The 72,089-nt window shown below is 37.4% G+C and overlaps 1 protein-coding gene across 1 annotated transcript; it reads left to right on the forward strand.

The window, feature by feature from the left end:
* The first annotated feature begins 9,917 nt into the window (after window positions 1–9,917).
* On the forward strand, window positions 9,918–15,679 carry PCDH20 (protocadherin 20). The gene is made up of 2 exons (XM_069068616.1): window positions 9,918–10,481; window positions 11,514–15,679. Exons 1-2 carry the CDS (start codon window positions 10,329–10,331, stop codon window positions 14,277–14,279), a joined length of 2,919 nt encoding a protein of 972 aa, XP_068924717.1. The 5' UTR covers window positions 9,918–10,328; the 3' UTR covers window positions 14,280–15,679.
* The last annotated feature ends 56,410 nt before the right edge of the window (window positions 15,680–72,089 follow it).

Raw genomic sequence — 72,089 nt, forward strand, 5'->3', positions numbered from 1 at the left:
CCAAAACAAAGCTACACATCAGGGCTTATATAGCCTTCTCCTGGCTTAGAGAATGTAACAACCTTATTGACCCACTGCCCAATCAAAAAGTATCTCCTGAAAAACAAGTCTCCCACCCCAGGCTCCAGGTGCACTTTAGCCTAGGGACAGGGAAAATCTTTAAAATTTACATTCCCATTACAGTTACTCTTTCCTAAAACAATCACTTTCATTTTGCATATATTATACATACAATTTTTTGTACATACATCTTCTCCATTTGAACTTCAGTTCTTTGAGAGTAAAGGACTGTCAAGCTTTTGTCCTGGTATCCCCAGGGATTAGTACCATACAGGTACTTAAGAAATAGTTGTCAAGTGAGAGATTGAAAAAGTGAGCAATTTCATTCAAGTGGTGAAGGAAGCAAAATTCCAAGGGCTTGAGGTGAATGGGAGTGAGGAAATGGAGGTAATTCATGTAGTTTGTCTTTTTTTTTAATTTTGGCTGAAAGTAGGTTAAGAGTGTGAAAGTGCCAAGGGCTTGGGTTTTTCTTTTTTTATTTGCTTTGTTTAAGTTTGTGCTTTGTTTGCTTATTGTTTTTGTTTGTTTGTATTGATAAGTCAAAATGCGAGCCTGCTTGTAGACTATAAGATGTGAGAAAGAGATTTTTCACATGAGAGAAAGAAAATTATCAATGATGCAGCTTTCCAGAGGAAACAGTTGGTAATGAGTTTACAAGCACAAGAAAAAAGGTTGAACTTAGAAAGGAACTTCCTGCTGACTACTTTGGTGATGAGGGAAATGGGAACAAAGAAAGGGGTTTTGAGTTAGGAAGAAGGAAATAAGATTGAATTCTTGTTGAGAAAGGTCTTGAGGCTAGGAAAGACTGCTTGAAATAGTTACTTTCAGATTAGGGAGTGTGAAGGAAGGGATTATCAATATTGTCATTTGCTGTAGGAGAGTAAAGGAGCATGAACACATAGAAAGGAGTGTTTGATTGGGAACAAAGATCTTCAATGACACTTTCAAATGGAGTAGTTTGAATGGAAAGGAGACAGAAAGGGGTTTGAAGTGTAAATGGGTGGGTAGTGAGTAAGTGGAGGCAGAAAATGGAAATTATACTTTGTAGAAGCAGAACAGTGAATGATAGGACATGGAGAGCTAGAATGATGGATGGAGTGTGGATTCATCCATTGATATATATAGCAAACTTGATGAAAAATGTATTTGCTTTTTTTTTATCTTTAAGGATGGCAGGGGGTAGGGCGGGGGTGAAGGTTTTGGGGACAGACCCAAGATGGTGGTGTAGAAGCAGGAAAACTCATGAGCTCCCTCCATAACCACCTCAAATACCTATAAAATATGACTCTAAACAAATTTTAGAGATGCAGAACACAAAAAGTGACAGAGAGAAATAAATTTCCCACTTAAGGCAGCCTGGCAGGAAGACAGGAAAGGTCTATTGAAGCACTCTGCAAGGCAAGCCCAGCCCTACAAGAGCTCCCAGTATAAGCCCCAGGGCAGCCCCTGCAAGGGGCTGCAGAGGACTGAGGGAGAGTGGATCAGCAGCAGCAGTGGGAGTTTCCAGAAATATCAACCCATAAATGGCAAAAACAAAGTAAAAGGTCAGTATAGAACTCTGTTGGAACTGGGGGGGACTAGGAGTACAGTAGTATGGCCCCTTTCCCCCACAGTGAGAAGTGGCAGAGGTGCTGCAGCCATGCAGTCCTCTCCATGTGGCTGCTTCAGAGCTGCTGGCCTGCAGATCATAGAGAGGTCAAGCAACTATTCAGAGAGTAAGCGCTCTTGCTTTAACCTGCCTGAATCTGGATCAAGGTCTTGGGTACTGGTCCTGAGGAGTGTGATCAGTAAGCCAGAGTGTGTGGAGGCTGTAAAGACAGCACCCTCCTAATAGCTCTGGCAGCTGTGAAAACCCCGGTGATTTGGGACCAAGCTCTCCACTCTGGAAACAGAGTTCAACCTTGGCAAAGAGCTCAAAAGTCAAGTAATTGGCTGCCAATATGAGCAAGCAATGAGCACAAACAGACAATAGAATACTTTTTTAGGGACAAAAAGGATCAAGGAGCGTAGCTGGAGGAAGACACGGAAGTCAGAACTTCTGTACCAAAAGTTTCCAAGAAAAATGTGAACTGCTTACAGGCCATAGGGGAGCTCAAGAAGGATTTTGAAAATCAAGTAAGAGAAGTGGAGGAAAAATTGGGAAGAGAAATGAGAATGATGCAATAAAATCATGAAAAGAGAGTCAACAACCTGATTGAAGAAAATAACACTTAAAAAAATAGATTAACTCAAATGGCAAAAGAGGCCCAAAAAGTCAATGAGGAAAAGAATGCCTTAAAAACTGAATTCGCCAGATGGAAAAAGAATTTCAAAAGCTCACTGACGAGAATAATTCCTTCAGAATTAGACTGGAAAAAATGGAAGCTAATGACTTTATGATAAATTAAGATATTATTAAACAGATAAAAAAATGAAAAAAAAAAGAAGGAAATGTGAAATATCTCATTGAGAAAACCACTGACCTGGAAAACAGATCCAGGAGAGATAATTTAAAAATTATTGGATTACTTCAAATCCATGATCAAAAAAGAACCTAGAAATCATCCTTTAAGAAATTCTCAAGGAAAATTGCCCTGATATTTCAGAACCAGAGGGCAAAATAGAAATTGAAAGAATTCACCGATCACCTCTTGAAAAAGATCCCCAAAAGAAAACTCATAGCAATATTACAGCCAGATTCCAGAGTTCTCAGATCAAGGAGAAAATATTACAAGCAGCCAAGAAGAAACTACTTAAATATTGTGGAAACACAAACAGGATAACACAGGATCTAGCAGCTTCTACATTAAGGGATTAAAGGGCTTGGAATATGATATTCTGGAGATGAAAGGTTCTAGGATTAAAACCAAGAATCACCTACCCAGCAAAACTGAATATAATGTTTCAGGGGAAAATATGGTCATTCAATGAAGTGGAGGACTTTCAAGCATTCTTGATTAAAAAACCAGAGTTGAATAGAAAATTTGACATTCAGATACAACAAGCAAGAGAAGCATGAGAAGATAAACAGGGGGAAAAAATCATAAGGAACTTATCAAAGTTGAACTATTTACATTCCTACATGGAAAAACTATCATTGTAACTTATGAAACTTTTCTCAGTATGAGGATAGTTGAAAGAAATATAAATGTATATATATATATATATATATATATGTATACTTACATATATATGTCTATATAGGAGGGTATACGTGTGTATGAATATATATGTGAGTGTATATATGTGTACAGGTATACATAGACAGAGGGCACAGGATCAATTGAATAGGAAGGAATGATATTTAAAAGGTGAAATTGAGAGGTGAGAGAAGAATATATTGAGAAGAGATGGGGAGAGACAGAATGGGGTAAATTATCTCATATAGAAGAGGAAAGGGATAACTGTCACAATGCAGGGGAAGAACAGGAAGGCAAAAGGGTATGGGCCAACCTTACGCTTATTGAATTTGGCTTAGGGAGGGAATGACATATACACTAAATTGGGCGTCTTGTCCTACAGGAGAGTAGGGGAGAAGGGGATGAGAGGGGGGATGATGGAGGGGAGGGAAGTTTGGGGGGGAGGGTAATTAGAAGGACACACTTTTATAAAGGGACAGGGTCAAAGTAGAGAATAGAACAAGTGGGGGGCATAGGGTGAAGGGAACTTTATTCAGTCTTTCACAATATATCCACTATGGAAATGTTGTGCATAACTACATATGCACAATCTATATTGAATTGCTTATCTTCCCAGTAAGGGTAGGTGAGGAGGGAAAAAGGAAAGAATCTGGAATTCAAAGTTTTAAAATCAAATATTCAAAAAATTATAATTATCATTATTATTATTATTTTATTTTTACATGCAACTGGGAAATAAGATATACAGGCACTGGGGTATGCAGATCTTTCCTGTTCTACCTAAAAGTTAGAGGGGAGATGAGGGAGGATATAGGAGAGAGCAGATTAGGGGAGAGGGTATACAGTGGGATTGATGTTTTGGGGTGGTGGGTGGGGGAAAGATGGGGAGAAAATGTATAACTCAAAATCATGTGGAAATTAACAATGTAAACTAAAAATAAACATAAAATGTAATTTAAAAAAGGATAGGGGATACCTAAGGCTATTTGAAAGCAGAGAAAATCTAATCAATAAAAAAGGATATATTAAAAATGAGAGAGAGAAAGGAAATGGCCAAAGGAAAAAGCATTTATAATATGCTTACTATATACAAAACCTTATGCAAAGCACTAAAAGTAGCAATGAAAAGTCAGGACAATCTGGCCATCAAGAAATTTACATTAGAATGGAAGAGGCAACATAGAGGCATTTTGAGCAGAAGGAAGGTAAGAAGGCCCAGGGATCCTGGTCACACTCTAAGTCTCTAGGGGCATTTTATTGTCTTAGATTAGAGGGCAGACTATAAAGACAGGTGAAAACTGATTTTGAGGCACAAAGAAAAGTTTAGAAAACTCACAAAGTATGGCCTCGAACTTCTCATTAGGTGAGAGAGAGGAACTAAGAGTAGAATGAGCAATTTGAGAAGAGGGGAGGAAGTTTGGAACAGCTCTGGTTGGGAATAAGACAGGGAGAAAATTCAAGGTTTAAAAGGATTGCCAAACCAAAATGATAATGATGGCTTCCTCCAGAAATGACCTGCAATTCAGGATTAGAAGTGGAGAAAGAAAATGGTAGTGGTGAGCTTGGGTTGGGGAAAGTAAAAATTTCAGGGAACAAATGATTAAAGAGTAGAGGAAAGCATATTTTTAAAATGACTGACAATGGTTAGGACTGTGAAAGGAGGCAAGTGAAGCCAAAAGAAAAGGTGCTCAAAAAAGGGATGGTATTAAGCAACCAGAGGACAAAATTTCTGGAAAGTAGTAAGAATTAAGTTAGCACAAACTAATTCAAATTTGGAAAGCATAGGTGGTTTGAAAAAAAGCAATGCTACACATATAGAAAAGTGAAGTAGACTGGTGAAAGAAGAGAAAACTGTGATGGCAGATTGAGGGACATCAAAATCAATGGTCAATTGATTTGTTAAGATTATGTTAAACTAAAAATATCTTTGAAATAAATAAAATAAGTATTTCAAACTGAAACTATGTATTCAGTAACAAATCACACATATAAATACATAGAGGTAATTTAATAGACATTAATATATTAATAGATGAAAATTTTAAGTGGTGTTGATTTTGAGATTACTCATAATTTACAGGAAATCATTACAAAAAATTGGTGAATCTTAACCTAGAATTTTAGAAATCTAATAAGGATATAAAGATTGGACTACCTTAATGAAAATCATGATCACTTTCATAAACTCATAAATGCCAATACCAATATGAAATACCTTGAATAATTTTTAAAAATATATGTGTATATGAATGTATACTAGAGGAAAGAAGGAAGAAAGCATGTATTAAGTGTTTATTCTGTTCCAGGCATTGTGCTAACAGGGATCATGATATAATAGAAAGTTCACTGGATTTGGAGTCAGAAGGCCTGAGACCCAGACATGTTACTTCCTAGCTTTATTCCTTTAGACAAGCATCTAGGGGTGGCTAGGTGGCACAGTGAATAGAGCACTGACTGCTGGAGTCAGGGGGACCTGAGTTCAAATCCGGCCTCAGACACTTGACATACTTGCTAGCCTTGTGACCTTGGGCAAGTCACTTAACCCCAAATGCCCTCCAAAAATAAAAAGGGTAAAAAAAAACCAACAACAAACAAATAGACAAGCATCTGATTTCTCACATGTAAAATCTGGATCATGATACTTTTACTACCTGACTCAAAGAGTCATCATAAAGTAATATGTACATAAAAAGCTAGGCAATTGAAATACACTTTGGAAACCTAAGGTATTACCTTTGTTCCAGTTAAGGAAACATGTAAGATTAATAAAATTACTGATGTTTGTGAGGTTTCTATAAAATATTATGTAAATGATGGTTGTTATGGCAAATAGAAGGTTGCCTTAGAGTTGGAAAGGTCTGAATTCAGTTCATACTTCTGATACCTAGCTGTGTAACCATAATCACCTAATCTCTTAGTGGTCTTGGCAACACAAGTTATGAATTACAGAAAATCTACTGATCTATATGAGTCAAAAATGTTCCTCATACTATGTGAAAGCATAGGTGTAGACAGGGGTGAGGAACCTGAAGCCTTGAGGCCACAGGTGGCCCTCTAGATCTTCAAGTGCAGCACTCTGACTGAATACAAACTTCACAGAACAAATCCCCTTAATAAAAGGATTAGTTCTGTAAAACTTGGACTCAGTCAGAAGGCTGCACCCATTCAATACTACTGAATAAATAAATAAATGAAAAGTAAATAAGTAGATGAATAAAAAATGAATAGTTGAAAATGAATAAATGGACATCGAGTTCCTATATGTAATTATGTATGCCAATTTTTTCTTTTTTATTTATGGGAAAACTGAAGTATAGACTATAGTAACATGTGCCTAAAGGCACATAACAATTCCCAGAGCACTGGGAATATGAGCCAGGTCCGGTAAGCCCAGATCAGGGCTCTATTTAATAGATCATGCTGCTGTCCACATCTGAAGAAAACCAAGCTTGGGAAGCATAAAAAGCTAATTATTCTTCTAGATCAATTTTTACAAAACACCTGGGAAGCAGGCCCAGAGCAATTGAGACATCTGAGAAGTTCACAAGTATTATTTTCAAGGGACTAATAGCATACAAGCTCTCCAAACTGTCTTTAGAAAGTAATATGTGACACCAGATGGGAGGTCACAGGGCTTGAGTCAGGAGGTGAAACAATGCTGGAACATTTTCACAATGCCCAGCAATAAGGCACATGAGAAGAAAGAGGGGCTATTTTGGTCCCTTTTCAGCTCAATTAGTGTTTAAAACCTATATGAAACCCTGCTTGGTTTGTCAAAGGATGAAGGAAAAATAACAAGAACCTCAATTAACAGTTTGGAATTTGACACATAAGGTGCTGCCCAAAACTCTGCCAAGGTCTACTGGGCACAGATGATGAATTTCTATACAGAGTCCTAGGAGTCACCATGGAGACTTAAAACAGAGCAGATTTCTTGCATTTCTGAACATTGTTTATGCGTGTTTAATTCTCATGCTTTGATGGACAGGGAATGCCTTTTCTGCACTTCAGGATGCCTTGTAGAAAGACTTCAGCCAAAACAGTGGCTGAACCTGCACGTGTAATCGCTTGCCAACTTAACTCTCTAAGTGAAGCAGGAACATTAGCCCCCTTCTCTGGAGGGAGCAGCTGGGAGAATGGTGGCCAGAGGAGCAATAGATCGTCTTTGAAAAAAGCAGCTATAAAAATGTACATCTGTGCCAGAAGCATCCACCACAAAATAGAAAAAGGGAAAGCTGGATTAGCCAGAGGAACAGGAAAAATCAAACTCCGTTCTGAGAATAATCACAGTGACGTCACAGCAAATAGATTTTGTCTTCATTAAATGCAGCTCCTCTCTATTACCCCCATAAACAAAGGCAAATCAAAGAAAGAGACCACTATCTTCTCACCCAAAGGAAAAAAAATGAATGATCTTAAGCCATTGGACAGGGTAAAGAGCTTGATGTGAAAATACAGCCTGCTGCTGCTGCATCCGGATGGGTTTGGAATAAATTGAGATTCCCAGTCTAGTCTGCACATACTCACACCACTAACTGATTGTCTAATTCTGGCCAAGTGCCCGAGGCTTCTATAAGCTAAGGGTGTTGCCTGAAAATATATATTATACCTACTTCAGGAAAAAAAAAAGTATGGTACTGATTTTAGGAGTAAGATATATTTCAGCTCAAAACCCCAAAGTAAATATTTACCAATTATGGTAAAAGTTCTTCAATAAGGCAGGAACTAGCAGCTGAGCAAGCAAGGATGGGAAGCCAGTTTTTTGCCTGCATTCTATCTTCAGAGCTGCTCTATCATTTCTTTGCTTAGACTCAGAAGTTATTTTTTTAGGTAGATGTGGATTTGTGATCTAAACCTTCCCCCTCTTCTTTCTCCCTGTAATAGCTTACAAAGATGGGGATTGAATGCAGAATAATATATGCTTTGCAGTCTAGCCATACTTCTCAAATTTCTACTTAAGGAATTATTTCAGAGTATATGAGATGGCCCATACTATACCCAACCTAATGAAATGATGAACTCATAGAATCATTGATCTAGAGTAGAAAAGCATATGGTCTAACTCCTAGATTTTACAGTAGAGAAAACTTGGAGTCCAAGGAAATTAAATGATTTGGTCACAGTCACACAAAGTAGTAAGCATCAGGGGCAAGATTTGAACCCGTGTCTTTTGATTTTGGTCTTTTTACACATTACTTTCCTCCTCACAAACCAGGACCTACTCTACTTCACATAAGATACTCTATCTTCCATCTCATTGACTTTTCATGGATTTTCCCCATGCCTGGATATCATCACCTCTTAGAAGGTTTCTTTCAAGACAGCTCAAGTATGACCTTGAGTCTGAAACATCTGATTTCCTCAGTATCTAGTGCACTCCCTTGCAAAATGACCTTGTATTAATTTTGCATATATTGTATATATCTAAGTATATTGTGTATTCGGTTGTCTCTCCCACTAGAAATCAAGTAGTCCCTGAGGGAAGGGACCATTTCACTTCTGGCTTTGTAACCCTAAAGCCTTAGAGGTGTCTAGCATTCTGTAAGTATTAAATGTTTGTTGACTGATTAATTGATTCCATAGGGATGGCTCTGTCCAGAGTAGCACATAATTTTTTTAATGTATTGCCAATATTTGGAATTTAATTTTTTAGCTATTAGGAATACTAAAATGAAAAAGAAGGATCAGGAAGATGGAAAACAATTAAATAATCACTTGAGTGAATATGTAAAAGGACAAAAGAAGAAAACAGAAAAGTATCCATAGGAAATATTACTGATATAAATTCTCTCTACCTGTGATCACTAAGTAATATATTTCTGTCCTTGTGGGGTAATCTAACTACCTGGTAACTCAATCCAGATGGTTTATTTTCAGTGCAATTGGCTGATAATCTAGAGGTCCAATGATAAAGGGAAATATTTATGATGGGAAACTATCTTGGGAAGACAGTTTCCTCCATGATGGTCCACCCTCCTTTCCAACACACACACACACACTCACCATCCCAACTACCACACACAGTGACTGTTCTTTTGTACTTGTAGTTCACAGGAATGGAAGAGGAAAACACATCTAATCGTTTTTAAAAAGAAAAATATTAAAGGCCATTAGCTGACACCCTTTGTCCCAAGGTTGCTTTCTACTTCATTCCTTACTCTATCCTTCTCATTACTGCACAACTCTCTGTGAATTCACGTTTTATCTAAAACGATATAGGATAGCAAGATCATCACATGGGGGGGAGGGGGAAGGGGAGGCATTTAGGACAAAAGGAATAGAATTGGTGGAAGAATCCTAAAATGGTACAGTGTGAAGAAGGCGCTGGAGTTTGAAGATGTGAGTTAGAATTCTAGTGCTGGCTTTTACTATGCCACAAAAAGGAGGGTCAATCTATAGCAGATACAAAGCACTTGGCAAACCTTATAGTACTACATAAACATGAATTATTAGAAATATCTAGGCGACAGTGGGGAAATCACTTGACCCCTTTTGCCCTCAAAACGAGGGGGTTAGTCTAATAGCCTCTGACACCTTTTTCCACCCTGAATCCAAAGAACTCTCACCACTGAGCAGAAACGCACCTAAACCTTTAGAAACTGTCCATTTTGCTTTGCTCCCATAGTATCAACAACAAGCAACAAGTAGCCCCCCCTCCCTCCTTCATGAGACATAAGTGAAAACTGCTCTCTCTCTCTCTCTCTCTCTCTCTCTCTCTCTCTCTCTCAGAGAAGAAAGGAAAGTTGCTGCGAAGGAGCCTTTGGGTCTGTGGCTGTGAAGCTGTTGCCGTGCGTCACCTCTCCGCGATTCTCCCCCCTCCCTGCACACTGTGGGAAGTGTTCCCTAACTGGTGCTGGGAACGAGGTAGGAGAAGGAGTGTGCTCCGTGTGATTGCCCAGTGAGCTGAGCTGCAGTCTCTGCTGCAAGTTGAGCTCTTCAGGCTCCTGCGGGAAAAGGATCACTAGGTACCTGGGTCAGGGGGCAGAGAGTGGAACAATGCCAACGTCCTCCCTATGCCCTGGCCTTTCATCTCTCCCCCATTTGAGCCCTTTGTTAATTGATGTGCCTGTGACTATTGGCTGAAGTTCTCCCGGTGATTTGCATGAACGAAGAGGGAGTGTCTTCTGCTGCTTTCACATCAGTAGCTAAATGACTGCAGTTTCACTGGGAATGAACTGCCCAGGGAATGAGAGGCGCTCACGAACCCTAGGAGTCAGCTGGCTGCCGGAGAACAGGCAGCAGCCTCTGGATATGGGGCATCTCTACGGTCCCAGGAGCAGCACCAGTCGGAGGAACCTGCCGGTAAGTGAGAGGGCTCTGAAGCCCGGGACCTCTAGACAGACAGTAGCGGGCCCCGAGGCTTTGCTTTTTCTGAGCCTTCCAGCTTGACCCAAACTTCATGCGAGCGATTGGGAAGAGGAGGGAGGGTAAAAGAGTTTGGGACAATGTCTTTATCACAAAACGAAAGCCATGGACTGGGATTGAGGGGAGGAAAGGGGGGGGGGGGTTGGGTATGGAGAATAATTTTGGAATCAAAAATATTGCACGATTGAGTCATAAAAAGGAATGGGTGCCATCCTTAAAAGCCTTTTTTAGATATACCACATTCCACAGTGGGAATGGTTTCTAGTCAATTGCAAGTGACAAATTATTTTGCATAATCATTTTTCTGTGTTTAGTTTCAGTTCCCTGGGGGAGAAGGATTAGTGAGGGTTTGTGAGAGGGTGGGGAGAGCTATCCTCCTTTTTTCAACTAGATTTGAGTTGCGTGTTGGCAATGAGAATCTCTCATCCTTCCTGCTTTAAGGGATTTATATGCTTCATGGCACGGCATGTTATTGGGAGCACCGGAGGCATGGGGATTTAAATGGGGGGGGGGGGGGGGGAGGGGGGGACACCCAGATCCACCTCTCAAGCCTTCCTTTCCCCTTCTCAGCTCCTATCCTTCCCTTCCTTTTGGTGATGCCTTGTTGCACGTGAATGAGATCTTCAGTCCTGTGCGTGTTGCAATGGACACCTGACAGCACTAGCTGCTTGTTGGATTATTTAGAGAATAAAGGGTTGGGGTCAGAAAGTAGGCGACCAGGGAAGTGGAGCTGTAAAGCCAAACTCTGTCTCTGACTGTGTCCTATAAAGCAAGCACCCTCTTCGCCAGATTGAGCATGATGCTCTGCGTGCCCAAAGCATCCCTGGCTGAGTTATTTGGGGAGGAAGGTGGTCAGGTGAGAGTAATGAGCTGCATCCCTGCTGAGTTCTATAACCCCTTGTCTCTAACTCCAATATGCTTCTCTCTGTCTGCCTGTGTGTCGTCTTCGCTATTCCTCTTCGCCTCCAGCATCTGCTACTGTTTTTCCTCTTCGTGGGACCTTTCAACTGCTTCGCAAGTTACAGTCGAGCCACAGAGCTCTTCTACAGCCTGAACGAGGGGCTACCGGCAGGAGTGCTCATCGGAAGCCTTGCTGAGGACCTGCAGCTGGTCCCCCAGGCAGCATCTGCAGAAGCAGCAGTGGCAGCAGGGAGTGAGGAAGACCAGCAATTGCACCAGCACCACCAACACGGAGAGGAACGGGATCCCCCTCTTTCCTTCAGTTTGGCGTCCCAGGGGCTGGGTGATCAGTATGTGACCCTAGACAACCGTTCAGGGGAGCTGCACACTTCTCAGCAGGAGATCGACCGGGAGGCACTGTGTCTTGAAGGAGGTGGGGGAGGGGGAGGGGGAGGAGGAGGGAGGAATGGCATCTCTGTCTCCTCCTCACCTTCCTCAGAATCTTGTGTCTTGCTCCTGGACGTACTGGTCCTGCCTCAGGAGTACTTTAGATTTGTGAAAGTGAAAATTGCCATCCGGGACATCAATGACAATGCTCCTCAGTTCCCGGTTTCCCAGATCGCTGTATCAGTTCCTGAAAATGCACCTGTCAACACCAGATTGGCCATTGAACATCCAGCCCTGGACCCAGATGTGGGCACTAATGGTGTTCAGACCTATCGCCTCTTGGATTATCATGGTGTCTTTACTTTGGATGTTGAGGAGAATGAGAATGGAGAGCGCACCCCATACCTAATTGTCATGGGGGCATTAGACAGGGAGACTCAAGATCAGTATGTAACCATTATCATAGCAGAAGATGGTGGCTCTCCACCTCTCATGGGCAGTGCCACTCTCACAATTGGCATCAGTGATATTAATGATAACTGTCCCCTTTTCACAGATTCACAGATCAATGTGACTGTGTATGGAAATGCTACAGTGGGCACTCCTGTGGCAGGTGTCCAGGCTGTGGATAGAGACTTAGGTGCAAATGCTCAGATCACCTACTCCTACAGCCAGAAGGTTCCACAGGTATCAAAAGACTTATTCCACTTGGATGAAATCACTGGAGTCATTAAACTCTTCAGAAAGATTGGGGGTAATGTCCTTCGACTACATAAGCTCACTATACTTGCCAATGGACCAGGCTGCATTCCAGCTGTAATCACTGTCCTGGTGACCATCATCAAAGTAGTTTTTCGTCCACCTGAGATAGTCCCTCGTTACATTGCTAATGAAGTCGAAGGAGTTGTTTACTTAAAGGAGCTGGAACCCATCAACACCCCAGTTGCATTTTTTACTATCAGGGACCCAGAAGATAAATATAAGGTGAACTGCTACCTGGATGGAGATGGACCATTCAGATTATCTCCCTATCAACCATACAATAATGAATACTTGTTAGAAACTGCAAAGTCTTTGGATTATGAGACACAACAGCTCTATGAGATAACTGTGGTGGCCTGGAACTCTGAGGGATTTCATGTTAAAAAAGTGATTAAAATACAGATTCTAGATGACAATGACAATGCACCTGTTTTCACTCAACCACTGATAGAACTATCTATTGAAGAAAATAATGCACCAAATGCGTTTCTGACAAAACTGCATGCCATAGATGCTGACAGTGGAGAAAGAGGTCAAGTTTCTTATTTCCTTGGACCTGATGCACCCTCATATTTTTTGTTAGACAAGGTTACAGGGATTCTGACTGTGTCTACTCAGTTGGACAGAGAAGAAAAAGAGAAGTACAGGTACACAGTAAAAGCAGTTGACTCTGGGATACCACCTCAAGAGTCGATAGCTACAGTTGCCATCACTGTGCTGGATAAAAATGACAATAGTCCTAGGTTTATCAACAAGGATTTCAGCTTTTTTGTGCCAGAAAATTTCCCAGGGCTTGGTGAAATTGGAGTAATCAGTGTCACAGATGCAGACGCAGGACGAAATGGATGGGTTGCCCTTTCAGTGATGAACCAGAGTGATATTTTTGTCATAGACACTGGAAAAGGCATGTTGAGAGCAAAAGTTTCTCTGGATAGGGAGCAACAGAGTTCTTATATTTTATGGGTTGAAGCTGTTGATGGGGGTGAACCTGCCCTCTCCTCTACTGCAAAGATAACCATTCTTCTTCTTGACATCAATGACAACCCTCCTCTTGTCTTGTTTCCTCAATCCAATATGTCTTATCTCTTGGTCCTACCTTCTACTCTACCTGGCTCACCAGTCACAGAAGTCTATGCTGTTGACAAAGATACTGGTATGAATGCTGTGATAGCTTATAGCATTATAGGAAGAAGAGGTCCTCGGCCTGAATCCTTTAGGATAGACCCTAAAACTGGTAACATCACTTTGGAAGAGACACTGATGCAGAATGATTATGGGCTATACCGCTTGCTGGTTAAAGTGAGTGACCATGGTTATCCTGAGCCCCTCCACTCTACTGTCATGGTAAATCTATTTGTCAATGACACTGTTAGCAATGAGAGCTACATTGAGAGTCTATTGAGAAAAGAACCTGAGATCAGCATTGAGGAGAAAGAACCACAAATTTCAATTGAGCCTACTCACCGAAAAGTGGAATCAGCCTCTTGTGTGCCCACTTTAGTTGCCCTGTCTGTGATAAGTTTGGGGTCCATCACATTAGTCACTGGGATGGGAATATATATATGTCTAAGGAAGGGGAAAAAGCATCACCGGGAAAATGACAATTTGGAAGTACAAATTCCACTGAAAGGAAAGCTTGACTTACATATGATAGAGAGGAAACCAATGGAGATTTCTAATATTTGATGTTTCCAAGGGAAAATCTCAGACAGATGCTTGGCCTTGGATAGGCCACAAACATAATCACAGATGTGCTGATTGGCAGTTCCAATGAAGGACAAATAATTTATAAATTATATTATATTGTAAATAACTGTTTACAAGTTTTATAAAACTCAAATTCAGGTCTTATAAAATGTGTACAGCATTTTGTAAAATGAAAAGTTAGTATTAACAGTTAGTGTACTGCTGATAAACGGCTTTCCATCATTTGCAGCTTTCATACATCAGCCAGGTCATTGAACAGAGTAAGGTAAGATATTGAAGTTTAAGTCTAAGAAGTTATTTTAACCACCAGAGGGCATCAGTTGCTCCTATGTAGGAAGGTGAGATCTTATACATGACAGGTATTGTATATGAAAATAATGACAAAGTATATTTTAAATACAGTGTTTTGAACATAAAATATACATAAATCTAAAATAAATGAAGATTTTGTTCTACTTATATGTATGATAATGAAAGGAGAAGAAATGCACTGGTAAAATAGAATGTTTATTACCTCACAAAAATAACATGTACAGTATGATTAGAAAAAAACATTAACAAGAAGTGCAATTTCTTTTCAGCAAGGATAGAGAACATTGCCATGTAATGAAAATTTGAACTGCTGAATAATGTTCTTTTCACTTCCTCTAAACTCCAATCGCTTTCTATTTGTTCTACCATTTTGCTTGGCATTTTGGGGGTGGGGGACGTGTTTACCCTTTCTTGCAGAAGATGTAAATGAAACAATTGTGCCCATGTCCAAATAGCCAGATGCAAAGGGATGGTTTGACCCTTAGTTGTCTCATAGCTGTTGAAAAAATATTTCTGTGCTTCCTCAACTTGTCTGCTGTGCTTCTCATTTGAGTTACAAATAAGATTTTACATGCTTTTTCCATTTCAGCTGTTATAGGAAAAATAGAAATCACTTTAAAATATTAGTAGTCTTAGAAGCTAATTCACATGGAATTCTAGCAATTCAGGGTTGATATTTCAAATGGGAGACTTATTATTATCATTATTGTTATTGTTGTTGTTGTTGTTTAGTTTAACTGGCTACTATTTCTGGCTTTTATTCTTTGGCTTTGGATTAGGGCCAAGAGCTGCCTATTGAGCCTGGTGGCAGATTTCTGGGATAATTTATTCTTTACTACATCCTTTGCAATGCAAGCAGCAGGTTCATCATTGATGAATCTGTTTCACCTCATTGCGCAAGCTGAGGAAAAAAAAATTCTTTCATATGAGGGTTATGGCAAATATATCTGTGTAAACAAGGAAAATGTGTCAGCTTAAAAATGGATCATTTTACTTTCCAGCATCTTATGTCTGATTGTACCAAAAGTGTTTATATGTCTGCAAATTAAAGCTATATATTTTCATAACTTCTTTCTCTTGGCTACTCTTCTGACTATAAAATTCACTGAATAGCTTTCTGAAGGTACTTGTTAACTCTGTCTTATTTAAACCTTAAGAAAGTGGTATCCTAAAAGTAAACATATTGAAAAATAGAGTTCACTTTAAAATCCTCCATCCTTACATGTGTGAGGATGTGTGCATATGTATGAAAGACTTATTTATACAAAGGAATCTATTCTGGATAACACATGCATTTAAAGAGATACCACACTTGCAATAAGGAGCATTCTTTTTGCTGTTCCCTTATTTACTATATGTTAAATTACACATACATTACTGAAATGCAATGGATTCCAGTCACTTTCATAGGGGAAAAAAGTTCTATACAAAATAAAATGAAGCAAAGCAGCCCTGTAATGTCCTCCAGTGGCTTGCATCTTTGTTCAATTCACTGCCACATTGTCCCAAAGTGAAACAGTAAATATATTAACATTCTTATGCAAAGTCTGTTGGAGATTATATATATAATATATGTGTGTGTGTATATATACACACACTGTATGTGTGTGTGTGTGTGTGTATATATACACACAGTGAAGTAAAAGTTATTTGTGAATGTGGGGTAGACAAAGCGGCTTACTGAGAAAGTTTCACTACCAATCCTGCTCATTCAGCAGAAGTACCAGCCAAGGAGGAAATAGCACAGTGCCTTGCAGAGAATAGGCACTTAAAATTTATCAGACAGATTTTTTTTTTTACTGTTTCCTTATCTCTTTTACTCAAATATATAAATGGTCCAGCTAAAACAAACTACATTGCATTGACTACCTCACATTTCCCTTACTAAAAAAAAAAAGTAGCTTCATATGGAAATAGCAGCACTTCAAATACTGAAGCTCCCAAATATGCAACAATTTAGCCTTTAATATAAAAAAATAAAATATTTAACTTATCTAATATGAAGAGCACTGGAACATTGTTTTTATTATTTTTTTAACAAAAATGAAATTTTCATAGACTCTATAAAATATTTAAAACAGTAATAAGAAGTCATATTTTTGAATTCTTTCTTTTGCCAGAATGGTCCATATTAAAAAAAAAATCTCTTTCACATAAAAAACCAAAAACATGAATAACAAAAGATGCTAAAAGCAAATTAAGCTTACACATAAAAGACCCATTTTACTAACACCTTGTGCTAGAACAGTTGCCAAAATGTATGCAAATCATGTCAATGTTGGTAGTTGAGCTGGCACAAAAATAAATGTTCCATTCATTAAAAATCCCAATATCCATTTAACAGTTTGAGAACGAGTGAGTACTCTTTGCCCAGTTTAATGAAGAAGAGATTGCTGTGATATTTGGACTGCACAGAAAAAGATGCCCTTAACAGTGCAGAGAAATTCTCACCTTAATATGAACTGGGAAATTAAAAGCTATGATAGTAGCTTTTAGTTCCCTTCAAGTAGGCACATGAAAACAGTTTAGGTTATTTGATTCATTCAAATAGATATCCTCCAAAGAATTTCCCAGATCACAGAGAAAATGTTTTTCTTATATGTTTCTGGCATTTTGGCTTGTTAACAATTTTATAGGATCCCTGCATTTGAGGATGTGGGAAACTCTGGCAACCTGGATGCTCCTCGTATGTCTTATAAATGAAGAGGTTTAATTTTGATAAGAAATGAAGCTCTATTATTACAATGCTGTTAGGGATGGAGGGGGAGGTGACCTGATTAAAGGAAGCTCTGTCATCAGGCTGCTCATTTGTACACAAGAAAAACGTTTCAATTGACAACTGTAAGAAGGACAATTACATAGGCTTCTCGCCTCTGGAGATCAGGGTTCAAATCTGTCACTGGTGAAATGAGCTGTGTAATAGTCCTGTGCCCTCTGGCAGACAGCAGTGTAAATGATGGAGACACAGAACCCCTCAACCATATTTACCTTCACTGGCAACCTAAGCCAACAGAATCCCCAGAGTGCAGTGCTGTTTCCTCCCAGAACAAAGGTATGGCAGCAGGCTCTAGGGGGTGCAGATAGTGACAGCTGCTGCTATTGCATGTTGGATGCCTTGCACCCCACATGCCCTATCTATAACAACCATGAAAGTGTAATAAACACTGACCAAACTTGCATTTAACCTAACTGGGGACTCTGAACCAAAAAAGGGAACAACACAAATTAAACATTGCTTTTAGGTCACCCATTTGTGACAGGACTAAAATGTGACATGCAACCATGACCAGGGCATCCCGAAAGTATTTGCTGAACTGTCCTTCAATATTGCTAAATTTTCAATACTTCAATTGCCAGATATTCCTACAAAACTGCAGTCTCCTTTGTGAAATTTCCCAGGTGGAAAATATCTTCCTTGGGTGAGTAGTGCTAGACGATTGTCTTCTAACCTCCTAGAAGTGAGTGTAAGATGCAGATGAAAGACTCAAAGCAAATAATATAGAGACAATCATCTAAAACAAAATCAATTTACCCATTCATGACTGACTAAAGCATTCACTGCATTCTAGAGTTTTGTTTTCAAATTCATTATTCTTATTTAAATAGGATATCTAAAATGCGTTTGGCAAAAAAAAGTAAAAGTCCTTTAGGATGATAGCATTGAGGAATGGAAGGGAACTCAAAGGTCATTTTGTCTAAAATCTTCATTTGACATATCTCAAAGATGATTAAATGACTTGCCCAAAGTAACACAAAGTGAAAATCAACTTCAGAGATTGCTTACATTTTGTCTTTTTGTCCTCAAGGCTTAGCATAGTGCCTACCACATAGGAAGCACTTTAATGAATGCTGGTTGATTACTGGATGTGGAACATGAGGTTTTTGTTGCTGCTTAGTCATTTCAGTTGTGTTCAACTCTTTGTGACCTCATTCGGTGTTTTCTTGGCAAAAATATTGTAGTGGTTTGCCATTGCCTTCTGCGGTTCTTTTTACAGATGACGAAACTGAGACAAACAGGGTTAAATGACTTGCCCAGGGTCATACAGCCAACAAGTGTTGTCTGAGACCTGATTTGAACTCAGGTCTTCCTGACTCCAGGCCCATTGCTTTACTCACTGCACTGAGGAGCTTCATTCAAATACTGCCTGTCACATGATACCAATTTTCAGCTGTAAAATGGGGCTATACGTACGGTCCCTTCCAGTTCTAAATCTATGACTTCAATTAAAATTTGATATACTTCAAGTAGTCCTGACAGGAATTTTTGTCTGATATTTTAGCAAAATTTTACTTATGTAATTGGATACTGTTTGCTATAGGAATACCTATTTGCTCTAGCACAAGAGATCTGGCTTTGCTTAAAAAAAGTTGTAGCTATTAATGATAGATAGGCAGACAGGCAGGTAGAGAGAATAGATATGTAGGATGGAAAGTAGAAATGTAGATCCGGAAGGGGAGGAATTTCAGAGAAAATCTAGTCCAATCCCCACTACCCTCCCACTGCCACCAATTTTTTTTAACAGATGGAAAATTAAGAGCCAAAGGTCAAGTGACTTGTCCCAAATCATGCAGGTGGTAAGTATAATAAAAGCCATTACAAAAAAAAAATCCCCACTCTACCTAATGCTCTTTTCTTTAGAGCAATATTACAGCTGCACCTACCCTCCTACCTATACTACTCCTGGAAGGTTTTGTGAGTACAGGATTTGAGACTGAACACAACACAACTATGATTTGGGGGGTCCTGTTCTTCCAAGGTAAGTAAAAAGGTGAGTAGCTTTCAAGCTTTAAGTGGCGTTTACTTTAAGTATAGCTCTACTCTATCCAAGCTACTGTTTATATATTTCTGGGTTGTTGCTATTGTTGTTTACATGTGTGACAATGATGAGAAAGGGAAGAGTGAAATATAACACTGAGGTTGCAAATGGTTGCCAAAAGGATGGTGGTGTACTTTATAGAAATAGGTAAATAAGGAAGAGGGGTCAGTTTGGGATGCTGGGGGAGATGGAGAGTTTCTGTTTTGGACACATTGATTTTAAGTTGTGCTAGTTGCAGAGATACAAATAATAAAGAAGAGACAGTCCTTGCCCATAAGGAGCTTACATTCTAACAAAAGGCACAGCATAAAAAAGAGGAATACATTTAAGAGGAAATACTTAGGTCCAAAAATCCACAGGGATATTGTGGAGGAGATGGGCAGAGAGTAGGAAATGAATTAAGGCCTAGCTTGGACTTTCCCAAACAGTGATCTGGTAGAGTGAGTCACCAGTCATTATAGAAGGGCTGCAGAGAGGAATTTTATCCAGGGAAGCAAAGTGATTATGAAGGAGGAGGTGTTTGGGAAGTACTGTTTCCATAGACACTGAAAAAATTATCAGATATAATGGATGATTCACTGCCAGTGATCCTTGAAAGGATGGAGAATGAGAAAGATACTATAAGAATTTAAAAAGTACAAATGGTGCACTAATTTCAAAAAACTAGGAAAAGTCTTAATAGCATTAACAAACTGTAGACCAGTAAATTTCTCTTTGATTCTTGGCAAAATGTGTAAATAAGGAGATGGGTAGTAACTATCTAAGATTATAGAGCAAGTACTGGAAGAGATAGTAGAAACCATCTTGTTCAACTCTCTCATTTTGCAGATGAGGAAACTGAGGCTGAGGGAGGTTAAGTGACTTTCCAGGGCCATATAGCTATTAAGCATCAGAGACAGAATCTGAACTGGTATCTCCTGCCTCTAAAAGCAGTGATTCTTTCCACGGTACCATAGTGCTTTGAGAAAAAAATAGGCAGTTTATTGCAAATAGGCAGCATGGATAGCACATTGCAGGCAAACCTTGTTATTTTTGGTACATTTTTCATAGTTACTATTTGTCAAGACACTTGACAAAATCCTTCCTCGTGCTACCCCTGTAGATAAGAGGGAGAGATGTGGACTGGAAGATAATGACATCAAGTGGCTTTGAAAATGGTTGAATTCATAGAAGAAAGTCTCTCATAGATCCCAGGGATCTTTGCTTGAACCTTACTGTTTAACAAATTTATCAATAATTTAAGTAATAAATAAATTATTTATTTTAATAAGTTAAAGCATAAACATCATACACCAAATATTTAAATAACAAAACTAGAGCAGATAACTAATAGTTTGAGTTATGTATGGATAAGCTCATAAAATAGCATGATGAACTAGATTATTGATTCAAATGTAATAAATTGATATTTTTATATGGATAAGTCTTGCACTTAGGTTAAAAAAATTAATTTCCACAAGAAGAATCATGATTATATGAATATTTTACTAAAACAAACAACATAACAGAAAACAGCAACAACAAAATCCTTGCTATTTTAGTGGACTGGAAGTTAAATATGAATCAAAATCATGATATAGGAAAAAAAAACTAACTCAGTCTTGATATATAGGAATGCATTAGAGAGCCATAGTAACCAGGAAGTGGATGATGATAGTTCCACTGGTAAGACTACATCTAGATTGTTGTGTTCAGTTCTAGGTACTACATGTGAGCAAGGATATTGATTAACTGAAGAACATCCAGAGGGAAACAAAAAGAATGGGGAAGAACCTTGGAGTCATGCCTTATAAGTATCAGATGAAAACAATAGGGATATTCATTCTATTGAATAAAACTATTCCAGGATCTTCTTTATTTATTTGAAGAGCTTATGTGCAGGAAATGGAAAGAACACACCTTGGCTTTGCCCCAGAGAGAGGAAATAAAGTAGAAATTGCAAAGAGAGAAATTTCTAAGAAAGAACTTCCTAACAATTAAAGCTAGCCTTCAATAAAATGAACTGCTATAGGAGATGGTTGCTTCCCTCTTGGTGGAAGTCTTCAGGCAAAGATGTCTACTGGATGTCTACTTATACTGGATTTTCTAAAAAGTGATTGGGGATTATTTTTCAGGAGTAAGTTGTACTAGATAGCCACTGATATCCATTCCAGTTCTGATACTCTATGACTCTGATATTAGCTGAAACAGCATATTCATTAAAGGAAGTATTACAAGTCAAATAATAGGTATTAAATGCCAAGAAAAGGAATTTGTAGTAAATTAACTGAGGTCACTTCCATATTTTAGATTCTATTTCTTTGTTCTGTTATAAAAGGGGAAGCTATTGAAGGGTTCTTAGTTTTTTTTAGTATAGGAAGAAGATTAAGGAAGGATGGTTACAAATGTAAAGCAATATTTTTGAATCATTGTGCTAAAAGCCAGATGAAAGCTGAGACTGGAGGCAGTTTGAGGAGTATGCAGCAATGTGTGATAGAAATTCTTTAGAAGGGGTGGCCAGGTAGCACAGTGAGTAAGAGCACCAGCTCCAGTGTTGTGATGACCTGGGGATCAAATCCAGGCTCAAACACTTAGCACCACACCCAGAAATAACTGGCCGTGTAACCTTGAGCAAGTTACTTAACCCTGATTGCTTTCAAAAAATAAAATTAAATAAATAAATAAATTCTTTAGAAGGGTAAGACACCAAATATGAAAAACAACCTAGACAGAACCACACAACTTCATAGAAGGGACAAATCAGCATTTTCAAGTGGAGTAAATATAAACTGTTCCAGGTGGTGCAGTGGATGGAGTGCTGGACCTGGAGTCAGGAAGGCTACTCTTTTTGAGTTCAAATCCAAGCTTCAGACACTTATTAGCTGTGTGTCCCTGGGCAAGTCACTTAACCCTGTTTGCCTCAATTTTCTCATCTATAAAATGAACTGGAGCAGGAAATGGCAAACCACTCCACTATCTTTGCTGAGAAAACCCCAAATGGAGTCACAAAGACTTACCATCACAGGCACTACCATAACAATCGAACAACAACAACAACACAAAAAATATTTGAGCTTATCAATTTCCTTGAAAAATGTTGCACACAGACTTATCTATAACACTTAGTTGCAACATATCATTATGTAATAAATACATATGTGAATGTTACATGTTCTATTTATTAGTATATATATGTTATCTTTAGTCCTATCAGTCCATAGGTCAGAGAATATTAGAGCTAGAAAAGACGTCAGAGCTCATCTAGTCCATACTCCTCCTTTTACAAATGAGAAAATAGGTGAAGTCCAAGAAACACAGGGAAAACGTGTCTTATCTGACATTGAAATTCAGGCTTTCTTCCTCCAAGTCCAGCAAGTTCTTTCCACTGACTGACTACACCATGATGATTTCTATTGTCTTTTTAATGTACAAACACATATAATGTCATTCAAAAATTCATAATTTTGATGCATTGACTTTTCTGTAGGTGCTTATGCTGAAGGAAAAAAAGAAACAACAAGGTTTTGATTTAATGGAGTATAAAATGTACTTTGGAAGTTCTTATGCAAATAACTCCAAATGATACTGAAACTTTTGTAATGTATAATATATGTACAAAAAATTTTGTAATGTATAACTGGGGTCAGTCTGATGTTAACATATATGATTCACTGCAGAATCAGCTTCTATTCCTATCAAAGAATAATCGAATTGTAGTTCTTCTGAAGGGTTAAATCTAAATGTCCCATATATTATAGCATCTGCCCCACCTAGACACAGCTCTTTACCATTTATGAGGCAGAGAAGGCAAAAGGAAGCAGTTAATAGCAATGGGCCATTCAGGAGTGATGGTGGGACAGGGTGACATGTGAGACAAGTATGTAACACCAGGGATATCTTGACACATCTAGCTCACTAATTCTGAGAAACTGGAAGAACAATTGTCTTAAACACAAGCTCTTCCATTTATCCAGTTTTGCTGCCCGCTACCCATCCCCCCATATACTTTGTCTTCATATAGTTAACTCTTTTTGCTCCTTTGAATATACAGAATCCTTATATCCTCAAAATAGATCCTGTTCTGCCCCTAGACCTTCCTGAAATCTGCTTGACAATCTGATCTTTGAGCTCATCCACTATTTATAGAGCTCACTTCTCTGCTTCATGTCTTTCATGAACTTGAACTTCAGAGTGTCTCAATGCCAACCTTCTTTTCCTGCTGATTCCTTCCCACCTCCCATAGCTCTCGCCACCAGGGGCTTTCTGTCAGTGCCCCTCTGTGGAGCAATGAGGAGCAGGATACATAATTCCAAAAGATAAGGAAATAAAAAGACAGGAGATAAAAAGAGGAATACTGCATTAAAAAGAGAAGATGCTGGAGCAGGAAATGATTTTAATTCTCTCCATAAACAATCAACCTATTTATTGAAAGAAGTGGTTCATTCCCATAGGTATTTTTCTAGCTAAATGGTAAATTCTTCTAAAAATGTCCTAAGTCAAAAGAATGAGAGCACTATTAAATATGAAGTAGATGCTAGAAAAACACTGCCTTAGTATACTTACCTTTCATTACTTAGGCTGCATTCAATCATTTATTTCATCACCAGAAACAATAAAAAGTACTGCTAAGTTTAGAGTTTTTTTTTATAAATAGCAGCTAAAATTCACTGCAAATACAGAATTTTTTTTAAATGCTGGTATTAAACATGCCTAAAATGACTATCCTCCATCTCCTAACATTTCAAATATTGCTGAACACAGTTTCCTGTTTTCCTTCTCAGTTTGTTTTTAAAAGGACCTTGTAACATTATATTCTGTTGCATTTGATTCCTAAATTGACAGAGCTAGTGTACTGCTCCCTATGGTTAAGAACTGAATAGGAATGTATACATAACTCCCTTTCAATGAAAAGATCTATTACAAGTGACATGACACCAAATTAGCTCCTCCTTGTCACACCTTGTGCCTGCCCCAGGACACACTGTTTGAAGAACAAAGTAATGAAGAAGCTCTGTGACATCCAAAGAACCTCAGGAAGACAGCTTTGGTGGGGGGTGTATTGTACTTTCATAGTCACTGAAGTGGGTAATGTAACATAATCTGGCATAATTAAATGTAATCAAATAGAAGATGTTCTTTAAAAGATACTAATGGTAAAAGTATCTGTCAGAAACGAAAGGAGACAGGTGCCTGCGTATGATATACCTTAGTTCTATGGCAGTTATGAAGCATGCTTAAAAACATGAGTTTTTTCCTCTTTTTTTTTCTTTTCTTTTGTACATTTAGGCATATGCTACTGTGGAGTTTTTCTCTTCAAGTGAAAAAAAAAGATTGTAAAAAATCATTTCCCAGCCTCAGAACTGTAACAAGGGCAGGAAGACCTGAGCATTTCCCCAAGGGTGTCAAAATTTAAAGGGTGCTGATAGCATTGTACTCCTTCAGTCATAGAAACACCTGAGCTTAGTATGTAATTAGCAAGAATAATGGGTTAAAATACGAAACTTTATAGCAGGTTTTCTCATCAAGTGAACTCCACAGCACAGCCTGACTTCCATTCCCAGAAAGAGTCTGATGGCTTCTCATGGTCAAAACACTCCCCCCTCTACTCTTTTTCTACCTGACATAATTTATTTTTGAAAGTTATTTTGATATTCTTATTTTCTGCTTGCCCCATAACATATTTATGATGATGCCTTCCTTCCTTCCTTGGATATAGGGGAAGGGATGGAGATCGGTTGGCTATGGAACTGGCCAACTTAGTAACCTGAGTCATTGCATTTTTCACTAACCTTAAATCATTGCCTACCCATTAAAAGAGCAACTTCATTTCCTGGATAACATTGACAACAGAGTGACTTTTGTTTTCACAAAACAAGGTATGGGGAGAAGGGGATTTGTCAGATAACAAAAAAAACAGGTATATTTTTATCTCCATGAAAAATAGGTATCAATCAATTAGTAAACATTTGTTAAACTCCTACTATGTAGGAGATAAGTAGTGGGGATACAAAAAGAGGCAAAAGACAGTCCTACTTTCAAAGAGTTTACAATCAAATGGGAGAGACATTACACACACACACACACACACACACACACACAGATATGAAGCTATGAACAGGATAAATAGGAACTAATTAAAAGAGGGAAGGCACTGTAATTAAAAGGGTTTAGGGAAGGCTTTTATTGTTTGCTTTTTTGGAGGGGGAAGCAGGGAAATTGGGGTTAAGTGACTCGCCCAAGGTCACATCACTAGCAAGTGTTAAATTTTGTCTGAGGTCATATTTGAACTCAGGTCCTCCTGACTCCAGGGCCTGAAAGGCTTTCTTTAAAAGGTAGAATTTTAGTTGAGACTTAAAGAAAACCAAGGATGTCAGTAGTCACAGCTAGTAATATATACTGACATGACTATAACAGATATTTATTAATTAAATTCAAGTAAGAGTTCTTAAGTCTTAGAGTATAACAAAGAAATAACAAAAAAAATTTCCAGTTTTTCCATATCAATAACAAAACTAATGCACTGCTTTATATCTCATTGAATCTGTTAAAGTGGCAAGCAGTATGTTTTCTTAAAACATGGATAGTGAACTGAAATTTGAGTCAAAAAATTTGGATTTTAGTCCTGGATCTGACAATAGTTATGTGACAATGTTTAAGTCACTTAATCTCTGCAAGACTCACTTTTCTACTCTGTAAAATGGGGATAATGCTAAATGTGTCACACAAATGTAACTTGTCATTATAATAACACCTTGCTATGTGCAAAAATTCTCTTTTTCTAGTATATAAATTGACTTCCAGCTCACCTATAAACACTAGATTTCATCTCTACTTAATGAATCATGAGAATAGGTAAATAAGATATATCAGGTGTATATTTTGCTTTCTCTTTTTCTAAACGTGAATGAATCTTCAGAAGAGCTAGGATTTTAAATGTGTCAAATGGCTACATTCATCTCAGAATAAATTTGAAACAGAGATGACTAGCTACAAATAACATAGCAGGATTGTATGTGGATATCTACATAATTGCTCAGGTATAAAAGAGAGACTTGTTTAAAAAAATGTGCCCCTTTTTGGTGGCAGACAAAATAATCTCTTGAATGGCTGAGTTTCCTCAATTACTGGGTTATTTGAAGTGATTGTGATCTAATTTTCCCAGAAAAAGAAAATTTGAGGTATGTCTTTAATTCTAATTTCCCTTTTTCTTTTTTGGCTCACTCAATTTGAAATTGTGAAATGGCTCAGTCATTTGAAGACGGACCACTGATTTAATACACACCAAATTATTCTTCTTAAAGGACATTTAATGTCATCGTTGTTATTTGTCCTTTGGTCCTGAAGGGGACTATGATATCAGGAAGGTGGTGCCATGACTTGCAAGTGAACTGGATTTAAGTGAGGGAGGGCTGTCTCAATTTGACAGAGGTGATGCCCATCCAGTGATTAGGGGTAGGTAAGAAATGAGGCAAAAAATGGCCTCTTTTACCTATTAAAAAAATCAATCTGTGAGGGGAAGACCCTCAGAGTTTTTTAACAAAACAGCTATTTACATTCACTCTGAGCTGCTGATGGCCAATCTATGAGAATTAGAGTGATTTGGGTTTAAGGCATGGTTCTTAAGAACAGAATCTAGCCTATAAACCCCAAGATATCTTGTGAGGTTTCAGTGATCAAAATTTATATTTAGCAAGGCAGGGCAGGGCAGGGGAGGGGAAGTGAAGGGAGGGGAAGGGAACGGAAAGGAGTTATGTTGCCTAACAGGAACTAGTCAGTTGGTTCCTCAGTAGGACAGTTCTTGCTACTCACAGGTTCTAGTTTATCCTTTGTTCTTGAAGAGGACCATGACATCAGGAAGATGATGCTATGACTTGCAAGTGAATTGGATTTAAGTCAGTGAGGGTTGTGCAAAGTCACCAGGCTCACTTTCTCCTCTGGAGCCATCTGAGGCCAGAGGCAAGATATAGATTAGAATGACTGAAGATAGCCCCAGATGCAGTGAGAGACCTTGGCATTTTTAAGCTAAGGTTTTTCAGGTCTCAGTTTGACTGAGGCAATGCCTATTCAGTGATTCAGGCTAGGCAAGAAATAAGGCAAAAAATGCCCTCTTTTACCTAGTCAAAAAAAAATCAATATGGAAGGGGAAGACCCTCAGGGTTTCTGGCCAAAATAGAAACAATTGCTATTTACATTCACTCTGAGTCATTGTTGTGGACATCTAATTCCTCCATATCCAATATATAATATATGGAACTCTATTACAGAATATAGTGGGTATTGGTAAAATGATATCATTTTGCAACTAGAGTTTAATGTGATAGATTTGTATCAGAATTCTTCAGCATGGAAAGCCAAAACAAAATACCATCATTTTCTTTATGGAGCAGAAAGTTTTTTGAAATTTTTTTTGCAAAATAATTTGTCATGCTAAGTTCTATGAGCAACAAAATACAGAACTAGAAAATTTCTCTTTGTCCCATGACCTCTCAAACTTTTCCAAAGCAGAAATTATACTCCAAAAATAAAGCAACTCGAGCTGTCTCCATAGGCTAGGACACCTCGAATCCAAAATAAGGTTAAAAAGAAAACAAAACAAAAATTCATGTGAACTGACCCTTACTGACCCTTACCGACCCTGAGCTCACTCAGCATCCCTTCTTCACTTTGCATGCTACCAGTAGCAAGGCTACACTAACAAAGTCAAGAACTCAAAACACAAAGGAGTGAATAAACACAACCAACAAGGACAGCAACAGCACAGAATGACAGCAGAGAGATCAATAAGAAACATCTTTCTATACGTAAAGAAGGAGTGGTGGAAGGGAAGATGGAAGTCTGGTGGATGTAACAGAAAAGGGCAAACCTGGAGCATTATAGACAGAAGCTACTGACACCCTACAAGTGAATTTTTTTTTATAATAATATGTGACGGTACATGTGAATGAATGAAGGGAGCAGGAGACAGAGAAGAATGTGTGATGGTCAAATCTAGGGCTGGCAATGAAGGGAAGGTGACCCCTGTGGACTCAGAAAAATAAAAGTCTATAGGCAAGTGGGTGATAAGGAGTGGGGAAGGCATGAAAAATGTGGAAAAGTAAGGAAACCTTGATTTTGTGATGGGAGGGGCATTCCAATGATGAATACTGCTATGGGTGAAAAGACATGGTCTGTGAAGAGAGGAAAATTTTCTCTGCATGTGGCCTAGTGGATTTGGTGCTTGAAAAGACCTGTCTCATGAGTGGAGAATTAGAACTCCTGGGGATAGCTGATACCTGGGGGAGTAGGAAAACATGGACCCAGGGAGGAAACATTGAGGCAAATAGCTCTATTATTTTACTAGCTTCTGACCTTCATAGTGACTTCACTGTAACAATTTTCAAAATGTTGTGGGAGATCAGGAACTCCATAGGTAAATAAAAATATCCAAGAGATGATTCAGAGTTCAGAGGAGCAATTATTCATTCATTCAACAAGCATTTATGAAGTACCTAATACATGCCAGTCACTGACTTAGGGCCTAGGGTTATGAAAAAAATCAAAATATTTTACTGGGGGCAAACAATATGTTGATATATGAGTTAACACAAAAATATATACAAAATAAATTTATTCAGAGGAAGACACTAGCTATAGAGGAATAACATAAAAGTCCTCTTAAAATACCACAGAGTTCCTGTTCTCCTACCACATTGTGGAAAATATGGTAAAAATTAAATAATCTACATCATCTTGGATTCCAGATAGGCTACAAAAGATGCTAGGAAAAACTGTATTTCTGAGGTTGTTCTAGGAAATTAGGTAGATCTGTGCCTTCCACTTGTAGCACACACTGTGGGTTTACTTTCCACAACTCCCAGTTGTACTTGAAGGTTGGATCCCCATAAGGCAGTAACTACTGATCCCCACAGAGGGCCCCTCTCTGAGGGTTTTGATCTTAAGTACTTACACTCACAAGTCTTCATTTGATAAGCTACCCAATAACAATTAACCAGTTGATACCAATTAACTTTTGCAAAGGAATATTCCCTAAATAAATATTGTAAGGACAAATTTTATAAAAACACCCTCCCCCAACCCTCTCTCAACTCCAGTTTGGAGCATAATCTGTCCTTATAAAGATAGGGTCATTGGAGATAGTAAGTTCAAACTTAGAGAATTCATGTGGCCAAATGCTCAACTCATAGCTTCTGATCATTGGAAGTCCTTATTCAAGTTTATGAAGTCATCACAAAGTTCCCTTCAGTTGCAGCTGCTGATTGAAGATTCTGTGATTGCACCTTGTTCCATCCCAAAGAGGTCATGCTCTCTGAAACAGTTTTTCCTCAGTCTATCTGGTTTGTCCTTTTTTAGCTGCTAGATGAATGCATTGTTCATTGCTGGTCCATACTCTGATGGCATGGTTGATGCTAGGGGCAGAGCAAGGGGGTAAGGGAAAAATGTGACTCTCTATATTCAAACTCCAACCTCCACCCTCTGGTAATAGGTGAAAAGTTCTGACTCTTTCAAGTGTTGCTGAGGTTTGACTGCCTTGCCTCTTAAATCTTTCTCTGACATATAAGACACTGATATCTGTTTAATTATTTCAACCAATTCCAATAGATTTTCTACACAAAGCCTATACCTTCAATTGATTGATGCAGTTAGAGGTGTCTAGGAATTGTTCATACCTACTGCAATTCAACAGAAGAGGTATTTTCACCTGATAAAGTTAAAAGGGCTTGGAGCATCTTTTTTTTTTTTTTTTTAAGCAATTGGGGTTAAGTAACTTGCTCAAGGCTACACAGCCAGTTATTATCTCTGGGTGTGGTGCTGAGCACCTGAGCCCAGATTTGATCCAGGTCATCCCGACACTGGAGCCGGTGCTCTTACTCGCTGAGCCACCTGGCCGCCCCTAAGCAATTGGGGTTAAGTAACTTGCTCAAGGTTACACGGCCAGGTGTTACTGGGTGGGTGCTAAGTGTCTGAGCCCGGGATTCGATCTCCAGGTGTTCTCAACACTGGAGCCGGTGCTCTTACTCACTGTGCTACCTGGCTGCCCCAGGGCTTGGAGCATCTTGTTAGTTATACTGATGGGGTTTGGATATGTGAATCCCCTCTAACACTCTTCTTCTTAGAGTATCAATAAATAAGGGGTAAAATCCCATTAGTAGTTTCTGTAGAAAAGAGTGATGGGAGGGGGTAGAAAACAACTTTTATATTTTATGAATGACACTTAATAATGGGTGAATAAAAATTTGTTTCTGCCCTTTAGAAGTTCATAATCTAGTAAGCAGATAGAATAGGAACATGAATAAAATTATATTACTACAGATATATTGCTAGTTACCACATTATTGTATTAATACAGCTGTATTGCTATAATTAGCTTACATAATAAAAAATGGGCCATTATAATGCAATAGGAGATTACATAAGCAGAGTGGTAGAAGAAATTTAAGGAAGGAGGGACTTTTCTGGCTGGGGTCATCACTTTTGTGAGGTGGTGGTAAATAAGGTATGGGCTCAATTCCAAAAGTTAAAGACAGAATATGATATGAAAAGATGGATGGTGGGACAGGTTGGGAGAATTACAATTAATCTACTGTGGCAATAACATAGTCTGTAGAAACAAATAATGAGAGATAAAACTGGAATAGTTTAGAGCAAAACTGCAGTGGGCCTTGGGTATCAGGCTAAGTAGTTTATTTAGAACACAACAGGTAGCCATTAAAATCCTTTATCAGAGGAGTAATATGATCAAATTCACTTAAACCTCCGTTTAAGTGAAAGCAAGTGCTGCCATCAAGGAAATAATTCAATTTTAAACAGGTTGAATTTAAAATGATTACAGGACATCCAGGAAGAGATGACCAGAAAGCAACTGTGGGACCTTTGGAGAGAGATCACAATTGCACAAATAAATTGGGAAATCAGCTTCATAGAGATGATCACTAAAACATGGAATATAATGAGTTCATGGAAAAAAATAGAGAAGAGAAGAAATCTCTGAATAGTGCCTTACTAGATGCACTTACAAGGAAGTAAGACAAGAAGGATTATCCAGCAAAGGAGAAACAGAAGTAGACAGATTGGAGAATCAGGAAAAAGCAGTCAAAAAAGTAGCAGGAGGAGAGGGTTTCTAGAAACAAAGGGTAGTCAATATTGTTAAGTACTATAGCATTCAAAAAGGATGATAACTGAAAAAATATTTAGCAAGAGATTTAAGAGATAACTGTTATCCTTGTACAGAGCAGCTTCAGTTGACTGGTGGATTTGAAAGCCAATTTTTACACACTTGGGAAGAGGTAGGGTAAGGAGGAGAATAAAGAACAGCAATAGAAGAAGTAATGATAGGACATAGCTTTTCCTAGGAGTCTGTATAAAGCAAGGAAAAAGATAATGGATGATAGCTCAAGACAATGCCAGGGTCATGACAAGAGGGATTTTTTTCAGTCCTTTTTTTTAAGGATACGAGAGAAAAAGGCATGCTATAGGAAAGGAGTCAGATGATAATAACACAACTTTCAAACATTACTATTGTAGATAATGAAAAAAGCAAAGGAGAAATAAATATAAGCTATCTATTAGAGGACTGAAGAATATTTCCACTGATGTAAAAGAACGAAAATAAGAAATATCATCTAGGAAACACATGATTGGAAATGGAGGTGAATGTTCAGATTTAAAGGCTAACTGAAGGTATCTCAAATGCTGCATTTATACCTACAAAATATTTTTAAATATAAAGGAATATTTCCAACATGTTGGTAAGATGATCTGTCAGAGGATCTGTGGAGGAACATGAACATTAAAAAAAATCACAAGATAAGAAGGCAGGGATTGATTACACCAGTGAAGTGAATATTTACATCAGTGAGAGGATGAATTCATTAGAGTACTGATGCATATTAAATATATACAATATATGTGTGTGTTTAGAACACACATATATGCGTACATATGTATATGTATAAAAAGTCACTGACTAAGGTGAACAGTTATATAGAGAGGTTAGCCCCCTGGTCAAGGTGAAGATATGGGGGTCAAGGGAATCTGAAGCCATCTGGGACTTGGAGTAATAGTCTAAAGTTTCAGAGTCAGATGACACAGAAGAACTGAGAACTAGGGGAATAATTAGGGACTAGGACAAACACAAATATGAATATTTTATTCATCGCAAGAGTCAGCAAAGGAACAGGAGGACAGTTTGCAATGAAAACATGGATGTCCAGCGTCAAAGCAGGCAAAAATAAATAGACAAAAAAATAAATAATCCAGCAATAGTACAGATAAGAAAAAAGTGGGAATGGCACATATCATAGGTCAGAAAAGGCAGAAAATGAGCAGAAAATAATGCTGCAAAAGGAGGTTACTTAATGGGATAGTCCACAGTTTGGGCAGGCAGTCAAAAACTAGGGATCCTCTAGGGGATAAAGAAATAAGATGACATTTATCAGCACATTTGCACACAAAAGCTGATTTCTCATTCCAACCTTTAGGCTTTTGTATGATTCTTAAGCATAGGTAGTCTGGCCCTGAAAGTAGAGATAGGTGGTTGGAAGCACCTAGCTGAAGAGGAACGTGGATGGAAATATGCAAACATCAGTTGCATGTCAAGAATAAACACATTTTAGGAATGGGGAAAACAGAATGAACTAATTCACTTCAACAAGCAATTTTTAAGCATGTTCTGTATACAGAGTGCTATAGAAACAAAGGGGAAAAAAAAGGTTGTCCTCAAGGAACTTATCTTTATTGAGGAACTTATCCTTTACAGGAAACATGTAAGGGGAGACGGCACTGACTACTTGTGGAGGCAGTATGCAATGGTGGAAAGTGAACAGGATTTGTAGTGGAAAGACCCATGTTCAAATCCTGTTCCTAAATCTTATCATCTGTGTGTCCATGAGCAAGTCATTCAAACTCTCTCTATATCAGTTTCCTCAGCTGTACAATGAGTAGGCTGAACCAGATCATCTCTAAGCTCTAATTCTGATAACTTATTACAAGGGGAATAAAAGAGTTTCACAGAAGAGGAGCTACCTTAGCCACTTTCTTACATAAAAAATGCTCTCCATTACAGCCCCAACAAGGAGTTATCTAGCCTTCACTTCCTCCTGAGGTAATTAAACCCACTTTTAGATAGCTCTATATCATCAGAAAATACTTCCTAATCTTTACACATGTATTTACATAGATAAATGACAGATAGATAGACAGACAGACAGATGATAACCTTTCTTTCTGTCATTAACCTAACTGGGGTATATAACAATACTAATGGCCTACATACCATAGTTCAGTACTTAGTATTTCAGTTCTCCTTGCTAGATTTGGCTACCTATAAACTCTCCATTCCTGACCATTTAAAGCTCACCTGCCTTTGCCCTTAGAGAGAATAAAGGAAGGCAACTTTCAAATATACAGTTAGAATGAGAATTCTTTTATTTAATTCTTAACCATTCTTAAATGAACTCATTCTCTTTTCCTCTATTCCTAACTTCCCTATCATTCTTCGGAGCACCACCTTCCTCCCAGTCACCCAAGTTCACAACCAATTATTTGGGTGATAGAATGTGCAGCAATCCTAGGTCAAAAAGCATGGGAATTTAAGTCATTTTTCATACATAATTCCAGGATATTTGTCAGGATGGTTGTTCTAATTCATAGTTCCATCAAGTGTCTATCAGTATGCCTTTCTACTTACTACCCTGAAAACATAGAACATTCTATTTTTTATCATTTTTCCAACTTTATGGAGATAAGGTGAAAATTTGAGGTCATTTTGACTTACATTTCTGTTATTATTAGTAATTTATTGAATTTTATGTGATTATTAATCACCTGAATTTCTTCTTTTCATATCTGATTATATGCCTCTTGGAGATATAAATATATGTATAAATGTACATTTTTATATATTGAAAATTTTGATTCCATATAAATCTTGTGTATTCTTTAAGGATTCTGAAACATCCTTCTCCTACCTCCTATTTGTAATAAAAAATCAGACACTCTGGACCAATATCCCAAGAATTCTATCTTCTCCCTTTTGAACTGACCATTCTACATCTTGGTAAGCAACTGATATTAGTGCAGGTGCTAAAGTATAAGCTGGTACAATTCAATGTGCCAGGAAAATTCTGGGAATTAAGAATAAAACAATCCCCTAAAAGTATAATCTACTGTCTATGGCATAGATGGGGTGAGGTAAGCAATGGCAAAGTAGGGTAATGTAGTGATAAACAATGGGAATTTTGCTTACCCTGAGTTCATTAAAGTAACTATGAAACACAGGCATGAATCTTGACATGCTAGGAAATTGAGTTCTAGTAATGTAACAGGTTGTGAGTCCAGCACCCCAGTCAATGAGATGCACCTGCTCCTAAAAGTCAAATAAATAAATGGAATGAGATGAGGTTGCTGGATGATCCTATTCAGAATCATCATGATGATCAGCTTGACACAGAGGACAGCAGAACAAATGTTCTAGTTCCACATACACACACACACACACACACACACACACAGATAGAATGGAACAAATCAGAAACACCATTACCACCACCTAATAGAAATGCATTGGCACAAATGGCAAATAATGAGTGCACATGAACTGAAGAAATAAATAATATCATTGAATATAAATTTGGCAGCATATCTTACCAGTTAAAGGGTAGGGAATCACACTATTTTGTCAATGGAACCCACAGCTGAAAGTCACACAGGAAGGTATTGCAGACCAGTGAAAAGAAACTATAAACAGGAATTTCATATCCAAGGCTAGGCTAGCCTCAAATGAATAAGACAAAGTCATTGAGTTCTAAATTCTAAGCATGGAAAGCTGGAGGAAAAAGAGTCCAATAAAAATCTTTACTTAATACAAACTCCTCCAAAAGTATAAGACAAAGCAGATGGCAAAGACAATAATAAAATCCCAATGAATTTAGAAAAGGAGATGAGCATACTAAGACTGGAATTTCAAAAAAAGTTTTTCAAGTTTGAGAACATGATTTGAAGACAATCAAATGAAAGCACAATACTCCAAAAAAGTTTGTAACTAGTACAATCATTATAAATCAATGCATCATCCCACAAGATTTCAAAGAAAGGACTAAAAAAATCAAGATTTATGTAAAATATTATATGCTATGGCAGTAGACATGATAAGAACCAAAGGAGAAGAGAAAAAACTATTAAGTATGTTTCTTAGGATAGGGGGCAAATATCATTATCACATAAGCAACCTGAGAGAGTTATTGACAAAATATAAAAAGGCATGAGAAGATATTACAGAAATATATAGCTAGCAAGTTCAATAGAAAACTTGAAAAACACATGATCTTAATTAAAATCAACAAAAATGAAACATGTCCAATAGAATTGAGAAAAATATAGCAGAAATTTAAGAATCCATTAATCATTCGGTAAAAATGAAAAGGTTAAGGAAATAAAATGAATCAAACTAACATGAAGGAAAAATAAATGCCAACATCAATGACAATCTTTATTACAGAAGTTTAAGAAATAAATCAAATGTGAAGGAACTCCTAAAGAAGGAGGATATGGAAGACTTGGGGGTATATCTAAAGCCCAAGACAATAAAAATGCAAGTTGGATAGTTTAGATAGAAAGACAGATGGATGAATGGATAAGTAGATTGACAGACAGACAAAGAGATAAATAGGCAGACAGAGAGATAATAGAGCACTTGTTAAGTATTTACTATATTCTAGGCATTGTACTAAGTGTTGGAGATACAAAGACAAGCAAGCTAGAAAGTTCTCCTCAAAGAACTTAAATTATAATGAAGGAGACAGCATATGAAAGGGTCATAGAAAGGCAGTATATTGCAAGAAGAATATAGGAAGCAATGCAGAGGCCTGTCTCCCAGAAATATAAGGCAAAAGGTTCATCTATCAGAGTAGGGAGAAGCCAGGATTAAAGCTCAAGATCTTGACGAAGTGGAGCTAATCATAGATTGGAGAAAGGCAAAGTAGAGACCAAGTGCTAGCAAGATATGACAAAAGATTCACCCAATACAGCCAGGAAGAGACAAGAATGGAATCCAAATGACTAGTGAGATGAAGATGGTTGGAGAATGGGGCAATGGAAAAGAGACTATAGGAATTTCAAAGCAGAAACAAAAAAATTTGAATAAAATGTTGTAAATGAGAGAATAGTTATATTAAGAAAGGTGACTAAAACATTGTTGTTCAATTGTTTGAGTTGCATCCAACTCTCTGTGACCCCATTTGGGGTTTTCTTGGCAAGAATCTAGAGTAATTTGCCATTTCCTTCTCAAACTCATTTTACAGATAAGAAAACTGAGGCAAATAGGGTTAAGGGACTTGCCCAGGGTCACAAAGCTAGTAAATGTCTGAGATCACATTTGAACTCAGGTTCTCCTAACACCAAGTCCAACACTCCATCCCCTGTGCCACCTAACTGCCAAAATGAAACTTTAGGTTGCCTGAAAAATTGTAAAATGACAGGGATAGGTAAGATCCATAACTGATGGTTCATCTGTTTCATATAGGTGGATAAATTATGAGTGTAAAAAGGGCTTGAGGCACATGCCAAAGACAATGTAATGGGGTGTAGCACGTGTTCAGGGAAGACGAGCACCTCTAGTGTGAAGGCTGCTGAGCCCTTTTCAGGGCTGCTTTCTACCTTTGGTGTCCACCTGTTCCACCTAACTCTCACCCGTGGCTCCAAGAAGCTGTGGCATGCCCACTGGTCACACCCAGTAACTGTTTTGGCAGACAGGCTAAACTAGGTTGAGGGTAACCAAGGAGTCTCAAGCCTGTTGATGAGTTAGGGGGTGTATACCCCACACATGTGAATACCTCTCTTGGTGGAATGGACTGATAAGAACAATGTGTCCCAACAGCCACGAAGGCAGATGAAGCAGGTGCTGTGGAGTGTTTAGAGCTTGGTTAGACATCAAAGATGTCTAAGATCATCCACTGCATCATGAGCCATCACAAGTCACCTTGATTCTGTCCTGCCATTGGACTGTGATGACTTCAGAGGCAAGAGTGAGGTCAATGACTTCGTGCAATTCTGCCTCACTTAAATGCAATCTATGCATGAATCAAAAGATATCACCCATACCATTTTACCTACCTCAAAGTTCTGTGGAGACAGGCAAGGGACAAAACAGCAGATGTATATACACTGGAAGCTGTAGTCACAATCCTGCACATTGGTGACCCAGGCCATAAGGTCATTTACTCACGGGAAACAGCAGTGTGATTTGGCAGCCCCCTGGGTGTCTGAGCAGCCTTTTAAGGATCTCACTGCTCACCTCCTGATGTCAGTAAGGAGTTAAAAAGGTGTCCTAAAAAGTGTTTGCTTACTCAACCCTAGCCTAATTAACATGGCAGGTAGTTAATCCCACTTTGTGGTTGAAACACAAAAAAATGTACAAATACATTTGCAATGACAATTCCACTCACTATCAGCACATGGAATATAGACAACATAAAATTCAGTAGACCTGAAAGACTAACAGTTCTTGTTGCAAGAGAACTCAGCATGCATCACATCCAAATAGCAGCCCTGAGGGAAACAAGGTTGACAAATGAAGGCCAGCTTATTAAAGTTGGAGCTAGATACACATTTTTCTGGAGTGGCCACAGTGAAGGGGAGTGCCATGAAACTGGCATATGTTTTGCAATCAAAACTAATTTAGCCAACAGTCTTATATGCCTACCAAAATGAATGACAGACTTATGACAAGGCAATGCCACTTGCAGGAAAACGTCATGCCACCATCATCAGTACCTATGCTCCCATCATCACAAACCCTGATGAGGTCAAAGAAAAATTTTATGAAGACCTGGAAAATCTTATCAACAATGTGCCAAAAGAGGACAAGCTCATAATGCTAGGTAACTTTAGTGCTAGGTAGGTCCAGACTAGCAGACTTGGCAGGGAGTCCTAGGAAGGAATGGAGCTGGACACAGCAACAGCAATGGTCACCGACTACTGAAGATTTGTGCATCTCATGACCTCATCACCAACATTGTCTTCCATTAACATAAATTCAATAAAACTTAGTAGATGCACCCTTGAGAAAACATTGGCATTTAATAGACTATGTCATTGTAAAGAGAACAGACAAACAGGATGTTAGAGTGAAGAAGGCAATGTGTAGAGCAAAGTGCTAGACTGATAATAGACTTATCTTCTCCAACCTAAATATTTGCATTCAAAAAAAGCAGCATCCACAAGGCAAAATGACTACCAAAAGATTTAATGTCAACAGAATAGAGCTCTTCTCTGAGTGGGAACAGTTTGTTGCTAACTTGAAGAGAAAGTTGAGCCAACATACAGATGGTGACAGTGGGGCAGAAAAAGAGTGGGTATTTTTCAGAAATGTGTTGTATAGCACTCTATTTGCTCATCTGGTTCAGAGCATTTGCAAACACCAAGATTGGGTTTGATGAAAATGATGGGGAAATTCAGAAGCTGCTAAATGAAAAACAAGAACTCCACAGGGTTTACCAGCAGGATAGTTCATTCACTTCTAAGAAGACAGCATTTAATTCCATCAAAAGTAAAGTACAATCAAGTTTAGAGAGAGCAGAATTCTTGGCTCAGTAAGAAGGCAGATGAAATTCAGTTTTATGCTGATAGTAACAATCCAAAGCACTTTGATGATGCCCTGAATACTATTTGTGGGCCAAAGACCCGTGGTGTATCTCAACTATTCAGTGCTGATGGAGACATATTGATTAGTGATAAGGATATGACCCTAGAAAGATGGGCTGAATACTTCCATAGTGTTCTCAACAGAACATCATCAATCAGTGCTGAGGCCATTAACTGTATATACCTCAGGTTGAAGTCATGAGTTCCCTAGCTGAAGTTCCAAATGAAGAAGAGGTTTTGAATGACATTAGATTCCTTTCATGTGGCAAAGCACCTGGTGCAGATTATATTCCAGCTGAGATTTACAAGATAGGTGGGTCCACTGCTCATAAAAAAGCTAACTGAAATTTTCCAGGTTATATGGCAAGAGGAGGTTATCCCCCAGGAGTTCAAGGATGCCACCATTGTCCATCTCTATAAAGGTAAAGGAAATAGATTGTCCTGTGACAATCACAGAGGGGTCTCTCTCTTAGTCATTGATGGCAAAATCCTTGCCACAGTCCTCAATAGGCTGATCCTTCACCTGGAAGACAGTCCTCCACCTGAGAGGCAGTGTGGCTTCAGAAAAGGTCAAGGAATGGTCAACATGCAGTTTGCTGCCCAACAACTCCAGGAAAAATGCCAGGAGCAGGACAGAGGTCTGTATACAATGTTGTAGATCTGACTAAGTCCTCTATACTGTGTGCCATGAGGGCTTACGGAAAATTGTGTCAAAATTTGGTTGTCCAGAGAAGTTCATCAGCATTGTATGTCAATTTCATGATGGCATGCTTGCCTTGGTTCTGGATAATGGACAATATGGACAATGCTCTTGTGCTTTCCCAGTCAACAGTGGAGTGAAACAACGTTGTGTGCTTGCTCCCATGCTTTTTAGAATGCTGTATTCAGTCACGTTGTCAAATGCTTTCAATGAACACAGCATCCAGGGCAGCTACAGCAGTGATTGTAATTTCTTCAACTTAAAAAGGCTACAAGCCAAGACCAAAGTGGAGGAAGAATTGGTGCATGATTTTCTGTTTGCAGATGATTTTGCAGTCAATGCAGCCTCTGAAGCTGAGATGCAACAAAGTATGGATCAGTTTTCTATTGCTTATGCTAATTTTGGTCTAACAATTAACACCAAGAAAACAGAGGTGCTCCTTCAGCCACCACCACACCACCCATATGTGGAACCAGTGGTTACATCAAATCGAGAAGTTCTGAATGCTTTGGATAAGTTCGCTTCCTTTGGTAGTGTAGTTCCAGAGATGTAAACATTGATAATGACATTGATGCTCGCATTGCCAGAGCTAGCTCAGTGTTTGGGAGGCTCCAAAGGAAAGTATGGGAGAGAAGAGGTATTAGACTGACTACCAAACTGGAGGTCTACCAGAGCCATGGTGCTGACCTCATTGTTGTATTCCTGTGAAACCTGGATAGTAAACTAATGCCATCCCAGGAAACTGAATTGCTTCCATTTGAATTGTCTTAGGGAGATTCTGAAGATCACCTGGCAGTATGAGATACCAGAAAGTGAGGTTCTTTCTCGAACTAAACTACCAAACATTCAAATTCTGCTTCAGAGAGCAGAACTCTGATGGGCTACTCATGTTGTTTGAATGCAAAATGTATTCTTGGTGGTCAGAAGAAGTGATACAAGGACACTCTCAAGGTCTCTCTTAAGAACTTTAGAATTGATTGTGTGACATGAGAGACACTGGCACAGGACTGCTCAGCATGGTGTGCCCACATCAGAGGAGGTACTATGCTCTATGAGCAAAGCAGAATTGAAACAGCTCACAGGAAACACAAGATGTGCGAATTTAGAGAATCTACCCCAAATGTTCACATGGACTATTCATGCTGACCTGTGGTAGAACACTCCAAGCTCATGCTGATCTAATCAGCCACAGTTGGACACACTGAAACTTGACTCCAGCACAGTGATGTCACTTTGGTCCTCTTCAAGAATAAAGGACAACAACCCACTAAGGGCCTGCTTCTAGAAGACAATTTCCCTTGGCTTACCACCAGGGTGGGAGAAGCTTCTTTTCATTGGCTGCATAGTCAGAACTAGATGTCCCTTTAAAACTATTATCCTAGGATAGTTTCACTATCTTTCTAGTGGTATCCAGGGTTCAAGGTAAAATTTACCTTCAATATGGGCACCATATATTAAGTTGGGTGAGTGAAAGATCACTTTCCCCTTCTCCTTAGGTCCTATGGTCCCAAGAAATGAACTTGGTATTTCAGTTGGTTTCGCTTTTCCTTTTTAGTTTTAGGTGCACTATGTGCAGTCCCAGGACTATAACCTCAAGCTATAAAGATCTTGAAGCCAGGATTTCAGGTCAGATGTGGCAAAGAACACAGTAGGGAAGTCTGGAAAAGCCAATGTTCTGGGAAGTAAGCCCAGTAGGATTATAGCTTGGAATGTCATGAGACTGATGCTATATATGAACTAAGCTAGGCTATGAGCCTAATCCTTCTCCACTACCCAGAGCCTGAGGTGGGACAGGGGTGAATGTGGAATTATGCTGCCTAAGTATTAGAGGGAAATTTATGTTTGTTTGCCTTTGAAGTAAATATTCCTTTGTAGAAACTAATTTGACTACTAAGTGGTTAAATATATTTGGTGTGCTCAGACCAACTATACTTGAGGTAATACAATAAGAAAAGACACAAACCAATGGCAGGGAAAAAATCCCTCCACAATCCCTCTAGAAGTCTTAGACAACCCTAGTTGTTAGTGAAATGTAACACATCTGGCCTTCAGCCAATTAGGGTTACCAGCATGCCTGCTTGCATCTGTCTAAACAGAAAATGTACCACATTTACTTCCAAAAGATAATACCAACAATCCCTCCAAATACAGACGCATTATATGTTTATGTACTTTATATAGAATATTAATATCTTGAATCACAAAAAAATCCATAAACACATATATGAGGATAATAAATTAGCTAAGGATCAAAAAGGGTATGCCAAAATCTCAGGGACATAAAGAGGAAATGAATTATCTATTTGGTGATTATTGCACAAGCCCCCTAGAAGCATTATATCTACACTGCTTTATAGGCTTTCATAAAGCCTTTAACTCAGTTCCTCCCTCATGGGTAGTGAGAATTCCTGAATATCTGGTATCCATATTCAAAATTGTTCTTTAGAACATGCCATCAATATCATAAAGTCAAGTACAACTGATGTAAAATATGGCATTTTTTTCAAGGAGAAAGTGTGTGGACTTTAAGAATTTGCCCAGCATTAAATCCATTATTATAACTTCTAAACATAATTAAATGTGTTTGGGGTCAGGTGGTTTTTGTTTTTTCTTTAACAAATTAAAAAGAGAATGAAATTTAAAAAAATCTTGTTAATCACTTAATATACATAAATGGATGATATCAACATATTTGACTCCACTGAAAAAACACATTAAACAACTCTTTCATCTTGTAGAATCTGTCTCCAATGGTGTCAAAATGTCATTTGAGCTTAATCATTTTGCTATTCTAAAAATATACAAATATACCAAGAAAGTATAGAGACCAAAGACACTGAGCTTCATCTGGGTAAAATACATTAAACATAAAGATGTCAAGAAGGCTGTGGCTGAATTGGTAAGGAAACTTATAGTATGCTGAAAGCAAAGCTCAACAGGATGAAGACATTTAGAGCAATTCATACCACTGCAATGCCAGTTTTAATGTGCATTTTCAAGCAGCAAAATGGACTATAAAAATTTGGAAAGTTATCCTAAGGAAAATCCATATAATGTTAATGAAACACAAGATCCATCACCCTAAGGCAGCTATAGAATGATTGGAAGAGAGTTTTTAGATATATTCAGAACACAGAAAAACTGCATTGAAAGTCTATAAATAGTCATATCTGTATGAAAGAACCCAGGGGTCATCTTTTCACTGAGAAAACTGGCTCTGGATACTAACAATAGCTAACATTTCTATAATGCCTAATATGTACCAGGCACTATGCTAAGTGCTTAGAATTATTATATAATTTTATCCTCACAACAACCCTGGGATGCAGGTGCTATTATTAATGCCATTTTACAGATGAGGAAACTGAACCAAAAGAAGATGAAACTACTTGGCCAGGATCTCACAACTAGTAAGTATCTGAAGTTGGATTTGAACTCAAGTCTTCCTAACTTCAGACCCAATATTCTGTCTCCTGTGTCACCTAGGAGCTAGGAGATAGGACTAAGGAACTCTTTCTAGGGATATTTCAGAAATATTGTGGCTCAAAGGAAGATAAATAATTGAGTAGAATAAACTTGGGGTAAAAGAAGATTGAATTTGGGATACTGATGAGGCATATAAACGTTCTAGGGAGAGGGAACCAGGAAAATTAAAGAGTAACTCTTTATGTGATCCAAAAATTCTTTATTCAACTAGGTTTGGGTTCATCACTTTTTTTTTTGCTTTTTGGAGGAGAGAATGCAAGGGCAGTTGGTGTTAAGTGACTTGCCCAAGGTGACACGGCTAGTAAGTATTAAGTGTCTGAGTTCAGATTTGAACTCAGGTCCTCCTGACTCCAGGGCTGGTGCTCTATTCACTGTGCCACCTAGCCACCCCAGGTTCATCACTTCTATCAAATATGATTTAGTAACTTGAATGGTGATGGGAAGATGCACAGAGGAAGGAATGATGTCAAAATGAACTAGTCATAAAATAAAAATATTTCTCTATTGAAATATCTTCAGCTTCAAAATTAATAATAATTTTCATATTTACATATCTCACCGAATATCTAGCAGGAAGAGAAACATTGAAATTGTGACTGGAAGGCAAACGAGAAACATAAATTGAAAGATGTAGGCTGCACTGGCTATAGAAGCATCAGTTGCTCCTTATTTTTAAAGACCTGATCCTTTTCTCAGCCTCCTATTCTCATTAGATCCAAATGCTTGTCTTGTTTACTTTATGGATTTTCAATCTGAAACATGATGCCGACATCAAACAGTTTCAATTTGGCCTCTTCTTTCTTTCCCTTTACTGCTAACCCATTTTGGATAATAAATATTTGTAATTTGTCACTTGCCTCTCCTGCCTGCTGCCCTAATTCAAGCTAATTCCTTGATGTCCTGTATTATTTTAGGCAGAGCTACTGAGAGAACCATAGAATCTCATGTTTGGAAATTATCTCAGAAACTACTTAGTTTAACTTGAATCTGACCAAGATTCCCTTCTTCAGTATTTCTGGGAAGTAGACCTCCAGCCACTTCTTAATAAGATCCAGTGAATGAGAATACATCATCTTTGAGAGAAGAATATTCCATTTTGGAAAAAAATCTAGTTCAGGACTTTTTCTTTAGGTGAAGCTTAAATCAGCCTCTGAAATTTCCACCTATTGTTTCAAGTTCCAATCGTGGATATCAAGAACAAATTTAGTCTTTTTACCCCCAACGTCAGTTCAATTATTAAAGACAGTGATCGTACTCCTCCTCCCACTAATACCATTTCCTTTCTCTTGTTGTAGCTAAACAACTCCAGTTCCTTCAACAAATTTTTCCATGGTATGGTTTACAGACTACCTGAATACTAATTGCCTTCTTTTAGATGCACTCCAGTTTGTCAATGGCCTTCCTTAATTGTGGCACCCAGAACATTTGAGGCATTATTTTAAATTTTTTTGAAGGAGAATGTTTGTAGAATTTGGCTGAGGGTTTCCTCCACTCTGCCATCTTGGATCTGCCTCTGGAACAGAGCTATTCTCTTCAGCTAAATATTTTGGCTATGAGAGAGGAATCAGTATTATATCCAGTAGAGCTCTATCTTACACAGACAAACTGAAATATACAATACAACCGTTGAAATCATTTTACCATAGAAAGATTGGTTGTGTAACAAAGCATTATATATATATTTTTTTTTTAATTTAATTAATAGCATTTTTTACATCACATTTATTTCTGTCCCATTTCTCTACCCAAAGAGCCATCTCTAGTAACAAAAAATAAGAAAAAATATTGTTCATCAAAACTAAGGAACCTATTACCTGAGAGTGACAGTATATATGTATGTATATATATATATATATTTATATATAATTCCACACCCATAGTTTCCCACTTTTTCAGAAAGCACAGTGATTTAAAGAAACAAGTTGGGAGAAACATGAATCTCCTTCCTATTAGGTTCTTTTGATATTTGAGGTCTCTCAGTGATCTGAATGACTAAATCTAATTGCCTGGCTTCTCTAGGTTTCTTACAGTTGCTGCATTTCAGTATGCAAATCCTTCCCTTCCCCCTAATCTTTATGACCTATTTTTGCACAAAACTGGCTGTATGTTTCCTAGGCACCTTGAAATTTGGCTGAGTGAGAGTTTATGAATTTGCCCATCACTCTTCTGCCTGGGGATATTTGCCAGCACTTGGTCTTTGGCAATAGCATCCATTTTCTTATTGGTTTGTAGAGAAAGAAGAAATAATTTCCAGGTTCAATATCTAATTTAAAACCTTAGATCATAACCAAAAGCTTACCTCTGGAAATTAGTATTGTGTGCACATTCTTATCAATGATTGGTTGAGTAGTTGGCCTTTATGGGATGGCAATAACATTGCTTTTACAACGGATCCCTTGAAATATTTCAGTAATAATTTTAAAATAGTCTAAAATGAAATAAGTGACTTCAGTTCTACACTAAAATATTGCTCCTTCTCACCTCTTTATCCACCAGAGATAAATCATCACTTCAGTTTGACATCAAACATAACCTGTGCCTTTTTATTAAGCTATTATAATAATGACCCTTAATATTTAATAAGCTCATTGCAGAAACCCAGTTTTAAATTATTTTAATGCCAGTTATCTTTGCTTCTATGGGTACCAGGTCATTTACTTAGGGTGTGATTAAAAGGACCTATGACTGGCCTCAGGGAGATAGAAAAAGAACAGAAATTTAAAGTAATAAATAAAAGTGCAATATACATGCAGGGAATATTTAGGCAGAAAATAAAAAGCAATAGTTCAAATACTTCCAAAAATATTAATTAATTTGACAAGCATTTCTTTAGGCACTACTTTGTGTCAAGCACTGTGCTAGGTACTGGGACAAACCAAGAAGAACAGTCCCTGCTCTCAAGGAACTTACATTCTCCTGGAAGAGGAGTGGGGAAAAGTCCATACATATAATATAAAATACACACAAAGCATCCTATAAAGCCCTCATAACTTGGTTTCTTTCCTATTCTTCCAGTATTCTTACTCTTTAATATCCACCAGGTACTCTATGATCCAGGGGTCTGTGTTCTCCTTGTTGTACCTTGCACATGACATTCCAACTGTTTTTTTTTCTATTATATAATTCATTTATTTTTCAGTTTTCAACATTCACTTTCACAAGATTTTGAATTCCAAATTTCCTCCCCATCTCTCCCCTTCCTCCACCCCAGGGCAGCATGTGCCCCAACCACCACTTCCCCTAATCTGCCTTCCCTTCTATCACTCCCCCTTCTTCCATCCCCCTCTCCTCTATTTTCCTGTAGTGCAATATAGATTTCTGTACTCCACTGGCTGTACATATTATTGCCCAGCTGCATGCAAAAAACAATTTTTAACATTCATTTTAAAGCTTTGAGTACCACATTCTCTCCCTTCCTCCCTCCCCACCTACCCTCACTGAGAATGTAAGCAATTTGATATAGGTCATACATGTGTCTCCATGCAAAACATTTCTATAACAGTCATATTGCAAAAGACTAACCACAGTTCCCTCTATCCTGTCCTACCTTCCATTTATTCCATTCTCTCCCTTGACCTGGTCACTACCATAGTATTTGCTTCTGATTACCCCTCCCCCAATGTGATATTCCTTCTATCATCCTCCCTCTCCTATCCTCTTCGCCCCTGCCTTCCTGAACAGCAAGATAGATTTCCATACCCATTTGAATATGTGTTATTCTCTCTGTAAGCCAAATTCGGTGAGAGTAAAGCTCATTTATTCCCTCTCACCTCCCCACTCTTCCTCTCCATTATAAAAACCCTTTCTTGCCTCTTTTATGTGAAATGATTTACCACACTCTACCTTTCCCTTTCTATTTCTCCCAGTACCTTCCTCTCAACACTTAATTTTGTTTTTAGGCATCCTCCCTTCATATTTAGCTCACCCTGTGACCTCTGTATATGTGTATACATATACACACATACATATGTACATAATACATATATACACTCATACATACATACATATATATTCCCTCTAACTACCCTGATACTGAGAAAGGTCTCATGAGTAACAAATATCATCTTTCCATGTAGGAATGTAGTTCTTTATGGTTTCTCTTTCCTATTTACCCTTTCATGTTTCTCTTGATTCTTGTATTTAAAAGTCAAATTTTCTATTCAGCTCTGGTCTTTTTAACAAGAATGCTTGGAAGTCCGCTATTTCACTGAAATTCTATTTTTATCCCTGAAGTATTATACTCAGTTTTGTTGGGTAGGTGATTCTTGGTTTTACTCCTACCTCCTCTGACCTCTGGAATATCATATTACAAGTCTTCCAGTTCCTTAGTATAGAAGCTGATAAATACTGTGTTATCCTGATTGTGTCTGCACAATATTTGAATGGCTTCTTTCTGATTGCTTGTAATAGTTTCTCCTTGACTTGGGAACTCTGGAATTTGGCTGCAATATCCCTAGGAGTTTTCTTTTAGGGATCTCTTTCTGGAGATAATCTATGGATTCTTTCCATTTCTATTTTACCCTCTAGCTCTAGAATATCAGGGCAGTTTTCCTTAAAATTTTCTTGAAAGATGATGTCAAGGCTTTGTTTTTTATCATGGTTTTCAGGTAGACTGATAATTTTTAATTCATCTTTCCTGGATCTATTTTCCCGGTCAGTTGTTTCTCCAATGAGATATTTCACATTGTCTTCTATTTTTTCATTCTTTTGTATTTGTTTTATAATATCTTGATTTCTCATAAAGTTATGAGCTTCCATTTGCTCCATTCTACTTTTTAAGGAGTTATTTTCTTCAGTGAGCTTTTGGACTTCCTTTTTCATCTGGCCAATTCTGCTTTTTAATGCAGTCTTTTCCTCGTTGGCTTTTTGGACCTCTTTTGCCATTTGAGTTAGTCTATTTTTAAAGGTGTTCTTTATTTTAGTATTTTTTAGGTGTCCTTCAGCAAGCTGTTGAATTGTTTTTCATGATTTTCTTGCATTGCTCTCATTTCTCTTCCCAATTTTTTCTGCTTCTCTTACTTGGTTTTCAAAATTCTTTTTGAGCTCTTCCATGACCTGAAACCATTTCATATTTTTTTCTTGGAGGCTTTGGATGTAGGAGCCATGACCTTGCTGTATCCCTCCAATTGTATGCTTTGATCTTCCTCTACCCCAAGAACATAAGAAAATACCTTTTCACTGAGAAAATAACCTTCTATAGTCTTACTTTTTTTCCTGTTTGCTCATTTTCTCAGCCAATTACTTGATTTTTGTGCTCTTTGTTAAGTGGAGGGTATACTGCCCCAAGTTTCAGGGGTTTGTGCAGCTTGTTTTCAGAGGTATCTCTAGGGTCCTATAAATTCTCAGTTCCTCCAAAGTAGTATGATCAAAGAAGAGGTATTTAGTCCTATTCTGGCCTGTGCTCTGGTCTATGAGCAACCACAAGCACTCTTTTCTGCCCTGGAACTATGAGAGAGATTCCCTCACCTCCACCACACCAGTGCTCCTTCTCACCCTAGGACCACCACCTAGGACAGCCACCTAGATCAGCAACTGGATTCTACCACCATCTGTAGGCCTAGAGTTCCAGAAGTAGCAGCCTGCAGTGGCTGCTGTCACCCTGGGGCTGGGGCTGGATCACATTCCTCTCTCCCCCGAGGTGAGAGAGCTTTCCCACTGACCTTTGAAGCTATCTTTGGTGTTTGTGGGATGACACTCCATCTTCAGACTGAATTTTCACTAGTTAAGGGATACTCAAGTTTAAATCCCACCTTTGAACCATACTAATTATGAAAGCCATGGGAAATTCACTTGTCCCCTTTCAGTTTCTTTTCTGTAAAAATAAAGTGAAATAAAAGAGGAGGATTCCTTCTCCCTCACAGAGTTTTTGTGAAGATCAAATAAGATAATGTACTAAGGTGGTTTGCAAAACCTAACACAAGATAAAAATATCAGTGGGTTGTTTTTTTTTTTTTCGTCCCAGAGTGTTTTCTAACATCCTTAGGGCTAGCTATTCTAGCATATTTTAAGAGTTTATAATTTGTTGTTCTACCACAAATGAAATTTCCTGTAGTTAAATTACATTATTTGGGTAAATGTCTCATTTTCCCCTCAATTCTTTACTTTTGTGGTTCTAGGCACCTTCTCGACTTTCTGTTAGCTGTGAATTAATGTGCATATTTTCTGTTTCATCACGTGTGAGAAATAAGTCATTTATCATGTTATTGCTCATACCTTAATTGGCCCCATATTCCTGTGTCTCTAAGTGCTGAGATTCTATCCACTGACCAAGACTAGATCAAATCCCACATTCACCTTCATGGAATTCTTGATATTCCTAGTCAGAGATTATTTTTCTTTCCTTCCTAATGACGCTCATGATTCTTGGTCTTACATAGTTTTCATGAATTTAAAATATCTTTTTTTTGTTTTATACTTGTCTGCATGTCTTTGCTTCCTCAAAGCTCTATGAAATGCATATCTCAGAAATCAAATCAATGGTTCACACTTAATAGGCACTTCATAAATGTTTTTTAAGTGAAAAAGTGATTTTTAAAAAATGTTTAATAATGCCAGGCTTGAGGTTAATCTTCTGGGACTTCATTAAATATTACCTCTTAAATTTGTAACAGTCTCTATTTAGTTACTCCAAAATTCATAGCTATTTGGGGGATTGTAACTATTCAAGTCACAAACTCCAGTAGATTGCCCTTCTAAACTCCCTACTCTTTAACATTAAATTGTTCCGTATCTGCTGGTTGCTTCCCTACTGCCTACAAATATGCCTATCTCTCCTCCATCCTCAAAAAATGAACCTTCACTTGATCCTTCCATCCCCACTAGCTATCATCCTATATCTCTCCTCTTTGTTTTGTGGCTAACCCCCCAGAAAAGGCTATCTACAACAGATGCATCCATTTCCTTTCCTCTCATTAACTTCTTATATCTTCTGCAGTCTGGCTTCCAACATCATAATTCAAATTAAATACTCTCTCCAAAGTTATTAATGATTTCTTAATTGCCAAATCTAATGGCCTTTCCCCAGTCCTCACCCTTCTTAATCTCTGAAGCCTTTAACACTGAGATTGATCACCTTCTTCTCTTTAATACATTCTTGACCAAAAAGTTTTTGTGACACTATTTTCTTATAGTTTTCTTCCTCACATATCCTCTCCTTCCCTATCTCCTTCAGAAAAGTTTTATCAACTTCACTCTTGCTAACAGTGGAGGTGCTCAAGGCACAACCCTGCACTCTCTTTTCCTTTCCCTCTATACTATTTCCCATTGTGATCTCATCAGCTCCCATGGTTTCAATTATCATGTTTATGCAGATCTCTCAGACCTACTTTTCCAATTCTAACCTTTCTCCCAAACTCCAGTTTCATATATCAACTACCTTTTAGACACTTCAAAGACTATGTCCTATAGACATCTTAGATACCACATGCCCCAAACTGAGTCTGTTGTCTTTCTTCCCAAGTCTCCCCTATTCCTAATTTCCCCATAACTGTCTAGGATACTACCATTCTCCCAGCCACCTAAATTCAAAACCTAGCATCCATAACTCCTCACTCTCTCTTATCCCTCATATCAAACTAGTGATGAAGTCTTGTCATTTCTATCTTTTGTGTGTATCTTCTACACACCCCTTTACTCCTTTGACACTGTCATAAGCCTGGTGCAGACCCTCTTCACTGGATTATTACAATAGTCTACTTGTGGGTCTCTCTGCCTCAAATCCCACTGCACTCCAATACATTCTTCCAATTAGCTACCAAAATGATTCTCCAAAAATGCAGATCTGACCATATTACTTCCCACATATGTTCAATAACACATTCTGAGATCCAGTGACAGTGGTCTCTTTTCTTACCTTCCATAGGACCCTACAGCTTCTGATTCCAAGCATTTTCACTAGCTATCTTCCAAGCCTATAAACAGTCTTACTGCTCATTCAGGCCCCCTCTTGTCCATGACTTTCTTTAGGTCTCAGGTACAATCTCACCTTCTACAAAGAAGACTTGGTTTCTTCCTTCTAATTTATCCTGTATATATTTTATTTGTAAACACTTGGTATGTTATCTTCCCCCATTAGAATGTGAGATCCTTGAGAGCTGGGCCTGTTTGTTTTCTGCCTCTGTTGTATCCTCAGGGCTTAGCAGTGCATAGTTTTATAGTAGGTACTTAATAAATGCGAGGTGACAGACAGAGCTGCAACCTGATGAAGAGCTCTATTGTTAGACACACTAGAGACACATAGATCAAATAATGACAAAAACAGTAGTATATGAAATGATGTAAACAACAGGAGAGGATATCAAATAGAACATTCTTGGGACCTATATCTACTCAAATACTCAAGTAGATTTGTAACTTAATCATTTGAATGCTCCTTCCTATAATGTTCAATGCCTGCCATCCATGTCTGCTAATGGCATGCTCTGCCAGAAACTCATGACAATGGTTCACCAAATGTAATGAAGCCATTCCTAATTTTACCCTAACATTTCAAAGATACCAGTGAACCTCTAGGACTATATGTTTATCATCCTTCATCTTTGTCACACAAGTAGCCTATGTTTTTCTATTAAGCTTTTCTCTGACATCTTTTATTTCTTTAATTTCTAAAACTTTTTTTTAACTTTGTAGGTAACTGGAGCTAAGTTACTTGCCCAGAGTCACACAGTGTCTGAGTGGATTTGAATTCAGGTGCTCCTGACTCCAGGGCTAGGACTCTATTCATTATATCACCTAGCTGCCCCATCCTTACTTTTTAACATGCTGTCAGAATATAACTTTGATCTAATTCCTCTGACACTCTAATAGAGCATGTGATCATAGATACTTTGCTCATGTTTCTACTCCAATCACAATTCAAGGAGAGAATGCTTATCATGCTGTACAATTAGCTTTACAGAATCTTCCGTGGGAGTCTTCAAAAAGGTAAATTTAGGCCTAACATAAGGAAGAAAACTTTGCAGAAACTAGAGATAGCCAAAAATTGAATGAGAAACCTAAGAAGGTCATGGGTTCACACTCACTCACTGTTTTCCAGTAAAACAATTTTATTGAATATGATTTATGGGAGTTCACTTTTTTCTTTTAAATATAAGTTGGATTACATGGTGTTTGTATGTATTCCATTTTTGAAAGTCTGTAATTCTGTCTCTTGGGCAGGCTAGAGAATGTCTTGATGTTCTCACCTCAGTGCTATAATGACCATTGGTCCAGATAGGACCCCAGAGTTCAAGATGTCAAAGTTCAAGATTTCATGATCACTTCATCTATGAATGTCTTCACTGTCCTTATAGCAGATAGCAGTTCCATTTTTGTTAGACCTATTCATCCAATACATACAACTTGCTCTGAAACCTCACACTTTCTTGAATCTCTACACCAATTAGAATCCTTGAATATATTACAATAATTACAGGAAATGAAATCTACTGGAGATGTCCTTTGCATCACAATAATAAGTCCCTAAATTGGTAAAATGACATTTGGAACAGACTCAAAATCCATACTCAGATTTAATTGTATCCTATCAAATATTTTCCCCTCATACTCAAAGCTCATTATGATTTCATAAAGAATACTATATTGGTCTGAAGATTCGTTCTGCACAGGGCCATGTCAATTACTGTAGTGAATAGTGTCTTCTGCTCTTAAGAGGTACTCACAAATGATTGCTTGCTCATTGTTTTTTTTTTTACCAGTGGAGCTGACTGATATATGAGGTTCTGAATTACTCTTTTGGTGACCTAATTAAACAGTCCCAGACCAAAAAGGAATTGGGTACCAAGGTTCTCATGTTTGTGTCTCATGGATGAGAGAAAAGCTTCATAAATAGAACTGCTGAGCCAGAGGTGGAAAAATAAATATTGGTAAGACAAAATAAAAAGAAGGAGCCAAAATGGAAAAATAATGACAAATGCCATTGGATTTTGATAAAGAGCCTTCAGGAGAAATGGAATTTATTTAGGAACAAGAAGAGACAGGATTAGAAGGTGGGCTACAAAATATCTAATTAATAGAGCACCATAAACTGCTATTAGTAATATCAATAACTTGATCATCTCTATTTAGTCTGCTTAATCTTCGATGGCATTTTGAACTGTTACAAGGAACATTATGCACATTTAGAAAGTAACCACGGTTTACTCCTTGCAAAAGAGTGGGGGGCATTCATTCAAACCACATTGTAATGAGTCCTCTATGCTCCCCTCTCTTAAGACACATTCCTCTTAAAGGTTCTGTGGCACCCATGAGATATTAAGCTATAAGGGAACCCTATAGCTAGAAATTGTCTTTGAAGAATGGTTACAGGATGTCCTCATAGAGTCTTCTAACAGATACAACCACACCAATGAACATGCACAAAGAAGAACAAAATTAACTTGACTGTGCACTTGCTAGCTAAATTTTCTCCAACAAAATCTCTGAATAACCAGAGCAAAGGGTAACATGGTAGAGGGGAAATGATTAGACTCTTATAAAGAAAAAAAAAAGGCAATCTTCTCATGGTAGTTCCCAACAAGGTACACAGTTAGAAAATTAATAGGGGCTTCAATAGTGATTTGGGGTCTGAATAGCATGGGAATTTGAAGTGCTGGCCACATTACAATTTTATTGTCATTCCTGACAACATCTTTATAGATTAGGCTCTATTATTCATATCTCAAAGGTACAAACTAAGGGGGAAATGGCAAAAGAGCTACCCAGAGTAATCAGGATGACAGCTGCCCCAGTTCCTTCTTTATAGTAGGAGGGCTGAAAGCTACAGTGGAAAACAGATGTATTGACTAGAGACTTGTCATTTTTTTCAGAGAATCCAGAACAGAAAATTTTATAGGTATGAAAATTTTAAATCCAAAAAACACTGTTTTATGGACTATTAGCTAGGTCCTTTAGATATGGACATTATGTTCAGAAAAAAAAAACATTTAATACAAAAATAACCTAAGTTATTCTCATCGTATTCACTTTCAGAGAGTCTAGTTTGATTACTACAATATATGGCTATTTCCTGACTTGACTTTAAATCTTGTCTAACCCTAGTGGTCCCAATTAAAGTTGAAAACCCATGGGCTATATAAAATCTTTAAGCCATACTGACATTACTGTAATCATCCAACATGGGAAAACAATGATTAACTTCCCCTGTAAAATCTGTAAGTAAATAGGGCTGCCTAATACGTTATTCATAGTGCTTACTGGCAGATGGTAAGTGTTGTTGCTGTTGTCATTTCCCCCAACATAGCTTGCTTATTAGTGGCATGACAGTTTTCAGATTTTGATAACTTTCTCAGATCCTTTCCAATTATATGGGAAGATGGAAAGAAAGCTAGAAGTAAAAAAGAAGAAAAGACTTCAGTTCTCCTATAGATAATCTTTTCTATGTTGGTTTTTATTAGAAAATTATGTCAGATTTTAATACGACAGAAAAAATGCATATGGGCTAGTGCCATTTATTGCTTCCCCATCTATCTTGTGTGTTGAATGATGGATGATCACTAAAAAGAATGACAGAATGCTTCTGTTTTGCAAAACCCACTTATATTTTCTAGACAGTGAGAGCCATGTGTAATAAGTCTTATATTAATTTCATTATTACATTTTCAATCATATTTTGCCAAACTTAATGGATAAAGTAATTTTGCTGGAGGCACAGGAGCTGAATACTTCAGATCAGGTTGAACCACTGGGTAATTTTCAAGGAGTGGTTTTTCTTTCTTGATTTCATCTTGACAAACCCAATCTATAATAATGAACAATGCCCTTTTGAGTAGTTCTGAGAATTCATGGACTAAATAGTAGGCAAAGAACTGTGGTCAGTTGCTGACAACTTAATGGATATTGTAGGTGTATTTTTATAAGTGAGGTGCTTTTCTCCTCTATTTTTAAATACATCTTATCAGCTTCAACAATATTAAAATCTCCTACCTTGTCATATGAAATGATGCCTAGTGGAAGATGTTGCCTTGGATTCATAGACATGCAAATGATTTCATTTTGTTAGCTCTACTTCACTCTCCCACAAAGGAGAAAATATTCTATTTTAATCCAAAAAAGCAAACATCCCCTATGGAGCACAGGGTTATGAAATACTATTGATTTGAATGACCTAAAAAAAAATGCTTTAGACTAGCATTCTCTCCAAATAGATGTAAAATTTGTCTTTTACAAAGTACTATAGAAGAAGTTAGGATTTTGGGTATTGTAATGTAATGCCAAAAGAAGGCAACTTCCCAGGTTCAAAATACCAGCATAGGTGCTCTCTATTTTATTCAGTGACAAACCAAGAACAGAGAAGATCAAAACATGACATCATTCAAAATACAGCATTTACTAAGTGTGATTAAATAATCTCCAAGGACTACCCCACCCCAGGACCTTCCAATTATTCAATCAATTACAAAGTCCCTGTTCTAAATACTTCTCCACCCCTAGGCTATACCTTAATTAAGTCCACCACAAAGCCCCTCTTCTCAAATGGAGATTAGTTTCCAAACATAAGGTCAAAAGTTCCCCACCCCTGGATCACAATTGAATCTACCCCAGAGTTACATCAAGTTTAAACACAGCACTTAATACCCAAATGGAGCTCTTTTCTTCATCTTGACACGAGGCAAGTTATCAGCAATCTTAGTTCCTGGGGAGACAAGGCTTAGCAAGGCCATAAGATACATTGCCAGTCCCTTCATGAATTCATCCTCTGTCTGTAGAACAGTCCTAGAACCCCTGAACACATTAGCAAAGCCCTCTCCCAGGATTTCTGTAAACATACAACAAGAAAATCCTTCTTCAGGGCTTCCGAACCAACAGAAAGGCTCCCAGACCCGTGCAACAACAGCACTGTCCTTCACCAGTGGACAGTATTCACTCTGTCTGCAGGACAGTCTCCAGACCCCTGCAACAACAGCACCGTCCCTCACCAGTGGACAGTATTCACTCTCTGTCTGCAGGACAGTCTCAGGGCTTCTTAGCGAACAGCCAGGTTCCAGGACTTCTTCAACAAAAGGACAGTCTTTCACCAGTGGACAAATCTGGCAAAACAACATCAAAACAGACAGACAAAGTACCAGCAAAACAGCCATGTCTCCTCAGTCCTTGGCAGCTCAGGGGGCAGGTCTCAAAAGTCCAGGGCAATTCAAAGCGGCCACCAGCAATTCTCTTAGTCTCTCTCTCTCCACGAGGTGCTGCGTCCAAAAAGATCTTCCGCCTCTCTCTAGTGTCTCTCCAAATCTACCTCACCAGCTCCTCCCAGTTCAGGACTTTCTTTTCACATCAACAAGCCCATCCCACAGGTGAGATTAACAAACTCTGGGTTTTAACACAATCAATTTGAAAACCAAACCAATACAGGGGAATCTTTAATTGCCATTACTATCACAGGTATTTATTTTTGCAACAGTAGCCACTACAAAAAAGGTGTAGTAGAGGTAAATGTAAGTGTGGGGTAGTGAAATAAAAATTAGTCTTTTAGATAAGAACACTTGACTCTGGACACACATCGTCTGTGTGGCCCTGTGTAAGTCACTTATAGGACCTAAGAACTCTCTAGGACTATGAATTGTAGAGCTAATAAAAAGCCTCTATTTAGAAGGAGTTTCTTCTATATGCTAATTAAATCACAGTTCCAGTTTAAAAACAGGATAGCTAACATTTATATAGTGCTTTAAGCTTTACAAAGTTATAAATTATATAACTATAATGAAAGATTAATAACTTCCAATACAATAATAGGAAACAAGCATGTTTATATTACTTTAAGATCTGTAGAGTACTTTTAAATGTTACCTCTTTTGATCTTTACTATAACCCTTTGAGTTAAATGTTATGATTATTCCCATTCTACAGATCAGGCTACTGAAGTTGACAGAGGTTAAGTGGCTTGCCCAAGGTCACACAGTATTTAAGGTAGGATATGAAATAAGATTTTTTTTCTCCAAGTCTAGTATTCTGTACTTTGTGTCACCTAGATTTCATTGGTATAAGAAACTCCCTATACCAATACAAGTAACTTTCATTCTCTAACTTACAGTATTTTAAGAGTTGGCTGGGTTACAGAAAGGTTAATTGTCTTGCCTATACTACAGTATGTAAATGAGGCTAGACTTGAATCCAATCTCCTTGGATTCAAAATGAACTCTCTGTCCACTACTTTATGTTCCCTTTAACTACATATGGTCCAAAATCAAGCACCTGAAAAAAGAAACAAAGAAAGAACAGTAGCCAAACTATGATCTATGTCTGGTAGAGGTCTTAAAGAATCACAGAACATTAAAGGTAAAAGTGACTTCAGAAACAATTTAATTTAATCGTGATCTGAACAAGATCACCTCAAAAACATACCTAAAATCCAGTCCTACAGACTTTCACTAATGATCTACAGTGACATGGAACATTCCATCTCCCAGAACAGCCCATTTCACTTTGAAATAGTTATGATTCATGGAAAATGTTGCCTTACATAAAGCTTAAAGTTGCTTCATTTCAACATCCCCTGCTGCTGCTCATTCTGCCAAATGAGACCAAATGGAACTAGTTGGATCCTTTTGATCCCACACTATATTTAAAGTACTACAGGACATCTCATGAACAAATTTTGTGCTATGGGTTCTTAGAAATATTTATGGGGACTTCCACGTGGCTCTGGCTTCCACCTCCTCCAATTCATGTAAAAAAAATGTCTCTAGACAAACTTTGGAGCTACACAACCCACAAAAGGCAGAAAGAAGCTAACCTCCCACTGAAGACAGTCCAGCAGACTGGCAGAAAGGGGCCAGCACAGCACTCTGAGCCAAGCCCAGTCCCTTGCAAGCCCAAAGTTTTAGCCTCAGTGCGGCCACAGCCAGCCACCACCTGGAGGGACTTCAGATCACCAGCAGCTGTAGTGGTTACCAGAATTATCAACACATAGATGCTAAGTACAAAGTGAGAGGTCAGTGCAGTGTGGACTTTGGGATCTGGTAGTTTGGGAGTGTGGTCCAGCCTTTACCCCCTAGAAGGAGAAGGCACTGAGGTACCATGGCCGTGCAGCCAGCTCCACATAGCAGCTTTAGCTCCTGGCTTTCAGATTGTAGGGGGACCAAGCGACAAATCTGAGGGGTAATCACTCATGCTTTTGTCTGCTTGGATCTTGACTGCAGTCCAGGGTGTAAGTCCTGGGGTGACTGACCAGCTTGCCAGAGCATGTGGAGGCTCAGAGAGGGCACCCAAATAACAGCTCCAGCAGTTGTGAAGAACCCAGTTAATGAGACAAAGCTCCCCTGTCTGGTAGAAGAGTCCTGCTGTGGCAAAAAGCTCAAAAGTCAAGTAATTGAGTGGTAACATGAGTAAGCAAAGGAAGCAAAGCAAGCAGAGCAATCAAACTTTACACTCCTATTTTGGGGACAAAAAGGATCAAAGCATGGAAGAGGAGGGAGACAATGAATTCAGAACTTCTGCACCAAAAACTTCCAAGAAAAATATGCACTGGATACAGGCCACAGCAGACATTAAGGAGGATTTTGAAAACCAAATAAGAGAAATGCAGGAAAAACTGGGAAAATAAATGAGAACAATGCAAGCAACTTATGAAATGAGAGTCAACAACCTGACTGAAGAAAATAACACCTTAAAAAATAGACTAACTCAAATGGCAAAAGAGGCTCAAAAAGGCAATGAGGAGAAGAATGCCTTAAAAAGCCAAATTTGCTAGATGGAAAAAGAATCTCAAAAGCTCACTGAAGAGAATCATTCCTTCAGAATTAGAATGTAGCAAATGGAAGCTAGTGACATTATGAGAAATCAAGATACTATTAAACAGATCCAAACAAATGAAAAAATAGAAGGCAATGCGAAATATCTTATTGGGAAAACCACTGACCTGGAAAATAGATTCAGGAGAGATAACTTAAAAAGTATTGGACTACCTGAAAGCCATGATCAAAAAAAAGAACCCCAAAATCATCCTTCAAGAAATTCTCAAGGAAAATTACCCTAATGTTTTAGAACAAGAGTGCAAAATAGAGGTTGTAAGAATCTACTGATCACCTCCTGAAAAAGATGCCAAAAAGAAAACTCCTAGGAATATTATAGCCAGGTTCCAGAGTTCCGAGATCAAGGAGAAAATATTACAAACACCCAGGAAGAAAAAATTTGAATATTGTGAACACAATCAGGACAACACAGGATCTGGCAGCTTCTACACTGTGGGACACAAGGGCTTGGAATATGATATTCTGGAGGTCAAAGAAGCTGGGATTAAAACCAAGAATCACCTACACAGCAAAACTGAATATCATGTTTCAGGGGAAAATATGGTCATTCAATGGAACAAAGGACTTTCAAGCATTCTTGCTGAAAAAACCAGAGTTGAATAGAAAACTTGACATTCAGATACAAGAAACAGGAGAAGAAGGAGAAGGTAAACAGGGAAAAGAAATCATAAGGAACTTATCAAAGTTGAACTATTTACATTCCTACATGGAAAAACGATAATTGTAAATTATGAAAGTTTTCTCATTATAAGAATAGTTGAAGGAAATAGAAATGTGTGTATGTATATATACATATATATGTCTATATAGGATGGTATATGGGCATATGAATACATATGTGAGTGTGTGTATACATGTGTACAAGTATACATGGATAGAGGTCACAGGACCAATTTAATAGGAAAGGGTGATACTTAAAAGGTGAAATTAAGAGGTAAGAGAGGAATATAATGAGAACAGATGGGGAGAGACAGAATGGGGTAAACTATCTCATATAGAAGAGGCAAGGGAAAATGGTTACAATGGATGGTAGGAACAGGAAGGCAAAAGGGAATGGGTCAACCTTATTCTCATTGAATTTGGCTTAGGGAGAGAATGACATACACACTATATAGGGTATCTCACCCTTCAGGAGAGTAGGGGGAAAGAGGATGAGAGGTGGGAATGATGGAAAGGAGGGCAGGCTTGGGGGGAAGGAAGTTGGAAGCTCCCACTTTTGAAAATGGACAGGATCAAAGTAGAGAATAGAACAAGTGGGAGGTGGGATAGAATGGAGGGAAATATAGTCAGTCTTTTACAATATATCCACTATGGAAATGTTTTGCATAGCTACACATGTACAACCTATACTGAATTGCTGATCTTCCCAATAAGGGCGGGTGACAAGGAAGGAAGGAAATGAATCTGGAATTCAAAGTTTTCAAATAAAATATTTAATACATATATACATATATACTATTATTAATATTATCTTACATGTACCTGGAAAATAAGATAAACAAGCCCTGGGGCATAGAGATCCCCCATGCCCTACTGGAAAATTGGAGGGGGCATGGGGGAAGATATGGGAGATACAAGATTGGAGGAAGGGATATCTAGTGGGATTGCTCTTTTGGGGTGGTTGGTAGGGAAAAAATGGGGAGAAAATTTGTAACTCAAAATCTTGCAGAAATTAATGATGTAAACTAGAAATTAATGAAGCATTTGATAAAGTAATAAATAAAGTTATACTGTAAATAATAAAAAAATAGTTATGTGGATAAAATATATCAGTGTTTAAGGGTTATGATCACAAGGAGGGGAGATTCTCTGTTGAAACTTGGGATCATCCCCAAATGACAGCAGCATTACCAAACATCTCACTCAGTAGGGACAGGGTTACATCTCATCCTTTACATAATTAAAGTTACTCCAAACTGTATACATCATTCCAACTAGTGATTAAACTAATGATTATGAGCATGATTTATACAAGTTTTATCTTAGTTTATTAAAAAAAAACTACTTTAAAAAGAATACTTTTGTTTTCTCTAAAAATATTCATAGCTTACTTTTTAATATTATAAACAACATAGATATAAAGAATGTTTAAGATATCATTCTAATATAATAATTGCTAGCTAGCATTTATATAGCACTTTAAGGCTTGTAAAACAATTTATAGATATTATCTCATCTTATCTTTAGAGCAATCTTAGAAAGTAACTATTATTTTTACCTCTATTTTACAAATGAATAGACTGAGGCAGAAAGAGATCAAGTGACTTGCCAAGGATAAGGCAGTATCTAAGGAACTCTAGCAACTGATCAATGATGGTTAGAAAACACAATTATTATATTTAAAATAGAACATTTCTTTCTTTGAAGAACTCATAACTTTTGGTAATATATGTATATATTTATATATATAATATATATATATATATTCACACACATATATGCATATACATCTTCATAGTTTATTCTTAATGCTATGAGATAATTATAATGAATAAGACATCATTCTAAAATAATAGCATGCATATACATATGCATATATGTAACATATATTAGTATATGTATATGTATGCATATATACGCATACACACATATATGTAATTGTTAAAGTCCACCAATGCCAAATCAAAGAATTTGATGTAAAACTACAAAACTACCCAAAAAACATCAAAAGAAAGTTAATACTGGAGAGAAATCTTGTTTTTTTTATTTGCAACAAGTTCTCATATTTTCATGGGATAAATAAAAGCTCTACCTGACTATAATAGCAGTAATGGATGGGGAAAATGATTCCTAGAAACCCAATTACCAATGTCGTTTGAGACTTTTAAAGGGTGGCATGTGCTGAATTGTCACTGGCAGTAAATTGGGCTATGATTCAGAAGGCCTAAGTTCTAAACCCAGTTTTTCCAAGGGTTATGTAAATTACTCAGTACATTTCTCTTCTTTGGGTCTCAAATTCAAGTAAAACAACTCTCATTTATATGACCTTTATAGAAATTAATCATACATTAATTTTAAAAAGAGGTACTATACAAATGTAATAAATTATCATGATCAACTTCTCCATTTATTTAAATAATTTCCCTAAACTATGTCACTAGATAGTTTCCAGGGATGACAACTTATAACTTCTCCCTTCCATGCAACAGTACAAAATATCATATATTCATAGATTTCTTTAACATAAAGAGTCCACAAGATAGTGTTATTTTGATTTTACCGTTACATCAATTATATTTTCTTTCCTTTTTTTCAAGTTATACTTTGGTGCTTTATCAAAAGGTAGGGGTGACCCTGGGAGTTTCTACTGAGCTGGAGAGAGCTTTGAATTATAGCCTTGGCAAAAGACTCTGTTTGTCATCCAATGACCAGTTTTAGTTTTGCTCAATTCAGAAAGGCTCATCACTAGTAGCTTGGCTGCCAATTGGTTTTTTTTTTTGTTTGTTTTGTTTTGTTTTCCAGACACAGCAATTCATGAAACTATCTGTTATACTACAAAGTGGTTGCTATCTACCACAGTTGTGGCTATGCTCACACTGCTTTAATTCCCTGTCCTCCATGTATTAGAGAAGTATATTTTCTTTAATATTCTGAAGTTAGTCTAATTGAGTCTGGTACAAAAAAACTGTATTTGGCCTTGAATCAAATAACAAAAGCTCATGTTTTTGCCTGATATAGTCAATTCGGAAGTTGTCAATGACATTAATAATGAATGATTGGGATGAGGTAAACCATTAGAAAGTCACAAATAATATAGCACTTACATTCCAGCCTATACAATCAAGTATTTGGTTATATGCTCCCATGTACCATTTTCTAGTTCCATAAAGTTATGTCTTGTTTCACTAGTCAGCCGATAAATTCTTTGAGGGAACAATGCCTTCTTCTGCTTTGCTAATTTCACAAGCCTCCATCTTTAGTGCTTAGGATAGTGTTCAGTAATCTACAGGGCAGCAATAATAGTAGACACAGAATATCTCAAAAGGCATGGAGAAATTAAAATCAAATGCATATTAAATGTATTTGATTTATTATTTGATTTATCAAAATATTTAATAAAACAAAGTATCCTGGAGGAACAGTGTTCAGTCATGTCAGTTGTATCCTACTCTTTGTGACCCCTTTTGGGGTTTTCTTGGCAAAGATACTGGAGTGGTTTTCCATTTCTTCTCTAGTACATTTTACAGATAAGTAAACTGAGGCAAACAGGGTTAAGTGACTAGCCCAGGGTCATAAAGCTAGTAAGTCTCTGAAGCCAGATCTGAACTCAGGAAGATGAGTCATCCTGACTTCTGGCATGGCACTCTATTCACTGTGCCATATATTTATCCCTCTTGGGTCATCAAGAATCATACCACTCAATAATATAAATACTGACATATACAAACATCTGTGTCTTATACCTCCTACTTCACTCCATCTTACTTTCTTTGCAATAAACCTACATGCTGTATTTTCCTTAATTTTACTCCTGTGGGTCCAAGAAAAATTTACCTTGATTTATGCTTAATTTTTAGTCCTTAGCCCCGTATTAATATGTAAAGATTCTTCATTCCTTCAATGAGCAATATGTATATCTCTAACTGACTGAGAATAAATCATCTCAACCCTTGGAAGATCTATAACTCAATTAGAATATAAAAAGCAAGGACCGGGAAGATGTTAATATCAAAGGTTATCATGGAAGCTCCTCTTGGATTTCAATAATGCCCAGATTCATAGATTTGAAATAAAGAAGCATTTTAGGTTGCTTCTCCATTTCAAGCCAATGAAATTATAATGTCACAATCTGGATCCAAAGATATTAAGATAGAACAATTCTACCATCACACTAGTATGAGTGTAACCTTGAATTAGTAGATAATTGTTTTATAAAAACTATCATCATATTTAACCATGCAGTTATGGATTATCATCATCTCAGAGAATATGTTGGGATGAATGAAATGATCTCTTAGCCTTAAAGATAGCTCATTCAACATGTTGTATCATCTGGATCATTTTGAGATAAGCATTCCCATATGCTATATACAGTCCTATTTCAAAAAAACAAAATCACTATGCATTTTGACTTCCTAAGCTGTCACAGGGCTTTGGTCTTCAGTTATGATACCTTTCCTATGAATAAAGTGACTAAAAAGAGGATGCTATGCTTCACACATTCACAAATGTTATATATAGGAAGAACTATATATGATAATAAAGGGAAAGAAATCTATGAATATATTCTGGATTCTCATCCTCAAAAGAAAACATAAAATCTGGAAGAAATCATCTCCCTGTCCAGATGTTGTTCTATAATCATCCATCATCACAATCTACTATGTGAAGATATTGATCACAATGACATCTATCAATTACCACATCAGCAAAAGAAAACACCTAAGTGAATAGAATGATGCTGTGCTTTAGGAGATTACAATGGAAGGAAATTATGAAAGAAGACAATGTTAGGGGAATGGTTTGTAATTTTTGGAAAAGGTGATTACCGAAGTTACTGAACTTTTAAATTGATTACACATTCTAAAGTCAAGTTGGCTTCCCTTCCATACAAGCAGTTGAATTTGTTTAGAAAAACTTGATTTGTTATTTTTGCTTTTGAATTTAAGAAAAGGGCATTTAGATTTTTATCTTTTATTGCATTATTGACTTATTTTTAAAAGTTACCAAATTATTTTAGTCCTATATTTCAAATATTTATTCTAGCTGAGAGCTAAGAAGCTTGGAGTCATGTAATGAGATCTGGGTAATTATTTTAAAACTCTTTTCAGCCTTAACAGAACGATCTATGGATCTATATCAAACTTTGAGAGTGATTTGGTATATATTGTTGTCCTTTTGTAGGTTCATTTATTGGATTACTGATTGAAATTTACCACTAAAATTTACTGTGACAATAACTTTCCAATGAAACTTCAATTTTGTATTTTAAAAATAAAAAATCATGATGATCATGAACTCTATTAAGAATAGAACTCCAGGGGCAGCCAGGTGGCTCAGCGAGTAAGAGCACAGGCTCCAGTGTCGGGATGACCTGGATCGAATCCCGGGCTCAGATATTCAGCACCACACCCAGAAATAACTGGCCATGTAACCTTGAGCAAGTTACCTAACCCCAATTGCTTAAAAAAATAGAACTACAAAGCTTAAAACAATAATAATATAAAGGTCACTTTTCCATCCTTATTTCAAAATATGAGATACATTTTCCTTTTATGCTTATATCTCAAAACCTTGTATATTCCAATATATTGCCATAACTTCCTAATAATTTTATATTAGTACCATCACATTGATTACAGTTCTCAAGGAATATTGGTTTGTAGAAAAGACAATATTTTACAAAGATACCCATACTTTTGTGTAGCTCAAATAAACCAGGAAAGGCAATTTTGTTGCTGATATATTGCATACACAATGTATTTGAATAAAATGCATTAATGCATAATAATGACAGATAATAAATACATGACTATGTCATTGCCTCTGTGTGTGTGTGTGTTTGTGTGTGTGAACGTGACCACTTTACCAGGTCCCTTTAGGTCCTACCCCTGCATTTATTTAAGTACCAAATTGAAAAACATAACAGGCTCTAAAGAGAGCATGAACAGTAATTCTAACAAAACTACTATGTGATTCTGTTGTGTGGAATCCCTGAAATGGATTTTGTAGACACAGATCGATAGCTAAGAATTTAATAGGACTTAAAAGGAACTTTCTAACTCCAAGTCATGGACTTGACTAGGTCCATGAAATTAAAATGAATATCAGGAGGAAAATTATCAAAATAATAGACTTAATCTTAACCTAAAGCTCTCCTAAACCTTTTGCTATTGCTTAGCTGAGTATAGAACCTTTTCTCTCCTGGCTAAATAAAAAAAATAAAGCTGTTTTATTTCTGATTTAGTCCAAGGAAGTGTTTGGTCATACTAGAGGAGGTCTGAAGACTATGTTTTTATCTCAAGTTATTTGCAAAGTGGATTTCCAGGGCTAATCCAGCAATCTGATCAGTCAAAGACAAGTGCACAGAAAGTTCTAATTTACATTGGCATATGTTGATCTCATTACAATGTCCTCAGAAGGATCGTGAGCTTCATAAAGAGTCATATAAGTTATAAATTTTATTGAATCTTGCTGAGAAAGGATGGGCCCATAACACCCTGAGCTTCCTACTTTGCATCAACATTCACTAATTCCAACATCAATAAGGCATTGGGCAAATCACACATATAAAAACATTTAATACTTTGCAGATATTAGTTATTCAAACAAGATTTGTTAAATTCATGATAAGCAATCTGGCCTCCCCTTTCAAAAGACAATAATAGTTCTCATACAAATGAACTGAAACACTTAAATAGAATAATAATTAAACTATTATTCTGGCCCATGAATGAAGTTGTCCATGCTGGATAATCCAATATTTCATAAATATAGTAACTAAAAATTCAGCAACTATACTTTTTTTTTATTCTTAGAGCTGTCTGTGTTCCTTTATGGGTAACCCTACAACTAGGCTGAAAATTTCAAATGAAATTATTGTTTAACACATTGATTTGCAACTGAACTTTACTTCTTGGTCCGTTTGAAAATCCAGCATGCCTCATTCATCAATGTTATTTGCACTTTCTGGTGCAAGCAAGAGTAAAAGAAACAGCATATAATCATGTAAGAGTAATTAAGTTAAATCATGACCTCATTATGTTGATGGAGTAGACTAGCTACTTGAAACAAAAACAAATTCATTTTGATTAAAAATTCTCCGGCTTATGAAGTCAGTCCATCGGATCCTCCAAATATATCACTTTTAGCTTTATGACTTTTAAATACAAGTTCAACTTTTGGGAATTTAAATTAGTTTCAGAATTTAATAAAACTCTTCTTACCTATACTGACAATATCTCCTGGCAATTTCTGGAAAAGTTGCTTATGTGGCATCATTTATTGAAAAGTATCCTTGTGGGCAGCCAGGTAGCACAGCGAGTAAGAGCACTGGCCCCAGTGTCGGGATGACCTGGGGATCGAATCCCGGGCTCAGACACTTAGCACCCACCCAGAAACACCTGGCCATGTAACCTTGTGCAAGTTATTTAACCCCAATTGCTTAGGGGTGGCCAGGTGGCTCAGAGAGTAAGAGCACCAGCCCCAGTGTTGGGATGACCTGGGGATCAAATCCGGGCCCAGATACTTAGCACCACACCCAGAAATAACTGGCTGTGTAACCTTGAGCAAGTTACTTAACCCCAATTGCTTTAAAAAAAAATTCTTGTGAGGGGCGACTAGGTGGCGCAGTGAATAGAGCACCAACCCTGGAGTCAGGAGTACCTGAGTTCAAATCCAGCCTCAGATACTTAACACAAAAACTAGCCATGTGATCTTGGGCAAGTACTTAACCCCAAATGCCCTCCAAAAAGCAAAGAAAAAAAGTGTCCTTGGGGAACTATACACACACACACACACACACACACACACACACATACAGCTAGGCAGATGGCTACTCAGTTCAGTCTCTAGTAGAGTTCAAACCTATTCATGTTATCAGTTTGAGTTAGTCCTAGAAATCTTGACTAAACACATAGGCCTAAAATAGTTGATTATTATTTCCATGAAACTCATACAGAAATTAAGGATTACTAAGGTCCTTTGACAGAGGAACAGACTTGAGATATGGGCAAAGTGGACTGAAAGAATATAGATTTGGGGGATAAAATTTTCCTCCACTGTAGCTGACTACATGACACTTGTTATAATAAATAACGCGGTTTTTGTTCAGAATTTTATGAAGTAAATGTCACAACTTTGGTACTGAAACATAGACTCAATAAAGTACCTAAAATTACAATGCAATGCAGCTGACATTTACTGAGCACTTAGTTTCAGGAAGGCAAATTTTGAGGGGCATGTGGTTTGGTGAACAGGGAAATAGCCTTAGAATTAAGAAGATCTGGATTGAAGTCTTGCCTCTAATACATAGTCACTGTACATGCACAGATGAATCACTATGTCAGTGACTGCCATGTCTGGAGGGAGATCAAAGCCTCCTGTTATATATAAATAGCACTTCTAGTTAATGCTTTGGTAGGACAACTCTGTTGTCTCAACTTTGTCTGAATTGTTGAGTACCAGGGTAAAGACTCACTCTTATATTCATGACATCTTCATATCTAAAAGTTGATGTTATGCCTCCATTCACAGATCTAGATATAAGGATCCTGGAAATCTCCAATGATATCTCACTTAAAATCAAATGAAACATTTCATTTCTTGCTCCTTGATTTTTCTGGGATATCCTCTATTTTTGAAAGTTACTTTGGGTTTATACCTACACCTAGTAGTCCAAGAACAAACTCTAGACAAAACAAAACATCTTTTATCGACTTTGGGGGAATGATGCAAAATAAATGTCTTATTTTAGTGTTCTGATGTCTGCTATTTAATTTGTCATTTCTAACATATTAACTATATGATTTTTTAATTATATTTAGAGGACTACCTAGGGGTTTTGAAAAATGATTACTTATAAGGTTTTTTTTCTTTTTAAAAAATCTATCTTGGAAAACACTTGTTTCTTCAGGCAAATTATGTCAGTATTCAGATGAGCCAAAATTTATCCAACTCCCATTGCAGCTGACAGTAAATTGAAATTTGTCTGCTGTCCCTTCCAGCTTTGGGTAAAATTCCTCACTTTCTCCTGAGACACATATTATATGTTGCACTGACAAGCCAGGTGTTGAAATTATTATATGTTTAAGAGTTATTTTTAAAAAACTTAAAGCAGAGTTAAAAATAAATGAAAATTAATTGAGAGACTTTTATCCTCACAGAATATTTCAATCATAAGCAGAAGTTAAAATGTCTGGAAACTAATGTTGCTTTTTATAATTACCCAGGATTAAGGAGCTGGCTGTTACAAAACTATTACTTTTATTCCTTCAGCTACAATTGTAACCTGACATCATGATAGAAAAAAAAAATCCACATTTTTATTGACTAAAGACTGAAACAGAGTCAACAATATGTAAAGTGGATAAATGTTGAAAAAGATTGAGTCACCAACTTCATTCACATTCCTGAATTTTGGTTAAAAAAAAAGGAAGTGTGATAATATCATTTTCCAGGGAATAAGTAGCCCTTCTCCTATCATCCACCTTCTTTCCCCTAAGCCCCACAAAGAGATAAAACCTTGAAACTTCTTCATTTTCAGAATATTTTAAAGACTGCATTAAAGTTATCATAACAATTTTAGAGAAATAACAAGCAAACTTTTAAAGTATTAAGTAGCCTGCCAAAAAGCACTTAAGAATAAATATAATTCAGTCCTGGACTTAAGAGTGTGGGGAGACCTGATTTCAAATCCAGCCTCAGATACTTCTTAGCTATGTAACTCTGGACAAGTCACTTGAACTAACCTACCTCCTTTTCCTCTTCTGCAAATAAAGATGCAATTTTGTCTATATTTTCTGAATGGTTACATAAAATGTCACTCTGAAGTTTGACAAGCACATTGGTTTTATGCAATAATGTGCTTGTTCCTACACATCAAATTTTTCCAGATTGTCATGTTTTTATAGAATAGAAAAATATAATTCTCATATCCTTTAGAAATAATTCTAGTTTAGCTAAATTTGTTCCCAGTCGATAAGACTATTAAAAAGTTAATATTGTTGGGGTGGCTAGGTGCACCGCACAGTGAATAGAGGACTGGCCCTGGAGTCAGGAGGACCTGAGTTCAGATCCAGCCTCAGACACTTAACACAAAAAAATAAGCCGTGTGACCTTGGGCAAGGTCTTAACTTAACCCCAACTGCCCTCCAAAAAACAACCAAAAAAAGTTATTATTCTTATTATTACATTAATAAACATTTATTAATCATATACTTAATCATAGTACTGAGACAGGATTTGGGAAGAGATAAGAATATAAATAAAACATGGTTACTATAGTTTCAAAGCTTGGATAGGTATGACACATATGTAAGTGGAACAAGAAAAATGTGCCAGGAAAATAGAGAATACTCTGTGAAGTCCAAGAAAGATGCACCATTTTCAACTTGGGAGATATGGAAAACTTCATCAAAAAGATAGGGTCCTACAAAGATCTATACTAAACATTTTTATATTTTACTAAGTTAAAGGTATAGATGTCATGTTCATGAAATTTGCAAATGGCAAACCTTTCAGGGATACCTAATGAACCAGATGACAAAATCAGGATTCAAAGAGATCTTGAAAGGCTACAAAATTGGACTGAATTGACCTGAAAATGATTTGAGGGATTTAGTGGACTAAAAGTTCAATATTTCAATTGTGTAATGGCAGTCAAAAAAAAAAAAAAACGATTACTATCATAATCTGTATTGAAAGGCATAATCTCCCGGATTTAGAAGGCAATAAATAAATCCTGCTGTTTTCTACACAGGACAGACCATACCTGGAATATTATGGCCTATTATAAATATTGTATTTTAGTAAGGATATAAAGAACATAAAGAGAATATAGAGGAGAGTGGCCAGGAAGTGAAGGACTTTGAGTTTGTATTTTATTAGAATATTCTGAAGAAATGGATGGTTTTGATTCTGAGATTTTTTGGAAGAGGGAGGGAAAGACATATGATAGCTTCCATAAAGTACTTGAAAATTAAGAAATGGACAATATTTATTCTGCTCTGACACAAAGGGAATTACTAGGAGCAAAAGATTGGAACTGAAAAGAGATAACTTTAAACTTGATGATAATAAAAAAAAATACTTTCTAATAATTAGAGCTATGTAAATGTGGAATAAACTGCTTCTGGAAATACTGGTTCATCCTTATTGGAGGTCTTCATGCAAAGGCTATAGGACTACTCTCTTTTGTAATGCATGTACCAACAAAGGGCCCAGTTCTTGGAGTAGACATGGATTTGCTATTCCCACTGTTATTCAGAGTATGTGCAATATTCCCTGCCCATTTTCATTTCAAGATGTAGAAATTTGCTGAGCATTCTTCCAGTCAGGAGTGACTGAGTAGCTGGTACTTTGGAGTAATGAAGATTCTTCCAAATGACTAAGGAATCAGAAGGTCAGAGTATAAAGGCAAGCTTGATGTCCAACTTAGTAAGCATACAAAAGTAAACAAGTTGACCAGTAGTCAAGTAGATTAATTCATCATTGTTTTAACCGGGAGCATTTGAATGAAAAAGACTACTCTGAACTGTGGGTATAGAAAAGTCAGCAGCAAGATCTACTTTCCAATCTAGCCAACAGGTGTCCGTGTTTACACGGAGCCTCTGTTTCTTTTGTGTTTCTCCTTTCCTGATAATAGGTAAACAACTATCCTGAGATAAGTGAACAATGAGCACATGTGATCTGTGAAAGCAATGAATAGTCCACAGACAGAGTCAATCACAACAGAAGTTGAGTCCAGTGATGAGTCAATAAAGCAAACGAGTTACCTGCTTGACACAGACTATGTAGCAACTCATCAGCTGAGACACTTCACCCAGCATAGAATTCCACATATTCTCAAATCAACTCAAGTGAGCTTGAGCTCACTTTCCTCAGGGAATCACATTATGCAAAGAGAGAACAGTTGAGAAGATTTTTTTTGTAACTTCTATCCTTTCTTTACCTCTTCATCAAATATCTTCTAATAAGTACTGATTGATGTTAACTAGTTGTTTGAAATTGGAGGGGTGGGGATCATGACGGAGGTTTAATATTATAAACAACAATACCCCAAGAATCCCGAGGGAAGGAAAATTAAACTGAAGTCTAAAGTCCCAAGCCACCAGTTAGGAGAGTGAGCTCAGAAGAGGTCCTACACTACTTATATTAGGGTGTTCTCATTCAAGTTCTGAAGAGTAAACGAGAATAAGGTTCCTTCTATTTCAAACTTCATGATTCTGTGAAGTATCTGCACTGAATCTTGAAGGAAAAGTAGGAATCTGACATGCAGAAATAGCTTGCTATTTTATAAAGTATTTTTTCCTGACTTTCTTCTGCATCATTATGGATGGACAACAAAGTGATCCCAAAACTTCAAAATCACTTCTGTTGCTATTGTTGCTCAGTCCTTTGTTAGTCATGTCTGATTCTTCATAACCCCATATGAGATTATCTTGGCAAAGATAAT

Source organism: Petaurus breviceps, unplaced genomic scaffold, assembly GCF_028583685.1.
Source record: "Petaurus breviceps papuanus isolate PSGF00001 unplaced genomic scaffold, PetGlider_PUasm1.0 90769, whole genome shotgun sequence".
NCBI classification, from domain to species: Eukaryota; Metazoa; Chordata; class Mammalia; order Diprotodontia; family Petauridae; genus Petaurus; species Petaurus breviceps.

What these genes read in the sequence shown, in the direction of transcription:
- PCDH20 (XM_069068616.1), top strand. Translation starts at nt 10,329, where the DNA reads ATGACTGCAGTTTCACTGGGAATGAACTGCCCAGGGAATGAGAGGCGC. An exon ending in CCAGTCGGAGGAACCTGCCG is followed by an intron (nt 10,482 to 11,513) that starts GTAAGTGAGAGG and finishes CTTCGCCTCCAG; the next exon opens with CATCTGCTACTGTTTTTCCT.